This window comes from Primulina eburnea, chromosome 16, assembly GCF_022965805.1.
Source record: "Primulina eburnea isolate SZY01 chromosome 16, ASM2296580v1, whole genome shotgun sequence".
Taxonomy (NCBI): Eukaryota; Viridiplantae; Streptophyta; class Magnoliopsida; order Lamiales; family Gesneriaceae; genus Primulina; species Primulina eburnea.
Window position 1 is genome coordinate 28,881,305 of NC_133116.1, and position 72,089 is coordinate 28,953,393.

General features: G+C 34.8%; 4 protein-coding genes and 2 long non-coding RNA genes across 9 annotated transcripts; 4 read left to right on the top strand and 2 right to left on the bottom strand.

Annotated features, from left to right (window-relative positions):
- Positions 1-16,537: 16,537 nt before the first annotated feature.
- LOC140815912 (single-strand DNA endonuclease 1) lies at positions 16,538-20,620 on the top strand. Its single transcript, XM_073174944.1, has 14 exons — positions 16,538-16,831; positions 16,946-17,103; positions 17,427-17,491; positions 17,575-17,702; positions 17,859-17,910; positions 18,060-18,132; positions 18,205-18,278; positions 18,358-18,417; positions 18,511-18,679; positions 18,870-18,969; positions 19,111-19,193; positions 19,473-19,573; positions 19,835-19,965; positions 20,095-20,620. The coding sequence occupies exons 1-14, from the start codon at positions 16,764-16,766 to the stop codon at positions 20,618-20,620; spliced, it is 1,788 nt and encodes a 595-aa protein (XP_073031045.1). The 5' UTR covers positions 16,538-16,763.
- Positions 20,621-20,966: 346 nt separating this feature from the next.
- LOC140815913 (uncharacterized) lies at positions 20,967-24,196 on the bottom strand. The gene is made up of 3 exons (XM_073174945.1): positions 23,980-24,196; positions 22,313-23,494; positions 20,967-22,235 (listed from the first exon to the last, which is right to left on the bottom strand). Exons 2-3 carry the CDS (start codon positions 23,487-23,489, stop codon positions 20,968-20,970), a joined length of 2,445 nt encoding a protein of 814 aa, XP_073031046.1. The 5' UTR covers positions 23,490-23,494; positions 23,980-24,196; the 3' UTR covers position 20,967.
- A 9,177-nt stretch (positions 24,197-33,373) lies between these two features.
- On the top strand, positions 33,374-43,458 carry LOC140816931 (uncharacterized). Its single transcript, XR_012114689.1, has 2 exons — positions 33,374-33,921; positions 43,227-43,458. It is a non-coding gene; the product is annotated as an uncharacterized lncRNA (long non-coding RNA).
- On the top strand, positions 40,743-42,533 carry LOC140816932 (uncharacterized). Its single transcript, XR_012114690.1, has 3 exons — positions 40,743-40,860; positions 40,942-41,011; positions 42,436-42,533. It is a non-coding gene; the product is annotated as an uncharacterized lncRNA (long non-coding RNA).
- Positions 43,459-58,770: 15,312 nt separating the features above from the next.
- LOC140816151 (succinate--CoA ligase [ADP-forming] subunit alpha-2, mitochondrial-like) lies at positions 58,771-69,709 on the top strand. Its single transcript, XM_073175228.1, has 8 exons — positions 58,771-58,830; positions 59,252-59,449; positions 61,188-61,397; positions 63,171-63,341; positions 63,492-63,615; positions 65,993-66,054; positions 68,530-68,611; positions 69,458-69,709. Exons 1-8 carry the CDS (start codon positions 58,771-58,773, stop codon positions 69,592-69,594), a joined length of 1,044 nt encoding a protein of 347 aa, XP_073031329.1. The 3' UTR covers positions 69,595-69,709.
- A 399-nt stretch (positions 69,710-70,108) lies between these two features.
- Positions 70,109-72,007, bottom strand: LOC140817025 (uncharacterized). 4 transcript variants are annotated; one of them, XM_073176582.1, is made up of 5 exons: positions 71,890-72,007; positions 71,334-71,403; positions 71,149-71,256; positions 70,956-71,029; positions 70,109-70,319 (listed from the first exon to the last, which is right to left on the bottom strand). In XM_073176582.1, exons 1-5 carry the CDS (start codon positions 71,955-71,957, stop codon positions 70,301-70,303), a joined length of 339 nt encoding a protein of 112 aa, XP_073032683.1. In that variant the 5' UTR covers positions 71,958-72,007; the 3' UTR covers positions 70,109-70,300. The 4 variants fall into 4 exon arrangements, with proteins under 4 accessions (XP_073032683.1, XP_073032681.1, XP_073032682.1 ...); XM_073176580.1 differs by having other exon boundaries at positions 70,109-70,351; XM_073176583.1 differs by lacking the exon at positions 70,109-70,319 and adding an exon at positions 70,363-70,874.
- Positions 72,008-72,089: the final 82 nt, after the last annotated feature.

Here is a 72,089-nt window from a genome sequence, read left to right on the forward strand (position 1 = left end):
TTTCATTAGTTTAAAACCCTATTTTGACACCTAAACGTCGACCCCGAGCCAACTTTTGATTTTCATGAGTTACTCCCGAACCATGTCGATACAAAACTTGACCAACATCCTATAGTACCCTACTGGACCCTAATTTCACCAAGAAACCCTTCCTAAAGTCAAAAACGTGAACCCCTTCTCTGCCCCTAATTCTGGCCGAGAGTTGCACTTGTGGTGGACTCTATTTTTGTGCACTTAGGAACCTAGCTAACCCCAGCAGCCCTGAACCAGCCTGTCATGCACCCTTTTAGGACCCTACTGAGACACCCTAGCCCAGCCCGCGACCCCCTGCTGAACCACAGGGTCCCTGCGTGCTGCTGCACCAAGGCGTGCAACAGCAACCCTTCTCGGGTGGGTGTCCTAGCAAACTAGGACTCCTTCTCAAGCCCTGTACCTGAGTCCTATAATGGCTAGGACTTCACTCACGACTCAAGCACCCCCTTATCCAGGCCATGGTCCCAACCGAACCCTAACCCAGCAACCCAACCCAAAAGCCGAACCCTTCAAACCCTTGACAGCAAAGTGTTGCAGCTTTGCGTTTCTGTTTGTGCCGTGTGTTTTGTTGCTTTCGTGTGTGTTTCTAGACATTTAAACTTGAGAAAATACTTGCCTATTCATACCCTAATTCATGGCAGCCCCTTAAACACAATATAACATGAATTTGGAATTGAAAACCATGCTTTAAACAACACATATGCATGAAAAACGAAATATAATCAAGTGCTTTTTATTTATTCATGCAAAACGATTTAAAATATCTACTATGGTGTGAAAGATGAGAAAAGAAAGATTTATGACGTGCCTTTGCGTTATATACGCTCGAATATACGTTGACGACGAAGACTACCTTATAAAACCCTTCCCAAAATCCTTCAAAGTGGTGTGTATGAGTGCTGCCGTGTGTGGTGGGGGTTGGGGAGAGTTTTTCAGATTTAAAAGAGTAGTGGCCGATTATTTTGTTGCTAGAATAGGGTTAATATATTATATACTACATAATTCAACTAATTAAGGCTTAGGCCTATTAAGCCTTCTAATTAAGCCCATTAGTTTAATTAGGATTTAAATAAAATATAACAAAGTTTTGTTTAATTAAACATGTGAATTTATTAGCCGGGTTGCCCAAAAACTCGCATTTTAGTTGAAAAACCAACACCGATAAAGTTTACGCCCCGACGTATAAAATCACCTCAAAACCCTTAAATTTCAAAAATACTTGAAGCGACTACCATATTTTAAATAATTAAAAATAATTATTTAATAAAAACATTTTACATTCTTCAGCCCTCGGTCCCCGTTCTTCGATCGTCGCTTGAATATTCCTTAAAAATACCATTTTATGTATGATGACAATAAAAATCTCATTTATCATATAAACAAGTATGTCACATAATTAATTAGCAATTAAAATCAATTAATTACTCATTTTTCATATTTCCTAGATTTGCATGTAGTTGGATTACGTCTTCTTAATTTTGTACCTTACACCACAGTTCGATCGCTCTACCAAGTAGGGACAATTATTGCACCCAACAATAACTGAAATGACTACTTCTAAAATAATACTAGAAATTTTTACTTTTTTTTTTGCAAGCTAATTTCGAAAATGCTCATACACATGCATGCAATTGAAAACAAACCACCATGCGTGTTAAAAGTTACTCTATCACTGAATAAAAATACTGCAGTTAAATAAAAATCTAAATATCATCAAAATCCCTAGACTATTGATTTAAAAGAACTTCAATGCAATAAACGGAATCATGTCAAAACCTCAACATGTAAAAAGATGTGAAACGAAAAAACATAATGTATCATCCTTGACTTATAAAAATAAAGTGCACAAAAATGCAAGGTTCTCGGGTGAACATGCACACACCCAGCTCCGCCTATTCAGTCTTCAGCGCCTTCAGTCTCCACATCATCATTCTCACCTGCATCGTTCACAATTAGTGAGTCTAAAGACTCAACACACCTGAATCATTGTAACAAGTACATATACATAACATGCAACAGTGAAAAGTACTGAATTAACATACAATTCATGATCTTAAAAGCATGAACTTAAAACTAGCATGTCAAAGCATAACGTGTCCATAACCTATCTCATCATATCACTATATACATGTTCATTTTCTTTATTTGAATTCAGATCATTACTTGTGACTTTCGTATCAGCCCTAATTGATAGATCCATCTATGTATAACCGGTACCCGATGGCGGAGACATCGACAATAGTATTACCCAACCACTGAGCATTGGCCTTACATGTTTGTGTTCGTATTAGTCACAACCAACTCCCCTCATTCAAAATATATCATCATATTCATCGCATATAAAAATCATGCATATACGTAAATTTTCTTCAAACTAAGTATGCAACGTATAGTCGTATTCTCATAAAAATTCATGTTCATAATATCATATACATTTTAAGCATGCAATTTTAGTGCTCAAGGTGCTGCTAGGACCGCTAACTCGACCCGCGTGCAAAATGATCATTTTGCCCCTGAAAATCCTAATTGACCATTTTACCTCTGGACCTCAAAATTTCAACCCGAAGCCAAAAAAATTTATTAAAACACCTAAAACAATATTATAATCGTTTTCTAGATGTAACCTCGAGCCTGTTCCGTAAATCTTACGATTTATTTTAAAACTTGGATCGAGGTTCCTGATTTTAACCCGAATCAACCCGAAACTTAACCAAACTTTCCCAAATTTTAACCACCACTTATTCACACCCTACCAGCCCCTAAAAAACCTAAATCGGACCAATAAGACCCTCGTATTCCGCTGAAACCTTGCTGGAATTTTCTGTACATGTGCAGCAATAACCCTAATTGCACCTAACCCTCAAGAACTCGATGCTAGCCCAAAATAGACCGGACTAGCCTCAAACCAACCACTCCTAGCCCACCTATGGACCATCATGGACCGACCTAAGTGTTGTCCTTAGCCCCATGTACGTAACAAACAAGATCCACACAACGCAAGCCCGAAACCCGATTGTGCAAACCCAACTCATGGCTAGCCCTTACGATCTTCCTTCCACCCGAGACCAGCCATGCATGGACCTCCCTAAACCATGGCTTGGACCCACCAAGGTCCACACCACGGCCTGGTTCAGCCCTCCATGGTCGTGCTCTTTAAGCCCTAGATCCGATCGGCCCTCACCAAAGCTTGACCAAATCTCGACTCAACACTACAAGAAAAAACCAAAACAACAGCGCACATAATACAACGGTTTTTACTAAAATCGTTTTCGTATGCTTTTTAACAACGGTTTTAGTGAAAATCGTTGTCGTATGTGCGTTTTTTAAGTCAATGACTGTGGGGACCCGGACGCTAATCATCTTCTTAATCGTCATTGGGACTAATTCAATCAATTAAAATAAACAGGATCTAATTTTTTTTTTAAATGCGGAAGGTAATGGAAACATTCTATTATACAAACCAGTATAATAATACAAATCATGTACAACATGCATCTAGTTCAAACTAAGGTTCAACTACTACAATCAAGTAATGAAACCTATCTATATCCAAGTCCGGAATCACCACTCTAATCTCGATCTCTCGTCATCTTCTTGACCCTGATCATGTCCCACCTGTTGTCATGCACACATACAAACAAGACAACAACCGGATAACTCCGGTGAGATATAAATATTCCAGTATAAACAATGTAAGCATGCAATCATATAAAACATATATAAGAGCATAAACAAACAGTGAAACATGTATCCAATCTGACTACATGAATTAATACAAATATGTACTTAAAACAAGGACTAATTTCTAATCTAGGGATCCCGGTCTAATTTAGACTTTGGCATGCTGTATCGAATGTCTACAATAGAAGTCGATCTACATCTAAGCTCATCGATACACCGTAAGTCTAGGGTCTTAGCAGTTCTGACGAAGACCTGGCGGTTCTGCCCTAGCTAGGCTGATCTGCCCTAGACTCAAACTCTAGCTCTGCTATAATTCAATAGACTAAACATATCATCCTGATAATCTGCAAATATCAATGAAATAAAATAAAGTATGTGATTTTGGGAAACTCAAGTCAAACCTAACTCGAGTTGTGCAATCCCGAATCACCATTTATTTATACCTTTATCTTCTCGATCTGACGAAGATGAAGTCCCGAATTCAACTCTGTCCATTCCCAATCTGATAATAACAATATCAAATATGCACAATATCAATGTACAACTCAATTTAAGATCTGTTCTGATCAATACTCAAATCCAGACATACTCTGATCAATGTCAACAAAGTACGATACAATCTTAATGGATATGGAATCTGATCAATATCAATCTACTGATGTTTCGACGGTATAACAATACAATCTTGATAACCCCGTCAATCTCAACATCCCTGATATAATATCATAATTCATACTCGGTCTCAATACAGATCATAATCTTTAATAATCACAGGGCATAAATTCAAATCTGCGCAATCTCCATCATATCATTTCTGAAAATCATAACAATTACATATACAGTCTGTTCTTCCGTCTGACTTCAAATCTACGATGTCTACTATATCAGAAACACCATATATGATTCCTATTCCATTCTGACAATATCATAATTTCAAATCATGTTTAAACGTAACAAAACTTACGTCCAGTTGAAGCCTGTGTTTATAGGAACACAGTACCGAAGTCGGATTCACAATCAGACAGACGGATCGAAAAACAAAGGCGTAAGAATTTTCGAAGGAACTCTCGAGCTTCTTTCTTCGTTTTTAAGCAATTCTGAAGGATTTGTATATATATATGTCCATTGCATGCTGAAGAAACGTGTCATTTTTTCATGAATTTCGGTCGGCGCTCGGGCGGTGCTAAACTACCGCTCGGGCGCGGCATTTTCTGTTGAGATACTCGGCCGAACATCTCCTGGCGCTCGGGCGGTAATATTCTACCGCTCGGGCGCCAAACATTTTGTCCAAGAAGTAAAATTGGCGCTCGGGCGGTTTTTTTGTACCGTTCGGGCGCGAGATGTTCGGTCCAACATCTTGAGATGTTCGGTCTAACATCTTGGCTAATAATATAACGATGCCCTGCTTCTTCATTTGAGTTCCTATAACCTCAATTCTGACAATAATCAACGTCTGATTACATCAATTAAATCTCGGGCATTACATTTCTCCCCTCCTTAGATATGATTTCGTCCCCGAAATCACAGACAATCAAATCAGATATTTAAAGAAATGCATAATAGAATCAATCAGAAAACTTACAACCATGAAACAATTTTGGAAATCTTTGTTTCATATCAGAATCTGTCTCCCAGATAATTTCTTTGATGCTCTGACGACTTTACTGTACTTTCAATAGTAGAATAGTCTTCGTTCTGAATTATCTGTCTTTCACGGATCCTTATACATCTTCGTACTCCTTGAGTGAATGGAGTACGGGTTGTTGTGGGCCTCCTTCATGATATCTGCTCTCAAGGAATCACTGCTAGGAACCCACAGTCAGTCATGATATCTGACTATGTCATCCTCAATAATATACAACCTCAGACTCTTAGAATCATCCCACTGCCTCCACTTCTGTAACTGCTCGTCAGAAGCCTGCCCTGCTCGAATCATGTCCCTCAGTGTCGACTGTACTGTCATAGTAGAAAGATTTGGAGCATCGCCCCTGGCATAAACTGCAAGCTCAAACCTCTGAATCTCTGCCTGCAATGGTCTCTGTACCAACAACTGAGCGATCACTGCTTTCTTTCTACTCAGGGCATTCACAACCACATTAGTCTTACGCGGGTGGTAGCTAATGTCGCAATCATAGTTCTTCACTAGCTATAACCATCTCCGCTATCTCATATTCAGTTCTTTATGCATTAAAAAGTATTTTAAATTCTTGTTTGAAATACTTATTCACACAAAAAGAGCTGAATATGAGGCAATGAAGATGGCTAGAGTTGGTAAAAGACTACGACTGTGACATTAGCTACCATCCAGGAATATATATTTTGGTAACAGACACATTGAGTAGGAATATAACACTTATTACTCAATTATCATTTCAAAGACCTCTGCAGTCCGAGATATAACGGTTTGAGTAGGCAGTATACGCTAGGGACGAGGCCCCTAATCTTGCCACCATGATGACACAGTCGAATTTGAGGGATAGAATCTGTGAGGGACAGTTTAATGATGAGCAATTGCAAAATTGGAGGTCGAGAGACGAAGCTAAGGGCCGGAAGTTGTATTCTTAGGTGGCCGTATAGTACGATATCGAGATCGACTTCGGGTTCCTAGTGGTGATTCTTTGAGGGAAGTCATTATGAAATAAGCTCATGATACTTCGATTCCATTCATCGTGGAAGCACAGAAATGTACATGGATCTTCAATTATTGTATTGGTAGTCGGGCATGAAGCGAGATATCCTGCGATTTGTATCCGAATGTTTGAAATGTCAACAAGTAAAAGCAGAGCATCAGATGCCAACATGGAAACTTAAAGCCACTTCCTATTCCCGAGTAGAAATTGTAAAATATTGCCATGGATTTTGTTGTGGGATTACCGACGACTATCAAGGGGTTTAATGCTATATGGGTGATAGTGGATCGTCTTACGAAATCAGCGCATTTTATACCAATCAAGACGACATTCACCATGACACAGTATGCCGAGTTGTATATTCGAGAGATAGTTCGTCTGCATGAGATTCTCGTATCTATTGTTTCTGGCAGAGATCCGAGATTTACGTCATCTTTCTGGAAGAGCCTCCATGCAGCGATGTGGACTAAATTATTATTCAGTACATCATTCCATCTTCAAACCGATGGTCAATCCGAAAGAGTGATTCAAATATTCGAGGATCTACTTCGAGCTTGTATCATTGATTTTCAAGAAAGTTGGGAACCGAAATTGCCACTAGTGGAGTTTACCTATAATAATAGCTATCAATCATCAATAGGGATGGCTCCGTATGAGGCATTTTATGGGAGGAAGTGTAAATCACTCATACATTGGGACGAGGTTGGTGAAAAAGGAGAATTTGGTACGGACTTGATCAAGCAAACAGTGGATCTAGTAGTCAAAATTCGAGATAGAATAAAGACTGCACAAAGTCGACAGAAAAGCTATGCCGACAAGCGACGATGAGAGCTAGAGTTTGCATTAAGCGACTACGTTCTTGTGAAAATAGCACCTATGAAGGGTGTTATGAGATTTGGCAAGAAAGAAAAAATTAGTCCAAGATTCATAGGGCCATTTGAGATTTTGGAGATGATTGAAACACTAGCCTATAGAGTGGCATTGCCACCGATGTTATCCGAAGTACACAACGTGTTCCGCATCTCGATGCTGCGAAAATACATGTCAAACCCTTCACATGTACTAAATCATAAACCTCTGCAATTGACTCCAAACATGACCTAAGAGGAAAGACCCATACAGATCTTGGCTAGACAAGAAAGAAGACTCTGAAACAAAGTTATACCAATGATCAAGGTCAATTGGCTAAATCACTCGGAGGAAAAAGCTACTTGGGAAACCGAGAGTGACATGAGGAGTCGCTAGCCGGAGTTATTCGGTAAGTTCTAATTTTGAGGACAAAATTTTATTTAAGGAAGGAAGGAATTGTAAGGTCTAAATTTTAAAATGACGTAATCCAACTGCATGCAAATTTAAGGAAATGAAAAATAGCTAATTAATTAGTTTTAATTGCATAAATTGAATATAATATGCATGGTTGTACGTATAAAATGTACTTTCCACACGTATGCGTGTAAACTGTATTTTTAAAAGGTTATTCGAGATGCGATCGAGGAACAGACACCGAGGGCTGAAAAAAAGAAAATATTTTATAAATAAATTTTTTTAATTATTTAAAATAAGGTTGATGCTTTATGATATTTTTAAGAATAAGGAGTTTTGAGGTGATTTTATATGCCGAGTCGTAATTTTCAATGGTATTCGATTTTCAACGAAAATATGAACTTTTTTAGAACTCGGCTAATATTTTCACGAACTTTTCTAAAAAAAAAAATTTAAATATGCACTAATGAGCCTATTGGGCCTAAAATACCATGTTAATGGGCCCAAGCTCCCATCACTTAGTTTTATTATTATTTAAAACACAAAACCCCACCTCTAAACCCTCATATGCACGACACCTCTCCCGTCACACACACACAAGGACTCCTAGCAGCCACCACACACACATCACATGAAATTTGGTAGAAATTCACCTGAAGTTGAGGAAAATTCAGCCTAAGGTTTCCACATTGCCGTTCTTCGAATCGTCACAACTTTTTTGTGTGTAATATACGCAAACGCACGTAATAAACCTTCTTTCCCTCATCTGTCACACCCTATTACGTGTTTGAATTACGTTCTCATGAAAAACATGTTTACCTTATGATTATTTTCGTTTTTATGCCTTGAAATTTATGATTTCATGATCCAAAACTTAAAGTATTATTGCATGAAGAGTCTGCCATCATAGGGACACCAAAATGGAGGAGTTTTAAGGGTGATTAAGCGTCCTTTGATCAAGGTTTAAAGGCCTCACACGCACGAACTAAAGCTGAACAAAAATTATTGCTTGTTGGTTCAAGGGTTCGGTTAAGGGGTTACACCCGAGGGCTAGGCTGGGGCTCGGTGAGGGTCATGGTTAAGGGAAGAGCCCATTATCGCATGGACTCTTCCCATGCGATTTAGGAACAGCCGTGAGGGGCGGCTACATGGAGGGTTTAGGCATTGGCAGGGTGGTCTAGACTAGGTTGCAGAGTGGTCCATGGTTAGGCAAGAGGGTTCGGGCTTGGGAGTCGGTCAGGGCGAGGAGTCCTAGTAATGGGAAAAGAGTCCTATACTTGTACGGAACTCTCGCGGCTCGTGTGCATCGTGCAGGGGGCTGCAGCGGGTTAGGTTGAGTCCATAGGGTCCATCGATGGTCTGGGCAGAGTTTGGCTAGGGGTTGTTTGGGCTTGGCTCGATGGAAACCGCGAATGGCTCGAGGGCCTTGTAAGGGTTCGAATTCTTGGTCTAAAAGCTTAAGGGGTTGAACCGTGGGTTTCCGGGGGTGGCTCATGGCTCACAAGGGTAAATTAGACAATAAAAAGTCTATATTTAAAATTTGGGAATTTAATAATAAAGTTTGGATTAATTAGGGATTAAAACGCTCTACGAATTAATAATTATGAAATTAAATCGAAAGCCATGAATCTAAGTTAAATAAAAAATATAAGGAATTTATTTAAGCTTAAATAATTATTTGGGATGGTCTAGAGGCAACTAAAGTAAGAAAAAAGTCAAAATCGATAATTTTTACGTCTAGGGATAAAACGGTCATTTCACACATGAAAAATAGTAAACATGTTGGTTGTGCCGTGAATGCTGTAAAATATATTAATGTGTTTATTTTAAAATATTTGTGATGAAACTTTAATGCTAAAAGATATGTTGCATGCTTGGTTTAAAAGAAAAATGATTATCATATGCTTAAATTTTTATAAGTGATGAAAATATGAAAGTTGAAGGAAGAGAAGTAATTGTGACTAATATGATGATACGATGAATATGATGATATGTGAGGTCAAGTCTCAGTTGACGGGTGAGAATGTCGAATGTCGAATATTCATGAAATGTTATTTTAAGTAAAAGTATTTTCACTGTTGTATGTGACTGCATGTGTATTACTTGTTACCAAGATTATGGTTTGCAGAATCATTAAACTCACTAGGTGTGATCGATGCAGGTGAACATGATAGTGATGTGGTTGAGAGACTTGATGGTTGATCTTGCTGGACTGAAAGTGTACATAACCCGAGTATCATCGCTAGTTCTTCCGCATTTACGTTTAAGTTTATGATAAAGATTTTTACGACTTTATGATGCATTGTTAGTGGTTTTTGAGAGGATGCTAGAGTTAGTTTTATTATGAAATATTGCTAAGTAGGTTTAGTAAACGATAGACGATTTTATGTTTTGAATTATTTCCTTTGAATTTTCAAATATAGTTGGTTGTTTTATTTTTTTTAAAATGGTGCAAAGTTATCTTAAAAGTACATATATATGTACAGATATTTTCGGCCGATTATTTAGAGCGCAAAAAAAAATTTCTAGTATTTATAAGAAAAACAAATAGTTGACGTTTCAACTATACTGGACATCCCAGGAGAGAATCTACGATAATGAGCTCTAAATCATAAAACCGTTACTACAAAGCATTAATAACCGAAATTGTACTAGGAATACAACGAAAGCTAACATTTTTAATATTCTTGAATATGACTTCCACCACCAGCTTTTCACTCTCGAACATAGCACGGTTCCTTGCATTCCAAACACTGTAAACCATTTGGTTATGTTCTGGTGATATTTTGGATGATATGTATGTCGTCATGTGAGCCACCTCTTGGTTCCTGCGGGTCAAAGTGCTGCATGTGGGATAGATCTGAGCCACCTCTTGTTTCCCTATGGTCAAAGTGTTGCATGATGGGGTCCATTGTGGATGTTGTTCTGTTCTGTCTGTCATGTGAGCCACCTCTTGGTTCCTGCGGGTCAAAGTGATGCATGTGAGGAAGCATGTGAGCCACCTCTTGTTTCTTTATGGTAAAGTGTTGCATGATAGAAATTCTTATATGTGTTCTGTCATTCTATTATTATCTCATTCTGCCATCCTATTTACATGTGTATTTATTATTTATTTTTGCGAAAGCTTTTGTCGTTATCCTTGAGATCGAATTAGTGGCTAGATATAGGAGTGTACTAAATAATTTTGTTTTCAGGTAACAATCTGAATAAGGAAGACGAATACGTAGAATATATAGAAGAGATCATTGAGGATGATGATGACATAGATGATGTTCCGTAGAGTTTGGAGACTTGAATTATTTCATTTGAGTCTTTTAGGATTCTTGGATTATTTCCTTTTAAATATTTTGGCTAGTCCTTTGAAAGACTGATTTATTTTTCATAGATATGATTGAGAGATTGACTAATTATTTCATTTTAATAAATAAGTTATGGTTATTTATAAATTTTAGGTCTTGTGTTGATTATATCGGTACTTTAAACAAGACTGAACCTCTACAAATATTGCGTGTGTTTGGGTGTGCAAAATCCGGGCTTTACACTTCCTCGTTCCTAGCCGCTCCCTAACGACATCCCGAATTCTTATTGAGACAGTTCACCTGAAATATAAATGATCAAAAGACTCCAACTCCATGTTACAAAGTGCACATGATTTATCAGTAACATGTGGAAGCCGATCCTTTGTCAGAAACTTATTATGAGCAAATAACCAAAGGACAAATCGGTGCTTTGGTAGAATGAACAATTTCCCCAATAGAGGTTTCCAAGTCATCTTCCCATTGTTTTGTTAAAAAAATGATACACATGATGGAGCCCTGCACTTCCACTAACCCTTTCTCTTTGCTTTTACTTGTTGACGGTTCAATCGAACAACCTTGGCTTGAAAAGCATGTTCCTTGTTTTATTTTACGGATCAGATTTAAGCAGAACCAGGTGAACTTATTGTTGATCACCTTTTAGAAAAATGTTGCTAATTTTTTTAGAGACAAACTTTAAGTCAGTATAATATAAAAATATAAGTTTTTTCTCTCTTTTTCTAATGAGGGATATGACATTTAACTTGATTGTTCCACCAAAACAGGAAATGTAAATCTTGCACAGCTAACAATGAAAGTAAACTCATTCCAACAGTTTTCTCAAGTCTCAGGTAAGGTCGCTTTAATTTTATTGGGGACAAGATTCAAGAAATTCATCCGGCCTGTCGTAATAAAATTACCATGGGATGAGTGAGAAAATGGCCATTTATACTTGACACAAGATTCATGACATTTGTGTTATCATTACAGAAATAATTGAGTGACAGAACTGAAGCTGCATTATATATTGATTGAGATGGAATATGAAATCAAATTTATGCCAACAATATACAAAAGCAGCATCAGCATCTCCTACTTGTGCACACGAGATTTTAAGCAGGAGAATTCCAACATTGAAAGAAACTGGTTGATTTCACTATTGAAACCTTGATTTGCAAAGAAAATTGGGAGAAAATAAACAAAAAGCCAAGTGAGCAATCACATTTCTTTTAATGCATGGATCGCCTATTAAAAGTTTTAAAAATCAAAACTTGAAGTTAAAATTAGAACAAGAATTTATTGGAAATTAAAAGTTCTAACCTAGTGGGCTGGCTATGACTATAACGATCATAGCCCAAAAACTTCTAAAAAAAGGCAAGAAAAAAAAGGTAATTTTTGGCCGCCTAGCCAACGCCTAGGTTGGCCAACTAGCACTTTTTCAGTGTGGTCGGCCAGCGCCTAGGCGGCACCTAGGTCGATTTTAGAACACTGGATAATCTATAAAAATAGTTGTTTTACATGAGGCTTAAATAACAAATGATAATCAATAATTTCAACAAGTTATTACATATGTATGATATTACATGCACCGGTGGCACTTGATTCTGAAAAAATGTGTAAAATATACGTCACAATATAGAAAAAGAAGACCTTAAGTGCTGATGATACTGATTTAGGAGACCTGTGAACAGAAGAATAACCACGTGAATGGGCGCCAGAGGGGTGTCCGGCGTGGCCACTCCGATGCTTAAGTCAGTAGGGTACTTAAGCAATAAAACCAATGTAGTCAAGTGATGACTGTGTGATTGGTGAGTAGTAAATGAGAGTATTAAATGTGTGAATTAATATCTGAAGAGATAGTAAATGCAAATAAAGAACCTGGTATTTATAGTAGAGGATGCAATGATGACATCGTTTCTCGTGTTTGAACATTAATTATAATAGGGTGGCTGATTATACCCCCTTGTTCTGACATGTCAAATCGCGTACTTGTCATATCCAGGATACTGGATCCATTGCCCACTTGCATTAGTGTCAGAGATAGGTCGGCTATTTACTCTGTCTATCGGCGGCATTAAATACTTCATCCATATCGAGGTGACTGAGTAGAATGCCTCTCAGGTTAATTATAGAAGAACTCGGATGCTTCATATCTCAGGGAAATTGTGTCCCGGATGGCACAATGGTTCGAGTCATTAATCCATTCTGCCATGCTATTGCCCTGAGGGCATCCCATCCTGGCTCGGGCACTAACCATGGATATACCCCATGGCCCGGGAAGTTCCAGGGACCATCCTTTACCCGGGACGTTCCGGGGCATCAAGATGAATTCCAACTCTAAGTATTTCAGATTCATAAAGCCAGTAGCATTTTTCAGTATTCAAGAGAATTGAAACTATTCAACATCATATGCAAGAAACCAATAATGGTGATAACAAGTTTAGTAAATAGCATAATTTCCATTCCTCTTGTTTCAAGTGTTTCAGGTTTTTTCAATTTTCTTTCCTTTGCCTTTTCACTTTTCTTTCCCTAGTTTATAAAGTTCTCGAAAATAAAACTTTCATGAGGCTTCAAAAAATCTTTGCTAAAAAGATTTGAATAAAGATATATACCCTCCAAAATTGAAGTGCTCAGCCATTGAACAGAACAGAGAAAATACCAAGGAGCTCGAACAGTAAATTTTTATATGGACTATGAGTATTTGTAATCTAGTAAATTTTTACCTCTTCCTCTAATTGTTCAGCCACGCTCTTTGTGCAACTCGAAGAACCTTTACCCTTATCCTCATCAAACTAATAAAAATACAAGCAAAAGTTAGGCAAGCATCCGTGTAGAAATATATCATAAATTTCTCCCCGTGAACCACTGTAGATTGTTTTGTAAGACAAGCAAGTTTAAGAACCTGAACAGGTGGGACGTCGATATATGATATTTGATATGATACAGGTCAGGGTTCTTTTCTGGATTTTTCTCATTGCTATTTGCCCCAAGAGAAACCTTTCCATATGAAATTGCGCCAACAAGTACGGAGCCAGTTGAAACAGCCTGCAAGTACACAACAAATAATTGCATTCACGTCCCACTTTGCTGGAAAGGATAAACAAACAGACGCACTGACAACAGAAAGATTTCATGCACTGAAAAACCTTGGGGAGCTTGTCCTTTGCAGGAGGGCCAAGATAGAAAGCTTCCTTAATTTGTTCTATCACCATTATAAGATAATTAATAAAATCCACGAGGAACCTGCATGTACAAAATGAAGGCTAATGGCAGAATAGAGAGTGACATACCCAGGAATCAAAACCGAAGAACTAAATCTGCCGTTGCCAATCACTGGGCCATCAGGTTGTGCATAAAAGCTCAATCGAATGGCTTCCTACATTAGGAAATCTTACAAAATTCAATTTTCCAAAACAAAGAATAAGCCTTGAATAGTATCAATCCAATTAAGTATGCCTTAACGCCTAGAAAATAGAATCCATACGTCGTCATAACTCCATATTTCATTTATTCAATATAGTTCAAGGTAATTTACCTTCTCCTCTAAATTTCTCTGGATGAATCCTATTAGGATTCAATAACTCAAGCTTTTGTACTTCATCAAGATATACTTATCTCCTACATTTCTGATGACAGATTATATCATCAGAAGAAAACAATTGTTCGCCCAAGAAGGAAACAAATAAATCATGGGAAACATACAGGAAGCTGTAAATCGGGCAAAACGAGAACCTTTCACGTGTAAAAAGATGAGTAATAAGCACAATGAAAATTATCTAGGAAAATCATGCCACTCACCTTGTTTGAATCTGATACACACATAGTGATGATTTCGATTAGACAAGGACGATCTGGAACTCTTACCTGCAATATGCACCAAGCAAATGAAAGAACAATATGGAGAAGACAAATTATGTCAATAATAATGGAGTCACCATAACATATTAACATGATATGAACAAGGGCACAGGGCATTGAACAACTCTCATCACCTTATTCAGCACAGCTGCCGGGACAAGATTCTCCAGGGACACAAGAGCCTCGGCATCAATTCTTACAGGAGCTTCACTCCCATCAAGTACAATGTCCACTTTGTTAATGTTGATTCCATGAAAGGTAATCTGATAATAAACAATATTAATTACCAAGAAAAAGATATCCATTTCAGATATTGAACTTGATAATAGCAGGAAACAGTTTGCCCTTGCTGACATAACTGTTCCCTCACGAAAAGTTCATACAAGGGGAGAGAGCAGAAAAATCCATATAAACCGGAACAAACTTGAAAATACATTCTGATAGGCAGAGAAACGTTACATATGATAATATGCAGAAAGAAGTCGTTAAACGATAAACATAAAAAAAAATTATTTGTTAAATGTTTTCTAAAATATTTTATAGTTTAAATTGTATTAAATATCTCTATTTTATAAGTTTCATAATAATTTGTATTTAAATATATATGTTGTATAATATTAATATTTTTGTTATTTTTACAGGTTCGATAAACAAAAATAACTTTTGATTGAAAAATGAGAAGGAGATGTTTTCTTGAACTTGTAGAAAGTTGATTTTAATGTCTACAATATTGATGACAACCATGAGCTAAACTTCTTCACAAAATTGAGAATTAATGGAACAAAAAGTAAAAGAGACATCAATAAAATTACTATTTTATCATTTTTGAGTGTATTCACCGTAACTCTCAAACTACCTGATAATCAGTCAACATATCTACAACTTTTGTATTATGTAAAAGACTCAAATCAGTCGACAAGATTATTAAAGAGTGTGTGTAAGATGCAATCAATACTTGTGTCATTCATGAATTATCTCCCATAAATTGTTATGGAATTAATAATTACCTTTTGCAATTACATTACTCAAACATTAAGAGGTTGAAAGGAATCGTGTTTATCCTAGGCCTTAATTGGCTAAAAAATTATTAAAAACGTATAAATTTAAAATAAATCACGTTTTTTTGGAGGCGAAATAAATCACATGTTTTAGTTGTATGAAGGAAAAAAGTTTATTTATTAATAACATAATAACATTTAATAATTTTCTGTTAAAAATGGAAAATTTTAGCTATTTGTTCTTTATTTAACTAACATTATGATATATGAAATTCCCGATAATGTGATTATATGTCATACTTGGTATTTACGAATTGTCTTAGTATAGTTTGTGTAATAACGTCATGTGTAAAAAAGTTAAAAGAAATTATAAATCAAAAAGGTTTTTTTTTTTTTGTTAGAATTAATGTCTAATTAACCGGCCCCAACACATTTAGGAAAAAGTAATTGAATTTTGTTAAGATAAAAAATATGTGAAAATGGTTTCTTATATTATACATTTAGATTAAAGGTAAAAACTTGTGTGAGACAGTTTTACGAATCGTATTTGTGAGACGGATATCTTATTTGAGTCATCCATGAAAAAATATTACTTTTTATTCTAAGAGTATTATATTTTATTGTGAATATCGGTAGAGTTGACCCGTCTCATGGATAAAGATCGGTTAGACCGTCTCACAAGATACCTACTCTAGATTAAATATTTTGTTTGAATTGATTTTCATGGGAGTTCAAGGACCGTAAAGTAATTAATTCGCATTTAGCACCTCCTTTTTAAAAAATTACATTTTACCCCGAGGTTTGAACTTTGAACACGGGGGACTATCGAAAATTTACAGCGAAGATTCGATATTTTTTTTTCCTTTATTCAAAAAATCAAATCGACTCCAATCAACGGCTACTCCATCCGTGGAGAATTTCACAGAATTTTGGAAAAACTTCACTCACATTGAATATACGACAACTATGTTTGTGTAATCCTTCTATAAGAAGGTGCTAGAATCATGGGAGTGAAGAATCTCTGGGACATATTGGAATCTTGCAAGAAAACCCTTCCTCTTCACCATCTCCAGTAAGTTAATCATCAATTTCCCTTTGCAAGAACCGAGGGATGGATGGTTTATGTGTAAATCTGTGTAAAAGATTTGAACTCTCTTGCTGTTTTCGTTGGATACTTGTCAATTAGGAGCAAGAGGGTATGCGTGGATTTGTCTTGTTGGATGGTTCAACTTCAAAGTGTGAATAGATCTCACTGTGCGACGAAAGAGAAGGTTTATTTGAGGGGTTTGTTCCACCGCCTAAGAGCTCTCATTGCCTTGAATTGTAGTCTTATCTTTGTTACAGGTACTATGTGGTGCCCCGCCCTTGTGCTCGTTTTCTTGAATCTTTGTTTAAGACTTCTTCGAGGTGTATTCGAGGCCACCTTTCTTGCTTTTCACGCGAGCCTGTCAGGGAACCACTGTCTAAGATTAATATAAATCACTGATTATAAGGCTCTCTGTTAGTTCATGCTTGTAATGAATACGAATTAAAAAATTTGGAGACAAAGCCTGAAGAAACCTGGAAACTTAAATTTTCATGCTATTACAAACTGTCATGATGGAATATATCTTAATCATGATAGCTAAAAACAATTGTGACTCATGCCTGAATTTGCATTTATCTAGATGGAGCAATTCCTGCTGTCAAATTATCTACATACAGGCGTCGCTTAAATAATGCAGAGAACGAAGTAATATTACCATGTGCCTTTTCTCAAGACTTCTTTTTTATATCAGCAACATCCATACTAAATTGCTGTCATAAGTTATGCAGGCCATTGTTGATGCTGCAAATCATTGTAAAGCATCGTCTATTAAAAGAAACATGGGATCTGAGTTTTCACGAATGATAAAGGAAGCTGAAGTTCTAGCTTTGGCGCTTGGTATTCCATGCCTGAATGGGTAAGTTATTAGGGTATGTGGTGAAACTATTTATACTGGTTACATGATGAGGGCAAGAAGATTTGATTTTCACAAGAGATTTTATTACTCATCTTTCCATTTTGAATGTTCTCGATGCGCACTTATAGCAATCTGTTTCTCCCAAAACATATGCAGACTTGAGGAGGCTGAAGCTCAATGTGCATTGCTAAACTCTGAATCGTTATGCGTTAGTTTCTCAAAAATCTGTTCATTCGACACTTTAAATTTAAGATTTTTTCAAATGTGGCCATTGGTGACTCTCTAACGGTGTTTCAATCATGTACCAAATTGTTATGATTATACAATTTTTATTTCTTCAATTATATGGTTCATCAGGATGGATGTTTCACGACAGATTCTGATGCTTTTTTGTTTGGGGCGAGAACGGTCTACAGAGATATTTGTCTTGGTGAGTGACAAGTTCCCTTTGTTTCAGTACATCTGCTATGATATACTTTCGCTAATTCCTTTCTTCATTCAGGTGAAGGTGGTTATGTTGTTTGCTATGAAATGGATGATATTGAGAGATGCCTCGGATTTGGAAGGAATTCCTTGGTAATTTCACTTCTCTTGTGATGTAATTAAAGACATGGAATTTTTAACTAAATCTTTTTTAAAATGTTGTGACCTTCAGATTTCTCTAGCTGTTCTTCTTGGCAGTGATTATACACAAGGAGTTCGTGGTTTTGGACCGGTTAGGTTAAGATAATTCTGTTCACCACATTTTACTACCAAAATCTGCCATTAGACTCCTTTACATGATATTCCTTTTTTTTTTTTGATGTAGGAGTCAGCTTGTCAGTTTGTCAAATCTATCGGCGACTCCACTGTTCTTCGACGTCTTGCATTAGAGGGATTGTCAATTGTAAAGAAACAAAAGAACTCCAAAAGAAAAGAACAAACTTTAACAAGCAAACATGAAGAGCACTTTGCCATTCTCAATACTAATTTTGTTGGTTAGTTTATCATCTCTTGGGCCTCTATAGTTGTACGAACTTGACATTTTGTGGGATTTACGAAGACCCTGAGGCCTGAGCCACACTAAAAATTCTCAACGTTCAACTGCAAAAATCTCCTCTCATGCATTTTATAGTTCCAATACGTAGCTACTACTATTCCTCCCATTAATATCACTACATGATTTAGGGAATGGGTGTAATTTGCCTATCGACAACCAGTTTTTGAAAGTGATTGATGCATACTTGAAGCCAAAATGCCATTCTGCGGAATCAGTTGCCGTGCACAGGTTAGTTCAAATCATCTCTGACGTTGTGAGTATGAGGCGTGGGGATCTGATCATTGAAGAAGCATGTTTGCAGGTGTAATGCTTTTCATTCAGTGACAATGAATAAAATGAAAAAAGAAATCCATTATTTCATCTTTGCAGGGCTCTTTCTCTGTATACCTTTCGTCGTAGCCAGTTGCATCAGATATGTGCTCAGTTTTTTGACTGGCCTCCAGAGAAAACAGGTTCTAACTTAGCCAACTACCACCGCATGGTGAATGTATGTATTTATAAGTGCATGCATGTGGTCTTTGAAACCGTCACATATACCAGTTTTGAACATGTAGGTAAATGTTGTAACACAGACTGAAATCGAATGGAGATAAAAAAATTCGCTTTATGAAATCTGTAAAATGGCAAGAATAAGTGAGAGAACAATTTTTTTTATTAATGAAATTTGTAAAATGGTAAAATGGTGCTCTACCACATTTGATTTCTGAAAGAGTGTGTATTTGTCGGCTCAGACGAATACATTCTTCCGAAGATCGCTGAAAGAGACTTGAGGCGATTCTCTAACCTTTGCTCCACCTCATCACAACTTGGAGTCCATCTGCATATAGACGAGGTAACAATCTTTTTGCTGCTTCTGAGCAACCTGGAGGTTTATAAATTTTTTGTTTCCAACCATACGTAAGTCCTGTTTTGGAGACCTCAAATTTATGTTCAGTATCACCTTTTCATTGTTTTAATGAAGAGACCTACGTATGTGTCACTTGACTTTTGAAATTATATTTGTATTTGTTCTAAACCTTGGAATCTTCATTTGAACTTGTATTGTCTTCAAGAAATAAAAGAAGAATGGAATGATTTTTGCTCGTGATTGCAGATGCCAGTCAAGTGTCCTGTATCTAGCATTGTTAAGAAGAGAATAACTCGAGGAAGAGACTACTTTGAGGTTACTTGGGCAGACATGCATGGGCTCAAAGCATCTGTGGTACCTGCCGATCTTGTGGAGAGGTGAGACGGGCAATAGCATGTACAAGTTTACGCATAGTAGTGGATCAATACCTTAGTTTAGGGAACGAGTGCTCTTACTTGCCATTTTTAACTACCGTGGGGTCTTATTCATTTCTCCTTTCGTGTTAGTGCTTGTCCCGAAAAGATTCTGGAATTTCATGAAAGGAAAGCTCAAGAGAAGAAACCGAAGCATAAGTCGAGGCCAAAGAAAGTAGGGAAGACAGTTCTGAAGGAAATTAATGATAAACTACGGGAACTGCTGCTTGATAGTGAGCGACACACGAACAATACTGATATTTTAGGAGGATTGGTACCAGAGGAGATCAGTACCTCCACCCGTGTTGATATGCTCGACCCAAGGACATGCCATGGTTCCAAGTTGAAGGTTAACAGTCGAGGAGGCGAAGAAGGGAAGAATGGGGTTAGCTCCAGTTCAGATTGCTATGCCACTGGTTTGAGTTTCCCTGAAACAGAAATAATTGATTTGATGAGCCCTTCACCATCAGTACGTGCTCGTGGCATTTCTGAATGCCAAGATGTGAAGTGCATTGATGTTGAGTTGATTGAGTCAGATAATGATGTTTCACCTGAACACGCAAGAAAAGCCAGGGAGCTCAGATTGTTCATAGCCAGAATAGGAAATCGAAACTCTTGATTGACAAATGTGGACAATTCGGGCTTCATCAAGATGGATTCTGATCGAGAAGGATGTCTATGCCAATTCAATTCTTGTTTTTATTTCCATGTATGCCATTTATTGATTTCAGTCCTGGAAATCACAAAAATGGATTTTATATATTCTGTAATTATTCATGTCTCGAATAGAGTAAAAGGGGGAACAACATAAACAAATTCTAACCATGGGAAGTGAAACAAAACCAGTCATATGAAAATGAAAATGATTTTTGTAATCTTCTCATCAACTGGTTTTTTTAATCAATTGAACATCTCCGGATAACTCCAGGTAGTACCGGGCATACATTTTGTACAGTGTCACTCACATCATGAAAGTCGATAACCTTGCCCATAATTGGGTTTATCTTTAGTCTCTGTAATCTGACTGAATGTTCGAAATTCATCCATGGCTGGATTAGTGATGTAGGGATTGAACTGGGAACTGGTGATGTATGACTTGAATTGGGAACCGGTATCTGGATTACCATGGAAATGGGATATTGCTGAATTGGAAAATGAACTGGGGATCTGGCAAGAAAATTCACGACTAAAGACATCGTTGTTATTCATCCTTGGGTAAATGATGCTAGTCGCGGCATATGGAGGGATGGTTGAACCCACAGTTCTAGCAACAGTACCAGAAGAATAAGGAAAATATGAACTTTCGCTGGTTGAGAAGGAGACTTGAGCCCCAGGAAACATTGATGGTTCACGGCCGTAGATGCCACCAGTCTGACCATAAATAACAGATGGAACAGGCGTAGGTGGGGGAGCTGCAACAGGTTTCTGCCCAGCTATTCTAACTGCCAAAACTTTACCTGCCATTTTGTACCCATTCATGTATGTGACAGCTGCAGATGCATCAGTGGACTTGTCGAATTCAACAAATCCGTAACCTTTACTGAGACCTGTCATTGGATCCTTGATTACTGCAGCCTTGATGATTTTACCAAACGGCAAGAATAGCTCTTTTAACCTTTTTTCATCAGTTACCTGGGATAGATAGCCCACATAAAGAGTTGAATTGTCCACCTCTTTGTTTGATTTTTCATTTGATTTACATTTTGATGTGGGATGGTCAAAACCTCCGCATGTGTCGCAACAAGCAGCATTAAAACTGGAATCTTTCAGAGGGCAGGCATATTGTATGTGGCCTTGCTCCTTGCACAACTGGCATGTGTTTTGATCTTTATATGTTCCCCTCATTTTTGCAAGCTCTGTTAACTGAGCTTTTTTGTGTTCATTATTTTCATCGGCCACCGGAATAAGCAGCTTCTCAACCATAGCCTTGGCAGCATTCAATGCCCTTTGGTTGTCAGCTTCCACGAGGACATGTAATTCTTCAGCCTCAGAATGGTCCCCAAAACCTTTTCCTCTTAGACGAATCTTTGCTCCAGTTTCCTTCTCCATTCTTTTTTGGGTATTTCCCTTAGGTCCAAGAATAAGACCTATGAATTTATAGGTTGGATACTCCCCCACAGGAACAAAAATTTTCTCTGTAAAAGGGTAAGGACTTTGACAGGATAATCGTGTAGCTAACTGAGATAAAATTTTCGTTGACTTTTCTTGAGTTTCCTCCGTGCACGTGCATTTATCTTCATGCCATGGCTAATGTTATCTGGTTTCTGAGGGGATATTTCTTCTGCAGTTTCCTTACCATTAATCTCCGAACATTGCAGCATTTTGTTTATTTCCATTAAACTCTCCTTCAACCTCAAGACCTCTTGGTTCGTTGAAAGCTCCAAGGAGCTTGATACCTGAAACAAGAAATTTCGAGAATCATCATTATCCCACCTGGTTTTCCTTCTTTTACCAGTCCCAGCTAGTAAAGGAGTTTCCTCTTCAGCTCTGAGATCCCACCGACTCTGCCTGTGTTTTCTAGAACTTGTACCAGGCTCCTGCTGTCTAGAAGCACAATCATCATTGACAGTGACACTAAGAAGTCCTATTTTACCATCAAACTCGCTTGTAGCAAATGTACCATTTGATTCGGACTTCAAGTTTTCTTCATTCTGAATCATCTTCTGTGATTTACAGCCTTCTAGTGTCATTTTTCCCAATCTTGAGGAATGCTGAACATGTTTGGTTACATTGTTACTCTGGTGTAACTCTGATGGAGTGACAGTACTTAAAATGGGTCCACTCGTCTTAATAGCAACCATTTTATTTCTGCTTTCTCCATCAGCACTGTCATTGAGTTTATGCCCCAAACCCTTAACATCTGCACTACCACCCCTTAAAAGAGAGAGATTAGAATTTTCCACCGCTTGCTCTTCATCAGATTCCTTGTCTATTTCCTCTTCTGGATCATCTTCTTGATCCTCAACAATTTCCTCTTCTGATTCTTCTTCAGGTTCTTCATCCATTTCTTCTTCTGGACCATATCCAAGATCCTCAACTATTTCTTCTTCCGATTCTTCTTCGGGTTCTTCATATATTTCTTCCTCTAGATTTTCACCAGGCTCCTCGTGTACTTCGTCCTCTAGATCACAATCATTTTCCTCATTTATTTCCTCTTCTGGATCATCTTCAGGTTCACCATCAGCTTCGTCCTCTAGATCACAATCATTTTCCTCATTTATTTCCTCTTCTGGATCATCTTCAGACACCTCAACCATGGTATTTCCAGGATATTCATCAGATTCCTCATATATTTCTACCTCCGAAGCCGCTTCTTCAGGTTCCTCGTTCATTACATTTTCAGGATCTTCAGAAATTTCCTCACACAACCCGTTTTCTTTATCTTCTTCAGGGTCTTCCTCACTGTCACTTTCACCACACTGCTGTCTCAACTCCTTGGTTTGTAGCTCAGTCATAACATTCTCAGGTTCAGCATCAGCTTCTCCCATTCTTACTACATTTGGTTGAAATCCAGATACATGCAAAGAGGAAAATGGTTCAATAAGACACAAAAAATTTGATGAAATAGAGGAGCTTCTCAGATTTCAAATCCAAAACTTCCTCAACTACTTTTCCTACTAACCCCAAAACAGCTCTACAATATACCAGTCCAACTCAAGGATGTTTCCACACTGTATGATCGTGCTATAAGCCTATACCAATGAAAAATACAGTCCTATAATCTAAATCATCTTCCATTTCACATCACAAGAAACAGATAGACAACTAGAATAACAAACCAAATGGGATTTGTATCATAACACACTCTTTCGGAAGCATATATCCATTATTTATAAAACAAAATCCCTAATTTATATGTTTTTCTCACATAAAAACAAAATTTGGAACACCCTGAATCATAAACGGAAAAAGCATAAAGAAATGGCGAAAATAGCCACCCAGAGTGAGTGAAGAAGAAGACTGAATTATGAGACCAACCTTCTCGACGAAAAACCTAACCAGAAATCTGGAGCCCCGATTCTGCGACAATGGCGAAGCGTAGATGAACATGCGTGATCTGGGCAATTTGCACTTCTCCACCTCACCTAATGGGAAAATGAAATTCAACTCGTTGCAATTTGCGGAATCATTGTTGGGGGAAAAAGAATTGTTCTCCCGACCAAGGCAATCTTGGGGAAACGACGGAATAAGGAGTTCCTTTCGTCCAAAAAAGGGTGTCATTATATTTTGGGCATTTTGTAGAAAAATACCTATTTCTATTATTTAATTTATTTAAGATTCAGTACTCATAAATTTATTTTTGTAATTTAGTACCTGATAAAAAACCAGCTTAGGTATAGTTTGGTACATGAGATAAGAGAGTGATTGATAAATAATCATCTCTTATCCCATGTTTGGTACATTTTTAAAAAGTTCATGATATTGTCATGAGCCCGTGATAAATAATTTTATATAACGATAAAATATCCCTTTTATGAGATGTGATTAGGGGTGATCACGGTGCGGTTTTGCGGTTTTTTTTAAAAAAATTCAAACCGAATTGCCATATGCAGTCGGTTAGTATTTTGAAAAATTAATCGCGGTTTTACGTAAAAAATCAGTCTTACGGTTTTGAGCGGTTTCAAGCGGTTGCAGTCGGTTTTGCGGTTTTTTTAATGAAAAATATTAGAACATATATTCTAATTTATTTGAAACAACAACAATATATTGTTTTCAAATATAAAATATAGTTCAAAGCATATAAATATCAAAATAGATTAAACAATAATCAAGATTCAAAACTAAGTTAATAATTTAACAACACAACACATTAACAACAAAAATGACATTTACACTATTTTATTATTTTTTTACTTTCAAACTACAAACAAAATATTGTAGCAAAAAAAATAAATACTTTAATAAAAGACTAATATGAAGAATAATTAAGAAAAAGATAAGTTTTATTTGTAAGAATAATAATTTTAAAGAGAGCTAGGATATAATGAATGATGACTTCTTTATTTGAATATGTTGTTTACAAATTATTATAATATAAGCCAAATATTATGGCAAGCGGTTTAGGCGGTGCGGTTTGGTGCGGTTCTTGGCAAAAAAAATAACCGAACCGCGTATGCGGTACGGTTTATGATTAATATTTTTAATCGCGGTTTTTATAAAATATTATGAAAAACGGTGCGGTGCAATTCGGTTCGGGCGGTTAATAAAAAATTTTGATCACCCCTAGATGTGATAATTTTAATCTAATGATAAAAACACCATAAATAACTTAATTGCCCTCAATATATAAAAATCATAAACCTTATTGTTCTCTCATTTTACTTGTAGGTAGATTAAAATTAAATAAATACTTTTATTTATTTTTATATATTATATAATATGATAAATATATAAATGAACTCGAGATAATTATATAAATGATTTGTATGAATCTCAAATAAATCATGCAAACACTGTCGACGCATGAACAAATAAGAAATATGTACGCAAGCAACACATTTGAAATTATAAAATTTATTATGATAAGGTTAATTTTGTTATTACAATCTAATATATAAATTTATCACTCTTCTTAAAATCATACCAAACATTAAATATAATATCATACATCTTATTTATCCTTAACTTATCACTATATTATATATCACATGTTTATCCTATCATGTGTACCAAACTATGCCTTATTGTTTACTACATGTTTCATGCATATTTACCTTTTTACCCTTTTAATTAATAAAAAAATTATATAAATACCTATTTTGTTGGTCATCTTCTCTTTCCACTCATCATTCCCAATGCATTTGAATGACATATAAATTAAGTTTAAATATTTTTTATTTAAAAAAAACAAATTCTCAACTAATTGAACTTTTTGAAATGCTTAGTTTTACTTGCGAAACACTTAATTTTAGTTTTAAAATACTCGATTTAGTAAATGAAATACTCAGAATGTGTATTAAAATACTGAATATTCGAGTTAACCAAATGCTCGTATTTCCATCCAATATCCATTTGGATGACATGTTCATTTCATTTAATTATTTTTTATTGTTAAAAAAACAAATTCGCAACTAAACATTGAAATTTTTCAAATACTTAGTTTTATTTTTGAAATACCTAATTTCAATTTTAAAATACTTGATTTGGTAAATGAGATACTCAGAATGTGTATTAAAATACTGGATATTCGAATATAAAACGTAAGTTTACCAAATGCTCGCATTCCATCCAAGATACATTTAGATGACATATTCATTTCATTTAATTATTTTTTTATAAAAAAATTTGCAGTCGAGCATTGAACATTTTGAAGTACTTACTTTTATTTGCGAAATACCTAATTTCAATTTTAAATGTTTGATTTGATAATTGAGATACTCATAAAAATTAATAAAATACTGGATATTCTAGTAGGCAATGTAAGTTCACCAAGTGCTCGTATTTCTATCCAAGATGCATTTAGATGACATGTACATTTAATTTAAATATTTTTTTATTTTTTAAAAGAAAAACAAATTCGCAACTAAGCCTTGAACTTTTTAAAGTACTTAGTTTTACTTGCGAAACACCTAATTTAAATTTTAAAATACTTGATTTGGTAAATGAATACTCAGAATGAGTATAAAAATACTGGATATTAGAATATGTAACGTAAGTTCACCAAATGCTCACATTTCCATCCGAGATGCATTTGGATGACATGTTCTTTCATTTATTATTTTTTAATTGTTAAAAAATAAACAGATTCGTAACTAATCATTAAACTTTTTCAAATACTTAGTTTTACTTGCGAAATACCTAATTTCAATTTTAAAATACTTTATTTGGTAAAATGAGATACTCAGAATGGGTATTAACATACTGGATATTTGAATATGCAATGTAAGTTACCAAGTGCTCGCATTTTCATCCAAGATGCATTTGGATGACATATTTATTTCATTTAATTATTTTTTTATTGTTAAAAAAACAAATTCGTAACTAAGCATTGAATTTTTTTAAATACTTAATTTTATTTGCGAAATACTTAATTTCAATTTTAAAATTCTTGATTTGGTAAATGAAATACTCAGAATGAGTATTAAAATACTAGATATTCGAATATGCAACGCACATTCACCAAGTGCTCGCATTTCCATCCAAGATACATTTGGATGACATGTTCATTTTATTTAAATTATTTTTAATTTAAAAAAAAAACAAATTCGCAACTAAGTATTGAACTTTTTCAAGTACTTAGTTTTATTTGCGAAATACCTAATTTCAATTTTAAAATATTTGATTTGGTAAATGAGATACTTAGAATGAGTATTAAAATACTGTATATTCGAATATCAACGTAAGTTCACCAAGTGCTCGCATTTCCATCCAAGATACATTTGGATGACATGTTCATTTCATATAATAGTTTTTTTAATTGTTAAAAAAACAAATTCGCAACCAAATATTGAACTTTTTCAAGTACTTAATTTTACTTTGCAAAATTCCTAATTTCAGTTTTAAAATACTTGATTTAGTAACTGAGATACTTATAATGAGTATTAAAATACTGGATATTCTAATATGTAACGTAAGTTCACAAAGTGCTCACGTTTTCATCCAAGATGTAATTAGATGACATGTTCAAAAACTTTTCAGCAGCTACAAAGCTTTGAAAGAGGAAAATAGCTTAGAGAGAAGATTTGAAGATTTCCGGACAATGTTCTTCAAGATAATAGCCCGTGATAGGAACGAATATCATAATCCGTGGATTTACAATTTACAGATAAATATGAAGTCGGATACACATCGATAGTCATAGTCCAGTAGGTCAAAAGCTATGGGATTTAATAAAACGACATGCAATTCACCATTGATAAATAATTAAAGATATTTAATTACTCCACTGAGTTGAATTATTTTGGCATAGCTTGAGAGAGCGTGTTCAATTGGATACGAAATCTCGTCGAAAGCATAGATAATTGTCTAACGAATTAAGTAGATTAGCGAGGGGTAGGTGAACCGAGATTCCCAACAAATTCATTTCTCATTGAACTTTAATCAATCATTCTAACTTATTTATTTCATCATTAATCTTTGAACCATTTCATTGAGTTTTTATTTAATAATCGTAGTAGTAAACAATCATCTGAAGTATCGCTGCTAAAAATTGAATAATTGAGAATAATAATTGAGAAATACAGTCCTTAGACAATGAAAGTTTTGCTCAATCACTAAGCATGGAATATTTTGACATCGTGCACTTGCGATTATTGCAAGTCCATGACTATATTATTACTTGACATCGTGCACTTGCGATTATTTCGAGCTTGAATATTATTAATTTTTACTAATAATTTTACAATGAAAGTTTTGCTCGATCACTAAGCATGGATTGCATATTCATCTTATTTAATATATTTTTTGCTAAAAAAATTCTTTAATAAGCATGAAAATTTTAAAGTACTTAATTTTACTTGAGAAGTACCTAATTTGAGTTTGCAAATACTTGATTTCGTAAACAAGATACTCACAATATGCATTAAAATACTGGATATTCGAATATACAATATTTCCATGGAAAATTCAGTATGATACTTATTCATATCATTTAAATAAATAAACATAGTTCATTATTCATCATGGACTAATTAAGAGATGCATTATAAACATAGTTCGTAAATGAGCTTGAAGTTTGCACTTTAAGCATATCTATCGATTCTTGGATCAATGATTTATAAAATACTCATAAATATTAATTGACAATACTTTTTGATATTCATTGAATGACTTATTTGACAATTATACTTATTTGACATAATACTTATTGGTAATTATTCATTATAATTATTAGTATTTTTCTGTATACTTATGAGTATTAATTTATAATATCATTAATATTCATTAATAATACTTGTTGATATTCATTAAATGACAATGCAATACTTCATTTGATATTATCCTCATTAGTATTCTTTCATAATATTTATTGGTAATCATTCATTATATACATCAACATTTGGTGAACTTACGTTGCTTACTCGAATATCCAGTATTTTAATATATATTGTGAGTATCTCATTTACGAAATCAAGTATTTGCAAACTCAAATTAAAATACTTCTCATTTAGGGAGTAAAATAAAGTATTTGTAGACTCGAATTAGATATTTTTTGCACTAATTAAGGTATCACATTTTAACTTCACAAATGACACATCAAAAGTCACTCAATATTAATTGAAACTATATTTTTTTATATCCCAAAATAATCGAAATTGAGTCTTAAAAGGGTAAATCAAGTATATGTGAAATCAAATTAGGTACTAATTGTACCAATTTAGGTAGCACGTTTTTTATTCATAAATCTCATCATCAAAAAATATTCAATATTATCTTCAAATTATATATTTGGACATACTCAATCGAATTTGAGTATTTAAAGGTAAAATCAAGTGTTTATGAACTCGAATTATGTATTATTTGTATTAATTTAGGTATCACATTTTTGCTTCACGAATATCATCATTGGTGTCACTTAATATTAACTTCAAATTATATTTTGGCATCCTCAAATAATTGGATATGAGTATTTACGGGTTAAAATCGCGTATTTATATACTATAATTAGATACTATGTGTACCAATTTAAATATCACACTTTAACTTCACAAATGACACAATCAAAATTCACGTAATATTACTTGAAACTTAAGTACTTTCTTACAAATTTGAAGTATTCAAGTAGCCAAATCAAATATTTGGAACACGAAAATAAGTATTTTATCGATCAAAATAAGTAATTTTTCTAATTCAACAATGAGTGAGAAACCGTGTTTTTTCAAAAATAAGATGACATGAATAAGTCATCTTAATGTAATTTCAATGAAAATACCAACAATGATTGAATTTATTGTGATAGCTTGAAGATCCAGTATTTTCTTACACATTTGGAGTATTCAAAGAGTAAAATCAAGCATTTGGAACTCCAAAATAGGTATTTTGTTGGTCAAAATAAATACTTAATCTTATTTCATGAAAAATGATGACCTATGGTTTTTAAAAAAATAAAAATAAAATGACATGAATAAATCATCCTAATGCATTTTCATGAAAAGACCAACAATGACTGAATTTATGGTGAATGCTCGAAAATATAGTATTTTCTTATATATTTGGAGTATTCAAAGAGCGAAATCAAGTATCTGAAACCCCATAATAGGTACTTTGTATGTCAAAATAAGTATTTATATTTATTTCATGATAACTGAGAAACAATATTTTGTTAAAATTCTATTTTAAATGGAGAAAAATGATATAATTTTTGTGGATAAAATAATATATTTATTTAAATAATAAAGGGTAAAAATATAAAGTTTGCTTTATGGGTAGTTAAAACTAAATGTATAGATGTGTCAGGTACTGATTTTTTAAAAAAATTAGCTAGGTACTGAATTCTAATTGAAATATTGGCAGATGCATTTTTTTGAAATTTACCGTTATATTTTTTTATTTTGTTTATAAATATAAAAATTTAAATTAATAAAAATAAAAATTTCACCCCAAAGTCAACTAATATATAAAACTCTATCCAAAACTCAAACCAAAAAACTCGACTCAAAAAACTCCACCTTGAAACTCTTTCCAATTATGAAAACGCAACCCAAATATGAATTTTTTTTATCTAAATATAAAAAAAAAAAAATCGACTCAAATTATAAAATTCGACCCAAATGTAAAAACTCAACCAAAATATAAAAAATTCAATTCAAATTCGACCTAAATTTAAAAAAATCGACTAAGACTCAAACTTAAATTTAAAAAACTCGACACAAATATAAAAAACTCGACCCTTATATTTTGAAATACATTCTAATTTTTTAAATATACCATATGTTAATAAAAAAAATATAAATAATACCATTTTTAAGCTAAAACTATGTTTCTAAATTTTACGTCACGCTGAACATAAACTTACATACTTTATTTATGTTATATGGAATAGCATGTCTAGATTGTGCGTAAAACTCCTTTAAACATCTCCTGGCTACAGTTTTCTTTTTATTATTTAGTTATATTTTCTTTGCATTCATGAAAAAAATTCAAAAAGAAAACTAATACCCTCGGCGAAGCCCGTGTCGTGGGTACTAGATGATTTCGGGTTGTGAGTTAGATCCTGACAAGCTTTGGGCAGGTTCAATAATAGCTGGGCAAATGACTGCCCGAGACATCATCTTCCTGGGCTTCCAGACGAGTTCCAGAGTGATGGTTCTCTACTTGGGTTATCTCGATAATAATACCTTACTCGAGTGCACAGGTATGAGATACCTTATCTTGATAAACATTATTATTAGAATCACAATGATTTGACAAGGCGAAAGGAAAAGTTTGGCATGTAAGAAAAGCAATGTATGAGCAACCATTTTGCCATAATTAGTAAGTAGGCATTGAAAACAAGGTCATCATTAAATTTTTTTATATAAATACCAGGTTTGTTTAAACATTAAGGGATTCAGTCACATATATCTTGCCCACATAATTTATTCTCTGGGATATACACCATTTATACAACATTTCTCTTTGCTACATGGTTTTTTCCTCATTCACCTGCTGACTAGAGCATCGGAGTAGCTACCGCCAGACATCCCTCCGGCGCCCATTCACGTGATTATCTTCGTATTTGCAGGACAACACATTACAACAAATTTGTTATTCAACAACTGTCAAACAACAACGGTTTTATTAGAAAACCGTTGAAATTTATATTTTGACAACGATTTTAACAACGGCTTTCCAAAAATCGTTGTGTATTAGCGGTTTTTTCGAAGCTACAACAACGGTATATGAGAAACTGTTGTAGTTTTGCGTGTTTTTTCCTATTTGCAACAACGGGTTTTCAGAAAACGTTGTCTTATTGTTTAAAAAACAACGATTTTATAAACCGTTGTCTGTTAGCGTGTTTTTTTTGGACAAACGACAACAGTTTGACAAACAACAATAGTTTTAGCTAACCGTTGTTGATTAGCGTGTTTTTTTTTTGGAAACTACGGTGTTAGCAAACCATTGTTGATTAGTGGAAACAACAACGGTTTTAGCTAACCGTTGTTGATTAATGTTTTTTTTTTTGGAGAAACGATAACGTTTTTAGCGAACCGTTGTTCATTAACATGTTTTTTTGGAAAAAGACAACGGTGTTATATAACCGTTGTTGATTTGCGATTTAAAATTTTGTCAAAATATATATTATTAAATACATATTTAGTTAGAACCGTCAATTTAGATTGTGCTCTTAGAGTCAACCCACTCCGCCGCCACATAATTTAAGTGAATTGGGTTAAAAAAATTTCAACTCAAAAAAAGGCGGGCCTAGGCTGGTCAACCGTGCGGGACTAGGTGGGCCAACCCAAACGGTCTGTGGACCTGGTAAAAATTATTTTTTTTAAAATTTTTTATATATGATAATATAAGTATTTTTAATGAAATTTTTGAATTTTTTTGTATTAATTACTTTGTATAAAATATACAAGTATGAAATAATAATTAAAAATTTATTGATAATTTTTTCCATAAATGTTTATTTATGAAATGAAAATTTAGATATACTATAATGGTTTATTATTTTATTTTTTTGTTTTATTTTTTTTGTTCTGGTCTGCGGGTTGTCTCGTTTGACCCATAATTCACCTTGGATTAGGTTGGGTTGAAGATTTTCATTCGGTCGAGATTGTGGGCCAGCCCACCCTACCCCACCAAATGACTGGTTTTTGCGAGCTGACCCCCCTCGTCTTCGATTGGCCCTTCTGATAGCTCTATATATAATTGTAATTAATTATCTGTTAATTTTGTGATTTTAAACTTGTTTTTGATATATTAGATTAAAATAATTATTTATATCTAAAAATTTTAAAAATATTTAAGTGTTTATTTTATAATATCAAATATAAAATGGTATCAAATACATTTGAAATTTAAATAGTACTATGTTTTTAAATTATCAAGATCAGATTAAAAGAGAGACTTAATTAAAATCAACTATTGGTGTGAATACAAACCTACAGCTGATGTGTTCAAACGAAGAAAAAAAAATTAATTGCTTCATGCCCTCGTAGTTCATCTCCCTCGCAATCTCGTCGTCGCGCCTTCTGTAATCGTAGCTCCGACCACCGCCTCAACTAGACGAAGATGTCACCAACCCGAAGCAACTTTAAGAGAAGGAAAACAAGCCCGGATCTAGCAAACAGGAACCCTCTTCGCTCGGTTGTTCCAGTGCACATGATTCCAACGTATTTTAGGTGAGTTTTTTGCTTCGATTTCATGGGTGTTTTGTATTTAGTTGAGGTTGTGCTTCGATTTTTTGATTTTTTCATTGTATTAAACCTATGTATATTTCACGAGATCGCGACTAACTATATTACAGAAGTGCATATCCTTTTCCCGTGTCTCCGAACCTTCACTGTTAGGCACATATATCATTACTGTGTTGGTTCAGATTGTGAAGAAATAGAGACCAAAATTCCAGAAATCGGGGGCTGGCTCTGTGAAGGGTTCGTATGGTTCCAAAAGAGGAAGAACTGTTGGAAGACTAAGCAATTGGAGAAGGACTATGATGTCTTGAAGAGCCAGTTCGAAGCACTGAAATCAGATAACAATGTCTTCTAGTTTCAAAACAAGAAACTTCAAACACAGGCCAATTCATTTAATCATTTACTTTTCACTTCTTCTTTAAATGTTATTTAGCTTGTCATGTTGAATTTGGTAAATTAACCCCATAATGTAATCAGCCATAGGATCTTTAATTGTTGAGCAAGTTGATTAAACCAAGTTGGTAAGTTGACTAGTTTTTACTGTTTGATTTCAGGTATTTTGAGTAGTATTTACTGCGACAGACCAATTTCAAAGGTGGCAAGCTATCAGGAGCAAGCTTCTTTGATGCAGATTTGAGTGGTAATTCCTTTGTTATGGTTGTTTTTCAAGTGTAGTTGTATCATGTGATGAGCCTGATATGAAATTTTCATGCTTTATGTGCAAAAAACTGAAAGTGACAGTGGGTTGGGAAATTTGCTTACTTTCAAATTTGCAGTCGGTAAAAAATCTATAGCGGCGGTTTCTTGTAGGTATGTTTCTGCATATTTACGAATTAAATTCATGCCATTGTTGATAAAGCCATCGCCACAAAAATACAGCAAATGAAGCTATGTAACACAACCATTGTTGATAGATTCATCACAACATTGATGTATAATTTTGTTGTTTACAACTATTTTGAACACCAACCTAACAGTAATTTTACAACTGTCTTGAAGGATTTGACTTATTGTTGGTTGGTTAGTGGTACGTACAATAGACAAAGATTGGATGTCAAAGAATACGTTGTCACATGAATATGAAGTTGGGGTGGAGTATTTCTTGCGGTTTGCATCGCGAAACACTAACAATCCAAATGAAATGCCTAGCCCATGTGCAAAATGTGGTAATCTAAAGATGAAAGATATTGACACTATAAGGGCTCGTTTGTGTTGTAATGGTATATATTTAACATATCATACATGGATTTTGCATGGCGAAAAATATAAGTTCGGAAACTTAATGAATGATAGTGATCGAGTAGGGAAAGATGAACACAAATATTTTACTGAGGAACCTATAAGTATGGTACATGGTGCATATGATAGTTATGCTAAGAATCCAAACCAATTCCATAAGTTACTTGAAGATGTCGAGAAACCTTTATATCCTGGATGTGTTAAATTTACAAAGTTATCTGCACTTGTGAAACTATATAACTTGAAGGCAAAATATAGTTGGAGTGATAAAAGTTTCACTGATTTACTTAGTTTGTTTGGGCAAATGCTTCTAGATGACAATGAATTTCCTTTACCTTTGTATGATGCAAAGAAAAGCTTATGTGCTTTAGGGATAGATTATTAGAAAATTCATGCTTGTCCTAATGATTGTATCTTATACCGGAAGGAGTATGAGGATTTACCAGTTGCCCTATTTGCGGGATGTCAATGTGGAAGTTGGGTAAAAATTCTACGATAAATGGAGGAGTTCCTGCAAAGGTCCTTTGGTACTTCCCACCTATTCCCAGATTTCAAAGATGGTTTCAGAAGAAGGTGATATCTAAAGAATTAACTTGGCATACTGATAAAAAATTTCGTGATGGATACTTGCATCATCCGGCTGATGCACCCTCTTGGAAAGTAGTGCATCACAACTGGCCAAATTTTGCTTCCGAGCCAAGAAATCTAAGATTGGCCATATCAACCGACGACATCAATCCACATAGTTTGATGAGTTCTGCATATAGTTGTTGGCCAATTGTGATGATTACTCACAACCTCCTCCAAGTTTGTGTATGAAGAGAAAATGTATGATGCTCACTTTGTTTATTTCTGGTCCCAAACAACCAGAAATGATATTGATGCCTACTTAGCACCTCTAATTGATGGCTTAAAATTTTTATGGGATATATGTGTTGATACATATGATGCATATCGAAAAGAAATTTTCTCGCTTAGAGCTGTGTTACTATGGACAATCAATTATTTTCCTGCATATGAGAACATGTCAGGTTGTATTGTGAAAGGATATCATGCATGTCCAATATGTGGTGAAGAAACATATTCGACGAGGTTGAAGCATAGTAGAAAAATTGCGTATACAGGCCATAGAAGATTTCTTCCTACAAGTCATCCTTATCGAATGCAAAAGAAAGCATTTAATGGGAACCAAGAGTTTAAACACACACCAAAACCATTAACTGGGCATGAAGTTTTAGAAAGAGTTGAAATAATTAATTATTGTCTAGGAAAAATGAGTGGGAAGCTTCAGTTGAAGTTAGGTGATGAAAAATCATGTTGGAAAAAGAAATCTATATTCTTTGAACTTGAGGATTGGAAACATCTACATGTTCTACATGTTCTTGATGTGATGAATATTGAAAAAAAACATTTGTAAAAGTCTCATCGGTACGTTACTTGACATTCCAGGAAAAACAAAGGATTGAGTTGCAGCAAGACTAGACCTCTTGAAGATGAATTTGAGCATTGATTTGATACCAAAGATGAGGGAGAAAAGAACGTATTTGCCAGCAGCATGTTATACACTAAGCAAGTCTGAGAAAAGAAAATTTGCAATTCTTTGTTTGGAATAAAGGTTCCTACGGGTTACTCATCTAATATTAAAAACCTCGTGTCGATGAAGGACTTGAAACTTGTTGGCCTTAAGTCACATGACTATCACACTTTGGTGCAAAAATTGCTTCCAGATGGCCATACGTGGTGTCCTGCCTAAACATGTTAGAGATACTATCACTTGGTTGTGTGAGTTCTTCGATATGTTATATAAAAAAGTGATAGATGTCTCAATGTTAGATGAGATGCAAAGAGAGATTGTGATGATATTGTGTTTACTAGAGAAATATTTCCCCCCATATTTTTTTGATATAATGATTTATTTGACTGTTCATCTTGTGCGTGATATAAAATTGTGTGGACCGGTTTGGTTTAGGCATATGTATCCATTTGAAAGATTCATGAAGATATTGAAAGGCTATGTGCGAAATCGCAATCGGACTGAAAGATGTACAACCGAACGTTATATTGCTGAAGAGGCTGTGGAATTTTGCTCGGAATACATGTCTAATGTAGATACAATTGGTATCCCATCAATGCATCGTAGAGTACAACTCACTAAGCCTCTGTCTGGTTCAGTAATGCACTACACTATTGGTGATGAGTTGAATCAAGCACATCGTCATCTATTGGAAAATGATGTTGACGTATAGCCTTATATCGAGTAATTTCTTTGACGTAGTAATACTTTCTTGCTATTTTTTTTACATTCAATTGGTTAACTTTTCGTTAATCATTTCATCAGGGAACACATGACATTTTTGGATGTAAAATCTCATCATAAGGCTAAGTCCAAAAGGTGGTTACAAGATGAGCATAACCGAACCTTTATTAACTTGTTACGTGATAGTGTAAGCTGTCTAAATATCATTATTATGGGGTTTTTTTAAAAACTTGAGGATAAATTTTAGCACTTTGTGAAATGTATGTTGCAAGTGCAGTTGGCGATTTCACTCCTGAAAGTTCGAAAGATTGAAGGGGGGGAACGCACGGACCTAGAAAACAAGTGTTAAAGTACTCTAGTTATTTATTGATGGGGTCATTTATCATACAAAAGAGCGAGATGATATACGAGTTGTGCAAAATTCTGGAGTAAGCTTAGTCGCAACGACAATGCAAGTTATTAGTGCAAATGATAAAAACCCAGTTGTGTCAGACATGATTTTTTATGGAGTTATTCAAGAAATATGGGAACTTGATTACCAAATGTTTCAAATTTCAATGTTTAAATGTAATTGGGTTGAGAATATTGACGGTACTAAATTTGATGATCTTGTTTCACGTTGGTAAACCTGAAGAGAATTAGATTCAAGTCTGACTCTTTTATCTTGGGCAGTCAAGCAAAGCAGGTGTTTTATATTGAAGATCCTCAAGATCCTGCGTGACATGTTGTACTTGCAAGTCCCACCAGAGAGTACATTGAATACACGAATGTTAATGAATGGGAAAATGTTGTAACCCACTATCAATGTTTTACACGAGGGTTATATCAATGGATGTTGATGGAATACATGAAAATGAACCGCCATGCATTCGTGAAGATTGTGATGGGTATTGGGTTGACAATAATTAAAATCCTAACTGACTTGAACCAGCATAATAAGTTACATTCCATTACTGTCCTGCATATTACAGTTTCATGTAGAAAGAAAAATAAAGAAGTGAATGCTAATTTTTTTATGACATGCATTGCATAGTGCATTTTTGTTTCATGTAGAAAGAAAAATAAAGAAGTGAATGCTAATTTTTTTATGACATGCATTGCATAGTGCATTTTTGTGACTGCCTAACAAATTGTAAATGTTTGTAGGATGTCAAAGAATGAGAAGCCTAAACAGAATACTGCATATTCTTCCACTAACAATAGTTGTGGGGGCAAAACAGTTTGGAATCTACAGAGACCAAAACAACAAGATCATCTAGAGATCATACATGTTTGGATAGACTTGTTAGGCAAAGGGTTCATGGAATTAAAAATGATCTAAGGTTTATAAATTGGGACAGCCAGTAGGAGAATTTGCAAGTGAGATGCAAACTTATATTGGAATCTTGTTCGAGAAAAAGTAAAGATAAGTTATCAGACTTGGAAGAAGGTTCCAATGATGTCAAAGAATTAATATGGGAATCGATTAATGTAAGTTATAATGTTTTGACTATTTTAATTAGTTTTCATATGGTTACGATATGTTTAATATTTTGGGTTAATATGACTTCTACAGCTGACGTACAATATTGATCAAAGCTGGAATAAGGGATGTCTAAACTCTGCAAATAACAAGTGGCGACAGTTTAAATCTTTTCTCACTCAAAATTTCATTCTTAGAAAGCAAGATAAAACTGAGGATTTGAAAGAACCACCTACTGTGTTTGGTATTACGCGAGATGATTGGAGTTCATTTGTAATCACTCGCTTGTCTGATGACTTCATAGTCTTAATTTGTTATTTTCAAATAAGTAGACCATAACAAATTATTTCTATTGAAATCTTATATATGTGGGCAATGTTCAATTAACTAGAAAGTAAGTGATGAACAAAAGAAGAAAAGAAAGCAAAACATATACCCCCATCGTATGTCTCGCAAAGGATATGGAAATTTTGCCGACGAATTAGTAAGTATGATTTTAATAAATCTGCCTAATATAAATATCATACATATTGTTTGAAGGCATATTAGTAGTGACGTGTATGCGAAAATTGATGCAATGAAAAAAGCTATAATGTTGTTACTTAACGGTGAATCCCTACCTCAGCTGTTTATCACTATTGCTCGATATGTTCTACCTTTTGATGACCACACTGTTCAAAAACTCTTACTTTTTTACTTGGAAATTATTGAGAAAATTTGTATAAAAAATAAGGCAGAGAAATGGAGTTAATTCGGAAATTTTACTAAATCCATGCTCTGTGATTTATAAATTTGTTGATATCATACATATTGTTTGTAGGCAAATGAGTTATGTGAAGATGATGAGATAAATCGAGCAATTATGTGGAAGAAAGGACGAGTTGATAAGGAGGGTAAGTATGAAGGCGATGAGTTGAAATCGGCAATGGAAAAGATTGTAAGCAAACAATACATGAAAATGAATAATTTTTATTCTTTATAATTGTTTCTAGTAATTATCTTGTTCTTTTGTGCATGACAGGATGATTATGTGCAACGAAAACTCGAGTGTACGTTGCAATTTGAAGAGGGAAAAATGATATCCTTACGAAAGCACTGGATTCACATGAATATGTTGGTCATGTGAGAGGTGTTGGAGGTCATATCACTCCAAGCATCTACTTTAATATTGGTAGAATATGGAAGAGTCCTCTTGTTGATGACCATGTAATCCTTAATCAAAAAATGGACTTGATGGAGGCGGAGATATTAATCTTAGAACAAGATGCACGCATCGCAGAACAAAATGCACGCATATCAGATCAAGATGCACGCATACAGAGACTTGAAGAAATGTTCAAAAATGATGCAAACAACTTTGAGATTGAAGAAAAAGGTAGTTGCTCAGTGAAGTTGCATCTCACGAGTGACGATAAAATCAAAAAGAATGTCTCGAACTATGAAACTTCGAATGATGATGATGTGAAAGCTTTGAGCAATGCTGATTTTTTGCATGTAAATATTTAATTGTGGTTATATTACTTTTCATTATTTTATTTGGATTGAATCTGGCTAAATTCTGGTAGTATTAGCTTTGAGCAATGAAAAAGGTAGGTGATTATTGCAATTGTCCATGACTATGATTTGTATCTATAACATGAATATTTGTCTTCTAGGGTGAGCCAGTTGAATTGGCATTGGAATCTAGGACCAATATTGTTGCCTACGGTACAATTGTTCATGTCAATGAGGTTGATAAATTACTTCATGGTGTTCTATTACCCATGAGTTGCATGCACGTATCCATTGATAATGCTGTGGACAAATTATCATATTTGCCATTTCCAATTTCAAATGAACGTGATACTGTTGGTGATACTATAGGAACACATGTAGCCTGGCCAACACACTTGGTAGTAATGTAAGATGAGATAAATTTCATAAGAAACAAACTTGGTTTGTCTTCAAGTGTGCCAAGATATTTAAATCTATTGTATTGTTATTGTAAATGTGCTCTAGACGATGAACATAATCTATCACTGCTTTTTGATCATGATTTTTTTGACGAGGATTACGAACTACTTGTGCACCTTGAAGACATCATTCCTTTCTATAATTTGGATCCAATATCTGCCAATTGTATAGTTGTGTACATGTGGTAAGTCTTCTTCTTTTGTTTTTTTTCCACTTAAGCTGTATAAACTTAATTAATTTAGCATATTCACATTATTTTGCTTGAAATTTTAGGCATCTTTATAAAAAGATGAAAAAAGATAACAAGACCGACAAGTTTAGATTTGTGAATCCACACACAATCCATACATGCCATATGTGACAAAACTTGACAAAAACGGTAAAATCGAACACTTGAATGAAGAGCAAGTGTTTTAGCCGAAAGACTGAGTGGTGCATCAATAAATCAACTATTTTTGGTGCCATATAATGTTGGGTGAGTAAAATTACAATATAAAATTCAATTTATTTTCTCGACAATTTATTGAATTGTATGCACTAATTATGTGTTCTGTGCGTAGTTACCATTGGATTCTCACTGTCATCGATCCTTACAATGAGATTGTTTATTTGTTGGATTCACTTAGTCATCGAAACCGTTACGATGACTGGAAATATCTGGTGAATATGTAAGTTAATATTTTGTTTTTATGTCAATTTTAATTTAATGAATAAAACACTCATATGTTGACTGTTACTGATGTATGAAGGAGTGCAAGAATGTTTAATTCAAACAAGGAAAGGAAAAGGAAAAAACAAACTATATGGGAAGTAGTAAAGGTATGCATGTGTACTTGTCATTAATTAACGTTTATTTCAATTTGTGTATCAATCAAAACAATTTTTTTAACATAGGGTCCTCGACAACCAGATGCGAAACAATGTGGTTTTTATGTTATGAGATTTATGAGAGAAATAAATGAAAAAAATGCTAGCAGTGAGAAGGACTCATTATCTTCAATTGTAATATTCGACATATTCTCAATATTCACAAATAATTGTGTATTTATCATTTTTCAATGTATTTATTAATTTTTTTAACTAATATTATCACTGTGTTTGTTCACAGTTCATGAAAACTGTTAGGATCGATTGGAAGTGAAGAAGTGTTTTGAAAGGGGTTACTTAACAGTTTTCACAACTTCTTCGAATAATGAATCAGTTTAGTGATAAACTGAATTTAGGAATCTTGTTTGTCAATACAATCAGTTAACTAATGAAAGTGCGGAAACTGAAGGACAGATATAATAAAAACTGAAATTAGGGGACACAAGATTTGTGGATGTTCGGAGATTTCAAACACTCCTACGTCACCCTTTCTATCTCAAAGATAGGATATTCACTAAAAAACTTTGATCTATACACCGATTTGTACAAACACACTTCAGTTTTGTCTTAACGATGCCAAACTGAAACTCTTAGTTTCAATGCAGTTTATCAGTACTCAACTGATAAATAACTATATAGCACAACTGATCTCTACAAGATCGAATAATAGACTATAGAATATTTGTGCTTTTAAGCTCGAAGTATAACCTTGAATGCTATGTGTGTGTGTGTGTGTGTGTCTATATATATATATATATATATATATATATATATATATATATATATATATTAAGCGTGAGCTTTTGAGAGATTTAGAACTGAAAGAGTATGCACAGAGTTTTTCATTGAAAATTGATTGCTCGATTTCTGGATTCTGGATTACAGATTATTTTGCTCAGTTGATCTTCTCCGCTATTTATAGGCTTTGCTTCCAACGGTAACAATAAATCCATTTGAATCTTTTTATCCGTTGTATAGCCACGTCAACATTCTTCTGGCCATCGTACACTGTAGCTTTCTGATAAGTGAAGTTCCCACTATACATTGCAGTCTGCTCTTGTACAATTGTCGGTTGATAGCTACGTTCCTTAACTGATGGCGTGTCAAACTGATTTATCAGTTGACAAAGCCGATAATATTAACAGATTTCTCTCAACTGATTGTAGTTTAACTGATCGGTTCCAACTGATCATCCAGTTGACTACGTAGTTCAGTTAGCTCAGTTTAGTTACCTCAAATACGCACTAATCTTCAGTTTGGGCAACTGTCAGTTTACGATTTGTTTAGTTCAGTTATTCTAAGTTTTCTTAATCAGTTGTTCATCCTTTTCACGATCAATTTTTCAAACTTAGAAATTAAGTTTCCAACAAAAACAGAGTACTCTAAGGAAGAAATTGATCAAGTGCGATCCGAGTGGGCATAATACATACAAGATTATATTTACGAATAGTTATGCAAAGTATTGATGAAATGCTTTGTGTTACAATGACCCAAATCAATCATTTTTCTATTTTATTCAGTAAATTATGCCTCTGAGCACATATTCTGATCATGATAGTAAATATTCTAAATCATATGAACATTCTGCTCATGATCTTGAACTGTGTATTTGGTAAAAAAATCCAGATAGGTTGATGAAACAGAGCTTGTGAATATTAGTTTCACATTAGTTCTAGCTTCCAAGAACATAAATGTTATTGTACATCAGAAACATTAGTTTTATACAACTATTTTGTTTCTTCATACAGTCTGTATATCAGAAAAATGAGAATATATTTTTTTGAACAACCATTCAAAAAGCAACGACATCATCACAAAGTAAGTGTACTCTTAATCATGTCAATATTCTTTGTCTTTGTATGTAGTCTAGTGTTGCAATTGTCTTCGTTGATTATTTGAGCAGAGAAATTGGATACTGTCAAAGCTATGCTGCAAAATCTGGGTTCAGTTTGATACCATTAACTAATTTTATATGTTGTGTACAATGTCAAAATTCACTTAGCTTTCAAATTCCGATGTGTGGGATATATTTTATTATGGGAAAACAATGTATTATCGTCTCTATGCACCATTTATGTTAGCTGCGTTTCCAATGCATGTCTTTGCTTGCAATCTCATCTCTTACATGGGGTTTTAATGGGATTTCTATGTGTGTATTATATTCCAGGGATGAAATGGCATGGGAAGGTTTTGATGCAGAAATTTTGATGTGGTTTGAGGAGATCGAGGCCGATGATGACAAAAGATTGCAGTATATCCGTATTTTCTGTTTGGAAAATTTTGATATTGTGGGACTCTACTGCCACATTGCCACTTTGATGACGAACATGTATCAAGGCCAATTGCAGTACTAAATTCAAATTTGTAAATTTTGTGTTAATCGTTGGCATATTTTGGATTATAGATTTTGAACATAATATAGCCACGGATTGAACGTGGTAAATATTTTATTTTCAATTGTTATATTTGGTTTAATTATTATTATATTATTGCAAATAAAAAAACATTTTAATACAATAATTTTTAACTAAAGAAAAAAAATTATTAAAGACAACAATTTTGAATTCTAGTGAAAAAAATTTAAAGACAACAGTTTTAAATTGTTGTAGATTCAACAAAACACTACGGTTTTTAGGCATTGCAAAACTTTTGTCGATTGTGTTAAAAAAAAACGGTCCCAAACGTGGCGAAACTGTTTTCGTTGATAAATAATGACAACGGGTTAAAACCATTGCAAAACTGTTGTCAATCGTGCTAAAATACAACGATCTTTAAACGTTGTGAAACTGTTGTCGTCGGTAGTAAATGATAATGGTTTAAAACCATAGCGTTTTGTTGAATCTACATATCATCGTATCAATCACAATCAATTCACCTTCTTCAACTTTTCATATTTCTATTACTTATAAAAATTCATGCATATATAAATCAATTTTGTAACGTACTGTATTTTGAACATGCTTAAAATTTGCGGAAAAATAAAAATTTTCTTAAATAATAATAAGCTTTCAAATTGCGATAAATATAATCTACTCGTCTAAAATATTCGAAATAAAACAATCATAAACAAAGTTTGCAAAAAGTATTCGTTTAAACATCGTAAACATTATCATAAAAATCAGAGTATTTGAAACATGCATAAAGTCTTAAAAACGTAGGCGGTCCTCAGGTTTAACCTCCACGCAGTCCGAGCCGGCTCATTAGTCCCACCCCTCGTCTCATCAAACTCCACCTCACCTGCATCGATCAAGTCTAGTGAGTCTAAAGACCCAACAAGTATAAACTGAGAATAACAAGTAATACATAATAAAACCACATGCATTTTAAAATAGGACATACATACTTAAACTTGAACGTACTAGTATAAACATAGACGTGCCATTATATCGTAAATCTTTTCATAAACATACTTGCATCATACATACTTGGACATACATAAACATCATCATTTTGCGTAGAGATATGTTTCAAAGCAAGTAACACATACATAATTGCGCCTGATCATACTAAACCACAATATTGGGTTGGCCGGGATGTCCACTACCACATACATGAGATCCCCGGTAATTTTTTACCGGGTGGATTGGTCCCTGGTCATTCTTTAATAATTTCCAATCCTGATCTAAACCCGGTCATGCTTTACCGGAGGTGGAGAGGTCACCGGCCACGTTCACCGGCTTCCAAACCCGTTCATATTTGGTCACAAGACATTTGGCATACCTCAAAAACATAAAATATTTTCTTTTGTACGTTGAACATACTTACATAGCATTGAGAGATTCGTTGGATCTCGCTTGGGGCTCCCGTTGCACATACATTCTAGTACATTATCCCAACAACTTTAAAACTCATAACTTAACCACACAACAAACTCGCCACCAAAGTAATTAAATAACTTATGAATTTCTAGACCCCTAGGGACTTGACCACGTTTAATCAATATACTAACCCATGACTCGAACCCCGAAACAATCTTGGAATGGAGTAAGAAATTTCCCAAGCAATGGAAGACACGAACCTTGCTTAAACCATAGATTCAACGTTCCCCAATCAAACTTCGTAACATCTAAACTAACTTTCACTATGCTTGGACATAACGACATAATAGTACCGAAAGGAAGCAATATCACCTAAATTCGAAGCCCGAAAAACACCAGAACCAGCACCTAAGCACTGAAGTTGTTGGAACATTTCATGCTCGAAATCTTGATTTTGATGTTAACACAAATTTTTATTGTGTTTCTAACATATTTACTCAAGTGTGAAGTTGCAAACACAAGAAGCAAGCTGGAACTGAATTCTGCACAAACTGAATTTCTGGAAAGCTTTGGTTTTTTGATGATATCTCTCAACTGGAGGATCCAAATGATAATCCGCCATCCTTACTGATCAGAAAAATTAATTTTCAACAAGTCGTATTTCTCATCAGTTGGGAAAATTCGGATGTTATCATGGTCTAACTGATCGCTGAAATACCAAACTGATTGCACGAAAACAACAATCAGTTTGGTATAACAGTTGCGGTATTTTGGTCATATCTCTCAGCTCGGTTATCGACATGAAGCGATTCAGTATGCGTTGGAAAGATAAGACGATGATCTAAAAATCATCTTCAAAGGTCAAAGTCTGAATCGAAGCTTAAGATGCTGATAAATGACGATGGAGATACTGGTTCTGCACAAACTGAAATCAGCTAGGATGATTTCAGCACACCAGCTGAAACTGAACTGAACCAGTTGAATTGAACCAGACCAGCTGAAGATCAGTTGAACCAGATCAGTTGAACTGAAAACTGAATTGAACCAGACAAGCTGAAGACCAGTTGAACTGAACCGAACCAGTTGAACTGAACCGAACCAGCAACTCACCAACTGAACTGAACTGAACCAGCTGCTGACCAGTTGAACTAAAGGACCAGTTGAGTTGACCAAAGTTGACCAGTCGGAAAAATGCCCAACAAGAGGAATTTTATCGTTGTAATTTCAGAAACAGTACAGAAACTTTCCAAACGGTCATATTCTTGTGTCTAACGTATATATCATTGTTGGGGCTTATAAATACAACATTATGAAGATCAAACAAGAGCTTTTGAAGAGGATTCAAAGCATGAGCGGTTAACGTGAATATATCAGCTAGTTAAGAGCACAAGCCCTTGTGTGATAATACATTTGAGATGTACACTGTAAAGGATAAATTTCTCACACACAATCACGCACACATATACAAGAGAGTTGAACTTCAAAGTTTAGTTTAGTGAGTCTTGCACAAAGACAATAAACTTGTGTATGTAGTCTTTGCATATGAGACATTAAACAATATACTGATTGTTAGGTGCTGCCTACAATCTTGAGTGCTAGGAGTTCAGTTTGGGTAGTGGGTAAGTCCTAGCTGAGTGGGTTTGTACAAAGAGTCGTATAAATCAAAGTCTTCTAGTGAATATCCTTCCCAAGGGGAAGAAGGGGTGATGTAGGAGCATTTGAAGTCTCCGAACATCCATAAACAAATTCGGGTCTATTTGTTTATTGCATTTACTTATAATTTTCATAATTTTAAAGAAGCATTGTTGAAGCATTTTGTGTTCTTCAAATACCAAAATATTGCATACCAAGTGTTTGATAAAATACTTCAACTGAAATATTTTTTCTCATTTAACTTGCATATATTTTAAATGGTTTACAAAATATTTAATATATTTCTACGAATGATGATTTCGAGTATTTTCCGCTCGGTTTGAACATCAAACTCAATTTAATTCATCGGTGTTCAATATTTCAAAAACCGAGCTATTGTAGTTCAACGGTGATCCCCTAACAGATCCCAACAATTGGTATCAGAGGAGGTTGTTCTTGAAAGAACATTGAAACTGATTTTGATGTTTAAAATTCAAAAATTTCAGATTTTTTAAACATATATATGCAAAACTGAATTTTCGCGCAGCTTGCAGCGACCGTGGGAAAAATGACATATCTCCTTGCTCGAGTGTCCAAATGACAAACCGCTTTTTGCGTTGCAAACTAGACTCGTAGTGGTTTACAGCGGTATAAAATTTGCAGCCTAATTATGCACGAGAAAAAAACAATTTATTTATTGAATATAGAGCATATGTGCTGCAACAAAAAATGAGTCATGGAGAAAATTGGTTAGTTATCCCTCTTCTTTTATAATTTTCAAAAATATAGGGGAAGAACTCATTATAATTTTAATGAGTAGATTATTTTTAAATATTGAGGGGGAGAAAATTTTGTTTTAAATGTTTTGAAAATATGACTTTTTGATTCACACAAAAAGGGGGAGAAATATGTTATTTGAGTTGATTGTTTATCCAAGTTTTTTGATCATCAAAAAGGGGGATATTGTTGGAACATTTCATGTTCGCAATATTGATTTTGATGTTAACAAAACTTGTTATTGTGTTTCTAACATATTTACTTAAGTGTGATGTTGCAAACACAAGAAGCAAGCTGAAACTGAATTCTGCACAAACTGAATTTCTGGAAAGATTCGGTGTTTTGATGATATCTCTCAACTGAAGGATCCAAATGATAATATGCCAACTGGACTGATCAGAAAACTCAATGTGGAACAAGTCGTATTTCACGTTAGTTGGGAAAATTCGGATGTTATCATGGTCTAACTGATCGCTGAAGTACCGAATTGATTGCACGAAAACAACAATCAGTTGGGTATAAGTAGTTGCGGTATTTTTGTCATATCTCTCAGCTCGGTTATCGAAATGAAGTGATTTAGTATGCGTTGGAAAGATAAGACGATGATCTACAAATCATATTCAGAAGTAAAAGTCCGAATCGAAGCTTAAGATGCTGATAAATGACGATGAAACTACTAGTTCTGCATAAGGCTGATTTCAGCACACCAGCTGAAACTGAACTGAACCAGACCAGCTGAAGACCAGTTGAACAAGATCAGTTGAACTGAACCAACTGAACTGAACCAGACCAGCTGAAGACCGGCTGAACCAGACCAGCTGAACTGAACCGAACCAGCTGAACTGAACCGAACCAGCTGAACTGAACTGAACCAGCTGCTGACCAGTTGAACTAAACGACCATTAGAGTTGACCAGTCGGGAAAATCCCCAGCAAGACGAATTTGACCGTTGTAATTTCAGAAACAGTACAGAAACTTTACAAACGGTCATATTCTTGTGTCTAACGTATATATCATAAATACAATATCTTGAAAATCAAACAAGATCTTTTGAAGAGTATTCAAAGCATGAGCGGTTAGCGTGAATATATCAGCTAGTTGAGAGCACAAGCCCTTGTGTGGGAATACATTTCAGATGTACACTGTAAAGGATAAATTTCTCACACACAATCACTCACACATATACAAGAGAGTTGAACTTCAAAGTTTAGTTGAGTGAGTCTTGCACAAAGACAATAAAATTGTGTATGCAGTCTTTGCATATGAGATATTAAACAATATGCTGATTGTGAGGTGCTGCCTACAATCTTTGAGTGCTAGGAGTTCAGTTTAGACATTGGGTAAGTCCTAGCTGAGTGGGTTTGTACAAAGAGTCGTATAAATCAAAGTTTTCTATAATATCCTTCCCAAGGGGAAGAAGTGGTGATGTAGGAGCATTTGAAATCTCCGAACATTCATAAACAAATTCGTGTCTATTTGTTTATTGCATTTACTTATCATTTTCATAATTTTAAAGAAACATTGTTGAAGCATTTTATGTGTTCTTCAAATACCAAAATATTACATACCAAGTGTTTGATAAAATGCTTCAACTCAAAAAATTTTACTCATTCAACTTGCATATATTTTAAATGATTTACAAAATATTTAATCGGTTTCTACGAAGGATTATTTCGAGTATTTCCCGCTTGTTTTGAACACCAAACTCGATTTAATTCATCGGTGTTCAATATTTCAAGAACCGAACTATTGTAGTTCAACGGTGATTCCCTTAACCGATCCCAACAGAAGTGCAGCGCTGCAGCGCCAGATTGTCACCTAGGCGCTACACTGCAGTGCTGCGGCACTGCCTGGTGCAAAATTGCAGCGCTGCAGCTCTAGTACTGTGCGAATTCAACCCCCAAAAAGCCATCTTCTACCCCTCCCCTTCCATTCATGCTAATGCCACCAAACCCATACCGACTCGAAATGAAACACTGAAAGACGACTGATCACATCACATGACACCACCTACGCAGCAAGGAACAATCGGCGATTCCCAATGAAGCCTGCAACAATCAATTCTCAAGAACACACTCAAGAACATGTTTTCATAAAATCGCAGTTTGAGCAGTCCCACAAAAATGATCATAACTCACTCGTTTCCGATCCAAAAATTACGAATTTACTGTCAAATCAAAGATATCAAAGAGTACTAAGTTTTATATGTTGAAAGTTTTCCAGAAAGTCGACAAAAAATTCACTGTACACGAAATGACAACATATTCGGTTTTTAGATCTAAAATTTTGATCCAAAAATCGTTTCAAATCATTTTGCTCAAAATTTTGCACAACATACATGGATTTTGTACACAATAAACATCACACATATAATATGACGAGATCGATGCAAAAATGAAAGAATATACATGACTTTTATGAATATACTCACGAAACGGCGATACCGAAGCGGAGAGATGAGAGAGTTGATCCAGGACGAATTGTGGCACGATTTTTCTACTAAAAACAACGTGTGATTGCTGAAATTTTTTTGAAGGTGAGGGTGGCTGCTGGAGAGAGTAACAAGAACCCTAGCTACTCTCAAAAATAAAACAAATACAATGAAATATGTGTGTGTGAATCGTGTATGTGTGTGTGTAGAGAACGTGTGTGTGTGTTTAATAGGGGTAATTATTTGCTTAATTATTATTTGAAAATGTTAATTAAAATTTTAATTCACTAACTTTACAAAAATCTCCTAATTACAATAAAATACACAATTGATAAACTTTAAAAGTTTAAAATCTTAAAAATCACCTAATAATTAAATTAAGCTTTAAAATGCTTAAAACTTCGTAAAATCATTTAAAATATCACATTCTTGACTTGCAATAAAATACCACATTTTGCAAATTGCCCAAATCGTCGCCATCTCCTTTCCCCGATCCCGCATCGAATATTTGTCTGAAACGTGAAACTCAAGAAAACATTTTAACATGTATCAACTAAACATAAATTAAATTTAAAATAATGCAAGTCATAAATTATGCATCACTAATAATCAATTAAATAAATAATTTAACAATTTAAATAGATGCATGAGTTTTACATGTACTGATTTTTAGGCTCTACATATTTTCTTTTAAACCAAGCATGCAACATGTCTTTTAGCATTAATGTTTCATCTTAAAATTCCATAACATTTGAAATAAACATTTTAACATCGATTATAACATTCAGGGCACTGTCAGAATGTCTAACATTTTCATGTGTAAATTGACTGTTGTGCCCCTGAAACCCTAACTTTCCCATTTTATCATCAGACCTTAAAATGACGACCCAAAACCATCCAAACTTAACATGACACCTTAAAATACATAAATATTTCTTAGACGTAAACTTAAACTTCTTGATTAATTTCCCATATTCGTATTTAAAACTTAGAGACTTACATCCCGATTTTAACCCGAATGGACTCGAAAATTAATCAAACTTTACCAAACTTGAACCATGTCTTATTAACACTTAAACATACCATATACAGCCCAAATCAAGCAACCTATAACCATTAAACAAGCCTAGAACCTTGTAGGAATTTTCTGCACAAGAACCCTAACAGTAGTTTGTTCGACCCCTAGCTTGCCTCGACTCCAGACCTTAACCACCATGTCCATACCTTAGTTGACCCTCCTAGGACATGACCGAACCTAGAAAAGCTACTGGAACATCATCTACTGTTGGGAAAAACCCATAAACCGCATAATCCATCATGCTAAATCATTAAGAATTTGACTGAAAAACTTAAGCGGAAGCGTACCTGAAGCCATAATCATGAATTCTTTAGAACGTGTCATGATCTTCCAGATCTACGCGCTCTTTCCTTGAGAGATCCTTTAGTTTCTCTTCAGAGCTATTTTCTTAATGGGGGAGAGAATAGTGAAAGTGATAACGCGAGATCTGGGGACCATGACTCATATTTATAGATAATGTTTATCAATATCTTCTAATATTTCTGTTTTAGCCCATCATAAAAACAGAAATTTACACTTATGTAAATTTAAAGGCCCACAGCCCATTAGATAAATTAAAGCCCAATAACCCGAAACATTAATTGATCACTTTATTTTGGGCTTAACTTAATAGACAACCCACAATACATAATTATTTACATATAAACCCATATAAATAAATTGATCCAACAATCTCCCACTTGGGCTATATGTGCAACTTTATAATTATGTTTGTGAAAATAACCTTATGAGCTCAAAATTGTTCTCATTCCGAAATGTATCTATACCCAATCCGGTCCATCAATCACATCAACATAGTATCAAAACAGTCTTCGCTACACTCAAGGTAACTAGACCCATCAATGGTCACATATGCCAACACAACTGAATGACATGGATCATGAAGTGGATGTGTAGAATGGAAATTTCATGCAATGACCATAACATGCCTATTTCCAACTGGTCCGCTTTAACCTTATTGAGATCAAACTTTAAATCATAATCAGAGTGTGACTTAACTTGAAATTTATTTCTGCAGAAAATAAATTTACATAACTTTAACTGAAAATGTCTACAACTGAAAATCATTTAAAATTACAAACTCCCACTAAAACTGAATTTCCTCAATTGACATAACACTCATACTAGCAGTCTGCTCATGAAACTGTTTGGGTGGTAGTCCCCTAGTAAGCGGATCCGCAACCATGGAGTTTGTACCGATATGCTCAATAGACAACTTTCCACTCTGAATTCTTTCTTTAACAACCAGAAACTTGATGTCAATATGTTTTGACTTCGTCGAGCTCCTGTTGTTATTGGAATACATAACTGCTGATTTATTGTCACAATGTAATCTTAGTAGCTTTTCAATGCCATCAACAGTGCGCAGTCCCGTGACAAAATTTTGCAGTCATATTATGTGATTGGATGCCTCATAACACGCTACAAACTCAGCTGCCATGGTGGAAGAAGCTATAAGTGACTGTTTAACACTCTTCCAAGAAATGTCGCCTCCGGCAAGGAGATAGATGTAGCCCGACGTAGATTTTATACTATCTTGGCATCCAGCAAAATCGGAGTCAGTATACCCAATGATCTCAAGCTGATCCAACCTCCAATATATGAGCATGTAATCTTTTGTTCTCTGTAGGTACCGTAAAACCCTTTTGACTGTTTTCCAATGTTCCACTCCTAGATTACTTAAATATCGTCCCAACATTATTGTCACGTACGCAATATCTAGACGTGTACAAACTTGAGCATACATCAGACTCCCACTGCAGATGCATAGGGAACCTTCTGCATTTCTTTTTCCTAAAAATCATTCTTTGGGCATTGTTTGAGACTAAATTTGTCTCCCTTAGCCACAGGGGTATCTGTTGGTTTACAATCTTGCATCCCGTATCGCTTAAGAACTTTCTCGATATAGCCTTTCTGAGATAATCCAAGAATACCCCGAGAACGATCCCGATGTATCCGAATACCCAGTACAAAAGATGCATCACCAAGATCTTTCATCTCAAAATTCTTAAATATAAATCTCTTGGTTTCATGCAACAACTCTATATCGTTGCTAGCGAGCAGAATGTCATCAACATATAAAACCAGAAAAATATGCTTACTCCCACTGAACTTATGGTATACACAATCATCGACCAAATTCATCTCAAAACCAAACGAGATGATCACTTGATGAAATTTGAAATACCATTGTCGAGATGCTTGCTTGAGCCCATATATGGATTTCTTTAATTTGCAAACCATATTATTTGTGTCTTTGGACACAAAATTTTCTGGCTGCACCATATAAATCGTTTCATCAATGTCACCATTTAGAAATGCAGTCTTTACATCCATCTGATTAAGCTCAAGATCGAAATGCGCCACCAAAGCCATGATAATCCTTAAAGAGTCTTTCGAAGAAACCGGAGAGAAAGTCTCTTTATAATCAATGCCTTCTTTCTGTGTAAAGCCTTTAGCGACAAGACGAGCCTTATATCTTTCTACATTGCCTTTCTAATCCCTCTTGGTTTTAAATATCCATTTGAAACCAATGGGCTTCGTACCTTTATGCAATGGGACAAGATCCCATACATCATTGTCCTTCATGAACTTTATCTCCTCATTCATGGCATCATTCCACTTTTGAGAGTTATAACTTTCCATTGCTTGATGGAAGTTAATAGGATCATCCTCCATCAATCCAATGTCTGCCTCATGTTCTTGAAGAAATACAATGTAATCATCTGGCACTGCATTTCTCCCCTCTCTAGTGGATATCCTTAATGGCATAGCATCTAGAGGTGCTTGAGTTTGTTAATCTGGAATGAGAGGATCTCTAATATTGTCTTCCTGTATTGTGTCTTGGTCAAAGCGAGGAATATGATCCTGATCAAAGTCCAAGACACCTGTGGGAATATTTACATATTCATCTTTAAAGCAATATCCCTTACTTTATCTCCCCCTGCAAACTCAACATCCTCGAAGAACCGAGCATTTCCTGACTCAAAAATTGACTTACTTGTGGGATCATAAAACTTGTACCCCTGGATCTTTCAGAGTATCCAATAAAATAACAACTAACCGTCCTTGAGTCCAGTTTCTTTTCATTAGGCTTTTAAGGCCTTGCCTTAGCTGGACATCCCCAAACGTGCAGATGCTTAAGATTGGGCTTTTTACCCATCCAAAGTTCATAAGGGGTTTTGGTCACTGCCTTATTTGGAACCCTGTTAAGGATATATGTTGCGATCTTTAGTGCTTATCCCCAGAGTGATTCTGGTAAGGTAAAATGACTGATCATACTCCTCCCCATATCCTTAAGCGTTCTGTTTCGTCTTTCAGCAACACCATTCATAGTGGGCGAACCCGGCATAGTGTACTGTGGGACGATACCGCATTCCTCTAGGAATCTAGCAAAAGGTCGTGGACGTTGTTCACATGAACCGTCATATCTATCATAGTATTCACTACCACGGTCAGATCTAAAGCTTTTAATCTTTAAGCCAAGTTGATTTTCAACTTCAGCTTTATAGTTTTTGAACACATCCAATGACTGTGCCTTTTCACGAATGAGATAAATGAAGCCATATCTTGAAAAATCGTCTGTGAACGTAATAAAATATTGTTGATCATTCCAAGAAGTCGAAGGGAATGGTCCAGAAATATCAGTATGTATAAGTTCTAAGACGCCTGAACACCTATTGGCTTCAAATCTCCTTTTATTGGTTTGTTTTCCCTTTATACAATTAACACAATTATTAAAATATGTGTAATCTAAAGGTTCGAGAATTTTGTCTGACACGAGTTTCATTATTCTCTTTTCAGATATATGACCCAATCTTTTGTGACATAACGCAGCTGAATTCTCACATTAATATTAAATGAAGCAATAACATCCAAAGAATAAAGATTATCATATCCTGATAAAGAACCAGAACCAACCAATTTTGAATCGAGAAACAAACTGAATATTCCATTTCCAAAAGAACAAGAATAACCAAATTTGTCCAATGCAGAAATAGAAATCAAATTTCGTCTAAAAGACGGCACAACAAATGTTTCATAAAGATCCAAATATATTCCAGTCTTTAACAATAATCTAAATTTTCCTATTGCTTCAACTTCAACTTTGTTGTTGTCACCAACATAGATGAATCTTTCAGCATCACTTGGTTTTCGGCAATCCAGGCAACCCTGCATAGACACACTAATGTGAGTTGTTGCACCAGAATCTATCCATCACGTGTGTCTAGGCACTGAAGTTAAATTAACCTCAAAACAAATCATATTCAGAAGCATACATTTATTAGCACGCCAAGCGTGATAATTACTGCAGTGTTTTTTTTCATATGCCCATCACTGCCACAGAAAAAACAACCAGAACTTTGAGAATCACTAGGATTCTTCTGTTGTTTCTTCGGAGGCTGTGTATCCGCAGCTTCCTTATCCTTTCTTTTCTTTCCTTTAACCTTCGAGGTAAAGGCATAATGAGCACTTTCTGTCTTGTCTTGCTTCAACCTTTCCTCTTCCTGGACACAGTGCAAGATGAGCTCATTCAGAGACCCAATCTCTTTCTGACAGTTATAGCTCACCTTAAACTGGTTAAAATGAGGAAGAGATATCAAAACCAGATGCACTAGCAAGTCCTCAGAGAGGTCAAGCTTCAGTGCTTTTAACCTTGAAGCAAGATGAGACATTTCCATAATGTACTCCCTGATGTTGTCCTTACCTCTGTACCTCATTGAAACGAGACCTCTTTTCGAGGTCTTGAAGGAAAGCCTTAACAGTAGCAATGTCGCTAGACATTGTGCCCCTGAATGTTTTTGGAATGGCCTTCTTCATGATCATCATACACATGCGATTCGATCTCTCCCACCTTTCAACTCCCTTTTTCATCAGAGGTACTCTTATCCATAATAACGGGAGGAGAGTCAACCCTTATCGCAAGGTCTAAATCCATGACTCTGAGAACTATCAATAAATTCTCTTGCCACGATTTAAAATTCGAGCCATTTAACATAGGAATATAATTTATGTTGGAATGAATATTTGCAGGAGTCAAATCTGAACAGAGAACAAAAACAAAACATACATGCTCAACCAAATATCCAAATAAAATAATCAATAAATTCAAATAATGTAAACCCTCATAAACAGAATATTGAGCACTTCATTAATGTTTCATCTTTGGACAAAAGATTAACTTGTAAGCTGATATCCTAGCGCAACAGTCAAATACTGATAGTAACTATCATGTCAAATAACAACTATTCTTTGGGCCGATTTATTGTTCACATGAAAAACCGAACAACTATCACATGCTTACCATCACAAGTGCATATGTAATTATATTAAATATTAACCTTCCTTTGAGCTGATCAATAATCATATAAATCACATTTACCTAAAATCCTTTTGTATTTCAAAATAAAATTAATTTTCATAAAAGATGTCACTTTGACGACATTTTATTTCAATTAATCAATTTTAAAAATACATATAACCTTATCATTATTTGAATTAATGAATATTTACCTTAACCGAATAAACCTGAACCCAAAAAAAAAAACATTAAATTTTTTTCGGAAATTCCGTACGGGTCGGTTCGACCCGGCCCGAATCTGTACGGGCGAGTCGACCTAGGTCCACCCGAATCCGTACGAGCCGACCCGAAACCGTACCAATATTTTTTTTAATTTTTAAATCCAAATTTTCGATTTTCCTCTAAAATATTTTGGTGCACAAAAAACGGAAGGAAAATCGAAATCTTATACCAAATCTTTTTTACCAAAACTGAAACTTTAAAAGATTTGTTTTTCAACCAAAATATTTTCCAGATCTGAAACCATATCAAAAATATCTTCAGATCTGAAAACGTATCAATATATTTTCCAGATCTGAAGCCATATCAAATAAAATTTTAAACAAAATTTTATTTTCAGATCTGGATCCAAAGAGTATCCAAAACTTTACACAAATATCAATGATTCAAACATGAATGGCTCTGATACCACTTGTTGGGAAAAACCCATAAACCGCAGAATCTATCACGCTAAATCATTAAGAATTTGACTGAAAAACTTAAGCGGAAGCGTACCTGAAGCCATAATCCTGAATTCTTTAGAACGTGTCTTGATCTTCCAGATCTACGCGCTCTTTCCTTGAGAGATCCTTTAGTTTCTTTTCAGAACTGTTTTCTTAATGGGGAGAGAAAAGTGAAAGTGATAACGCGAGATCTGGGGACCATGACCCATATTTATAGATAATGTTTATCAATATTTTCTGATATTTTTGTTTTAGCCCATCATAAAAACAGAAATTACACTTATGTCTCTATACATTAAAGGACCACAACCCATTAGATACATTAAAGCCCTAATAACCCGAAACATTAATTGATCACTTTATTTTGGGTTTAACTTAATAGAAAACCCACAACACATAATTATTTACATATAAGCCCATATAAATAAATTGATCCAACATCTACAACCCATGCATGAGGACAGACCCTATGAACCCTTCCTAAGCCATGCGCGTGTCTAGCTTACCTACAGCCCTAGGCCTTGCACCAGCCTTCCTCCAAGCCATCTAGGACCCAAACCCAGACCCCTTAGAACCCTTGGACGCCGCCCTTAACCATGCCCGAGCCGCCCCCTTCAAGGAACCTCAAGCCAAAAACCTTAAGACTCTAGAATCCCATATTTTCGTTCATCCTCTTGCCCTAACTTTTCCAGCCCTTAAACATGCATCTCATGACTCTTAAACACGTGAAAAAACGTCCCATCTAGTAACCCTACCATGACAGTCCCTTTGTGCAACATAAGCAAGATTTTTAAAAGATGAAAAATCCAGTATTATCATGTTTATGCCATAAAACGAAAATAAAATAAGTGTATAATGTTTTTCATGCAATCATGTATCAAAAAATAAATTATGGTGTGAAAGATGAGTGCAGAAAGATTAAGGCGCGCTTTTACGTATATTACGCTCGAAAATCAACTTACGATGCGAAAACATTGACGAGGGGGAGACCTTGCTGAAAGTTTCAAGTTTTTACGTGATTTCTTCTTCAAAACTTTCGTGTGTGCGTGTGTCTAGGCTGATGAGGAGTCTTTGTGTGTGTTTGTGTGATGTGTGCGTGAGTTATGAGGGTTTGTTGGCTTTATATTTTAATTAAAACACATGATGGAAGCTTAGACCCATTAACCTAATATATTAGGCCCATTAAAACCAATAGATAATATTTAAAATATTTTGTTTAGGAAAGTTTGTGAAAATATAGCCGAATTCTCAGAAAGTCTCTATTTTTTTAAATCAAAAATCGATTACCGGTTTAAACTACAACTCGGCGTATAAAAACACCTTAAAACAACTTATTTTCGAAAATTCTATTTAAAATACACCACACATTAAATATTTAAAAATAATTATTTAATAAAATATTTTCTCTCATATGGACCCCGGTCTCGAATAACTTTTAAAACACAGTATTTTAATCAATTAAAATACATAAAAAATTTGATAACTTGCATATACGTAGTTCACGTTGAGCTTCAAATTTTTGGGACGTTACAGAGGACTATGGGCAGCCACTTGATCATGAGGAATAGAAGGACACTGAAAACAAGGTCATCAGTACATTTTTCTTATAAATATCCAAGTTTACTTGATCGTAAAAAAGTGAATTCACTTAACATTTTCTACAAATACTCAATATATACTCTCTATTGCACTTTCCTTTACGTAAATATTTGTCTTATTTGAGCGTCGAAATAGTCCAAACAGAAAAAACTTTCGTCATCTCACTAACGTTTACTTTATTCTTAAAGTGCACAGATCTTTCATCCCGGGTACCATCTGCTCGGTCTCCAACATTCCAAAGGAGGAATACCTGCTCGGCCAAAGTAAATCGTCCATCTAGCTCGCCTGATTTACTCGACCATCATGAATACTTGTAGTCAAAAACATTTTATTAAAAAGTGAAATCTTGCACTTGCGAACGATTTAATCCCGACAATTGATATGTTGAAAATCAGAAAAAAAAATATTCAACATGAAAGTTGTAGTAAATGAAAAAACAAATCTTCTAGAAAAGAAACTACCTCACATTGAGGTCAAAGCCCAAACAAACCGAAACGTTGTTATATCACTTTTAAAGAACTAAGGTGTGCAACATATAATTTTCCAAAACGTTAGATTTATGATCCAATAATGACTCCATTGAAAATTTATGATTTGTATTACACTTACACCCAAATATAACAAATAATCAGCTATGTATATATTTTGCATGTCACACTAAAAGTATTTCTCATATTTTCATTAAAAATGTCCTTTTTTTTTTTTTAAATATCATGGATTATTTAAATATATTTGAACTATTATTTCGATTAATTTTCGTTCTTATATAATGGGTCAATTTTTTTGTGATCCTGTTGCTATTGCCATTGCCCAAAAGCATCCAAATTTGAAGTCACCAACAAGAATTTCAACAGATCAACAACAGAAGGCAGCTGCCACCATGTCCCGCCTAGGCCGCTAAGAGACTGATCGGCAATTTTTCGTCGCGGGCGCTTTGCCCTAAGCAGCAGCAGCAGCACCGCAGTTTTGGATCGCCTCCGCCTCCGCCCGGCGTCTTCGTGGATAAGAACACCCGCGTAATTTGCCAAGGGATCACCGGAAAGAATGGTACCTTCCACACCGAGCAGGCGATCGAATACGGCACCAAGATGGTATTTATGCTCTCGACTCCAGTAGCTTTGATTCGCTTTGATTTTGATGCATTTTCTTTTATTTATTATTTTTTTTTTACCTTTCCTCTGCAGAATGAATTGGCATATGTGGATCCTTCTAGAAATGTGAAATGCTACGGGTTTAGATGCTGAGAATCGGATGTATGTAAATTTTTGGTGCCTTGGTCACCAGGGACTGGTGAACTTTACTTCCACCTGGATCAAGCATGATAAACTTGGCATAGAAAAACAAAGTGTCATAAATATGAAAATATAATCTGTACTTTTGATGGAAAGATGCTGTACGAATAAAACATATAAGCACTAGAAGGTGTAATAGGACAAACCTTTGTATTTTGAGTATATTTATGATCTGAACCAACGGTAAGTGGTTTGGTGGAGCTTGAATTACATTCATATGCATATAATGAACATATATAAAAAACCACACTATTATCGTTTGTCTTAACATATTTGCACAAATTAAACTTGTGCAATGGTTTTTAACATTTATATAACTCATACCTAACTTACTTTTCCTGTTTTATATGCCACGTGGAATTAATTGGATTGGGGAGTTCAACTGAGAATTTTAATTGATACTTTGAATGTGACTCTTGCCATGATGAAGTGTAGTAAAGTGAAAATTCAACTATTAAACTAAATTTGCTTGGATAATCATTTATCTTTTTCAGACACTCTAGTTGCACCAATGGTGTTTCACTTATATGCTCGTATGTATTTGTTCATAATATAATTTATTTAAGTCCATGCATTGTTATTAAAAACGTGCGCCTGGCTGCGCCTAGGCGACATGCCCAACAAGGCGCACAGCGCTTATAGCACGCACCTCTGCCCAGGCGCGAGGCATCTGAGAGGCGCAAAAGCGTACACTTTAAAGAAGTGAGTTGATATTTTGTAAATAAACAATAATTAACTCGAACTCAACCAATTTTGAAGCCAATTAGCAACGCTCATGGCTATCTAATGACAAAAAAAAACCCTATTGTTACTTATTTATGTAAGACTTTTTTATTAGACAGTTCAGAAGTCTTCTCAGCAAACCTTTACTATCATCTTCCACCTGTGATGATAATGATATAGTAGAGGAAGACAAATAAGAATTTGATGATTTAGATCTAATTTATTTTACACTCATGCCTCACAATGGTTTTGGAAGATGACGACGAAGATGATGATGATGATGATGATGATGATGATGATGATGATGAATTTGATTATTTAAATTAATATTTGAAGTTTTTTTTTAATATACTTTGAATTGATGACTTCTTAATGAATTTTAGATAATGAAAGTTTTTTTTTTCTGATTATCATTTACGGTACATTATCTATCAATGAAATTTTATTTATAATGTTTGCTATCTTTGTGAAAAATATTTAATTTATGTAATATTTTAGATTTATAGTATAAATCAATTTATATATATCAAATTTTAAAATTTATGCCAAATACGCTTTACTTCGATGAACGTGTGTTTCACCTTGTGTCTTGCGCCTTAGGCTCCAGGGTACTCTAGCGTTTTAGTGCGCTCCAGGGTACCCTAGCGCTTTAGTGCGCCTTGCATCCAAAATAACTATGAGTCCATAATGAATACTCTTGACATTCCCCACAAATAATTAATTATTGGTTTGTCTGTTGACATGGGACGAGAACTACGCATACAGAAACTAGTATTGCTTCATATTCTCATAGATTGATTCTGTTTGCACATAGGTTGGAGGTGTTACTCCTAAAAAGGGTGGAACGGAGCACTTAGGGATTCCTGTTTTCAACTCTGTAGCAGAAGCAAAAGCTGAAACTAAGGCTAATGCATCGGTTATTTACGTCCCTCCACCTTTTGCTGCTAAAGCTATTATGGAGGCTATGGATGCTGAACTAGATTTGGTTGTTTGCATAACAGAGGGAATACCCCAACATGACATGGTAATGGCGTTTTTTTTCTGCACTTCTATTTTTCATTGTCAATAAATATATAAAAATGTACAATTTTTGAACCATTTCCAATAAATACATAAAAGGTGTTCGATTCTCTAACCATTTCCAGTATTGAGGTTTACCTGTTGTAGACTTTTATGCATTTTAAGAATAATTAATGTCGTGATAGCGATTTACAGGCTATTGATCTTTTTGTTATTTGTTGGAGTTTGTTTGAATTGAGTTCCTCTTACCATATATAATTCCGGAAAATAGTTTGTGTTGTAATGTAAGTATTTCATGCGACTATTAGTTGTTTCAAATTTGTTGGAATAAACTATTCTTTATAATGATAATATGAGTGCACTTGAAATGAGATAGCAATTTTTTTTTAAAAAAAACAAGAGATATTGACATGTGTCGATTTCACATTTTTTCTGTCGAGAAACACATGGCTCTCAAAACTACCATGAAGAAAACTTGTTTGACTTGGAAATATTGGGCACAAGTATTGGCTTGCATAATGTATCTGGCCTACTCAGTTCTGATTGGTGATGTGGTTTGATGTGGAAAAAGGAGAGGGTTTGATAATTGTTTTGGTGAAGTGAAACCTTAACATGGTTCAAAGTTGGTGTTCTAAGAACTTAATAGCCTGACTATTTAAATTTTTGTTTTTCATTGTTCTATGTCATCGATCAAGTCTAGTGTGTGCGACTCGTGGATGATGTATCTACCTAATTTTCTTAGCTGATATAATTGTTATTTGAAGGCATAGTTGTCAATCGCGCGTAGCGCCCAGTAGCGCAAAGGTTGCCCGTTATAGCGCATAGCTTAGCGAGGGCTATTTGAAAGTAAAGTGTCACAAATATATAAATATATAACATATAGTATATAGTAGCATCAATTCAACAATTCATGCTTAGGTAATAAATATATAAGTTTAAAACATATAAAACCTCAATTCTAAAACTAGAAAAAACTTAATCTAAAGTTCATCTTCATCTTCTTCATCAAGATCGGGTCATTTTCTTCATTTGAAATTTTATAACGCTCGGCATCATTCTCTTCTAACTTTCTTCATTAAAGTCGAATTCATCCTCTTCATCTACAAGATTAAGTATAGTAGATGTTCCTATTGGCCTTTTCCCTCTAAACTTAGATGTGGCCGCTTTCGAGCTTCCGTTGGTGTGGATGTGGTCGGCTTTGAAGCCCGCATAGATGTAGGGGTCGCCTTCGAGGCCCTTTTGGATTTCCTCAATGTATGAGGAGTTCATCTACTCCAACAACATCTGCAACATCTTGCCGAGTCAAATTATATCCATCATGAACAAAATTAGGCTCTTCATCCTCCAGTCTCCTTACCAACCATTCATTGACATCATTTACTTCACTCAATATGATGGATCGATGGTATCACGACTATTGTATTTACGCCTCTGAGCTCTGTTATACTTAACGAACACCAAATCTATTCCTTTTCTTGGAATGGAGTTGCATTTTTTTTATATAAATCCGGTGACCGACAGCCCGAAGTTCAGCGAGCCACGAGCAACAGAAGAGGAGAGCATTGTAGGGTTTATGTTAGGGTTGATTGGGAGAAGCACAAAAGATTGAAACATAATAGAAGCATTGTTTAATTGAAATAGAATTGGGCCTAAAAATTGTGCAAAATGGATTGCGTTACTTTTAAAAAAATGTTTTGTAGCTTTGCTTTACTCTATCGCTGCTATCACGCTAGCTATTGACAACTATGTTTGAAGGTTTTGTTTTTCACCATTACAGGTTCGTTTGAAGGCTGCTTTTAATAAGCAAACAAAAACTCGGCTAATTAATCCAAATTGTCCTGGCATTATCAAGCCCGGGGAGTGCAAAATCGGAATTATGCCTGGTTACATTCACAAACCAGGACGAATTGGAATTGTTTCACGTTCTGGTACATTGACTTATGAAGCGGTAAGATTCATTTTTCTGGGTACTGTTATCTTATTCTTATTCATTTTTCTGGCCTACCCCTATTCTTTTGTTCGTGTTTACAGTATATTTTATTTTTTTAAATACTGCTTAAAACAATGTGAATTACTTTCTTAAATGCATATTTTCTAGGTTTTCCAAACAACTGCTGTTGGGCTAGGGCAGTCAACATGCGTGGGAATTGGTGGGGATCCTTTCAATGGAACAAATTTTGTTGATTGTTTAGAGAAATTTCTTGTGGATCCACAGACAGAAGGTAATTTAAAACCAGGTTTCCTTATTTTTTGCAACTTCCTCCCATTTTAGACGGCTGTTTGATTATGTGATGCTATCTTTATGGTTTTTCTAGGACAAGTGTAAGTATCTTGACATTAGAGTTTGGTTGTGATTCTTAATCTGTAATAAGTATTTAATGCTATCTTTATGGTTTTTCTAGGACAAGTGTAAGTATCTTGACATTAGAGTTTGGTTGTGATTCTTAATCTGTAATAAGTATTTAATCACGGTTAAACATCTAAGATCCCTCCATGTCTCTGGGTCTTGTCGTGATGAACTTGTGTAGAAGGTTCTTAGTTAAGGGTTATTTGGTGAGAATAGGAATCAAGGAAGGACAAGTAACTTGTTCACTTTGTATCTTCTTTATTAATTTCCTTGACCATTTCCTACTATTTGACGAGGAATAGCTTTTTCTCATTGTGAACAATTAGGTAAGATTTTCTAGTGAGGGGCTTTGGGTATTTTTAATATTTATTCGAGGAACAAGGCTTTATTTGGGAAATGATGGTGGAGAGTTTCTAGTGAGGGAGAGTTGTTATGGAAAAGGATTGTTGATAACAAATATGGGACGCAAAATAACTGCTGGGACGCGGATATTGCATGAAGTGTTACCTTCATATGCCCATGGAAATTTATACAGTGAGAACGGTGGCCAAGGGGTGATAAGATTAGGTTTTGAGAAGATAGATTGTATGTGAATTCTTCTTTTCAGGAACTCTATCCGTCTTTATTCCAGATTTCACGGTCCATAATCATCATATTTCTTACTTTGCACAATTCAATTTTTCATTCAACTCTTCTGCTATTTCTTAGAATTTTTATTTTCGACGGGGTCTCAAGGATGATGAGGCAATTGAGTTAATTTCTTTGATCGAGTCTTTAGAGATTGTCAGATTGATTGAGGGTGCAGAAGGAAAATATCAGTGAAACCTTTCTTTTGAGTCTTTCTTTTTAGATTCTAGTTTTCCTTCTTTTCCTATTCATAAAACAATTTGGAAAGCGCCTATTCCATCCAAGATGCAAGTATTCTCGTGGATTGCAGTGCTAGGAAATTACCGTTGTTTGATATGTTGCAAAAAGGTTCCCTTCTTGTTCTCTTTGTCCAAATTGGTGTTTTTTATTTCGGATAGAGGCTGTCTACTTAAGACCATTTGATCATCCATTGTCCTTTCTCACATTGTCTTTGGTTTAAAAATTTGGCGGAGTTTGACTTGATTTGGGTATCTCCTAGATCAACTTAGGATTTATTCGAGGTCGATCTCGGACGAGATTTGGGGAAGAGGGGCATAATTTTTTGGAATTTGGTGGTTCATTGTTTGAGCTGGTCTGTGTGGACGGAGACGAATTAGAGGATCTTTGAAGATCAAGAAGACTCGACTTAGGAGTGCTGAGACAAGATTAAATTCAGGGTTTTATGCTGGAGTCAAAGATTGTAGAGTTTAAATCGTTCTCGGTTTCACATTTGTATAGGAAATGGAGTCTAGTATTATGTTAATATATTTTGAATCTGGATCTCAATTCACATGATGTGGACCTCTGGTTAATTTTTTTAACTAATTTTATTAATAAATAAAATATCGTTTCTTATCCAAAAAAAATAGGTACGTCTCCTTTGTGCAAGGGAGAAAACAAACAGTCCTATTGAAAAAATTCATTCCCTTCACAAGTCATCCTTGTGTGGTTGTAAAAGGTATCAAGACATTCGACTTGACATGTCATCCCTCGTTTTCAGGGCCTGTAAACTGTTGAATTAGACCTATTGTAGGTACCACAAATAACATCTCCAAATACAAAAATTGCCAATTTTGTGATCCATGCATTTGAGATGTTTTTCTTTCACCATTATGGATTGATGATGCATTTCTTGCCTTTATGTTGAACTGAAGATTTTAGGTGCTTGACTTTAGTCATCTTAGAAAACATAAAACTCATAAAAAAGGCTTCATGTTATGGGGACAGCTAACACTCTATAGCTATGGCATAACCATTACTTATTATATGCTGCTCGTTAAACATGTTCCCTTTTAAGTTAGAATATAGTGATTAGAAATTAAGAAATTTTTCAAGAAGGCGGTAATATTTTTTTTTAAAAATCACAGTTCAATACTTAACTTGTTTAACTACTATATATGTTGTGGTAATAACTTCTGCCAGGTCAGTTAGTTCTGCAAAAGAAATAGAAGTCAATCTGATATTATGTCTCGGAATAGCACTGTAGTTGGAAATAAGAAATTGATGGTTTGGGTTCTTATTCTTATCTTTCACATCTCTTTTCTTTATACAAGTGTCTTTATGCAGGTCCACTTTTCGTTAGCTTTCTTGTTACTGTTGCTTCATTTACATTTCTTCACTTTCAGGAATTGTTCTTATTGGTGAGATTGGTGGCACAGCAGAGGAGGATGCTGCGGCGCTTATAAAGGTTAGGACCAAGCCTTACAACTAAATGATCACATGAAAAGAACATCCTGTGATATATCCCAATTGGAGGTGTGTTCTGGTCACAGTCCCTAGTTTGCCAATTTAAACAATTTTTTGCGTTTTTCAGAAAAGTTTATGTTGACACTTGACACCTTTTAAGCCAGCAGGATTCTATTATACCCATGGTGCTGAACCATTGATTGTCTCCACTATACGTGGATTTTTTGGTCTCTTGCATCTTTTTAAGGTTCTAAAATTCGCTAGATACTTAATCAGGCACCAGACTAGTGCCTAGGACTCCTAGGCAGGGATTAGGCGTCGCTAGACGGATTCCACGTTATCAACATAATAAATCACATAATATAACTCTGACAAAATAAATCAAATTTAAAATGCCTTAAAAATTATACAACTAATAGAATATCACATATTTACTCAATTTCTTCTCCATAATTTTCAACAACTTATTCATCATCGGACACAAACTCAAATTCCTCTTCTTCTTCGGATAGAAAATAATCCTCATGAAATTCTCTCACTTTGGTGTGTTAGGACAAGTCAACAAATCGCATTTCTTGTTGGAATTTGTTTTAGGGCTTATAAAAAAATGACCTTTCATTTTTAATTGGATTTTTAATTTAAATTAAAAGCTTAAAAAAGGTTTTTGAAATAAAAAAAGCCAAAAAACCAACCTAAAAGCCCTAATTGTCCGTCTAGCAGTCCTTGCCGCCAAGGCTGGCTGACTTGCACTGTTTCGGTGTGGTTGACCGGCGCCTAAGCCGAATTTTAGAACACTGCATTTGCAAATTGTAATTTCCTCTTTACATCATTTATTCTATTGCTGATTCTTGCATTTAAACTTGTAGACATCTGTCCTTTAACTATGTCCATAATCAACCTAAGTTAGTTGTGTTGAATTTTTATGCTGTGATATAAGAAATAAGCTACCTTTAGGTTGCATAGCTAGTAACTGTCATGAAATTAGCTTTCTTGAGTTAAACCTTCAAGTTCAAGAGTTTCTCAACATCGCAATCCTGCATATAAATAATACTGGATTAACAACAGGAAAAGTGGAGTGTTGAGGTGAAGTGTGTGCTTCTCCTTGTGGAATCATATGCCTTTTTTATTGTGAACCTTATTTGGACATGAAAAGGGACTGGGAAGAAGGAGAAAAAGCAATTGGAGACTGATTCAGACATCCCAGCCCATAATCGGGTTATATTTGTCATTTTATGTACAGCTATCCCACCTTATTGTCTAGAAGTTTCCTATTCTAGTTGCATTTACCTCTTATCCTTTCAGGCAAAAGAAAAGATTTGTTTGGTATTTGTAGTGCTTATATGTTTTTATCTGACGAATCTAGGAGATTGGAATGTGCTTTTCTCTCTTCTGATCAAGAAATTGCTAGTGGTTGTTCTTCAACAGTATTGATTACTGGAAAATTGACGTCCTTATACTATAGTATTTGGGAATTTATTAACATTTTTAAGATCGGGGAATTAGTGCATCATAGTTGGTTTTAAGTCAGAGCAGAAATGCTATTTTGTATGGTAACTAGTTGTGAGAGAAATCTAATTTTGAGTTAAATTGCAGAATACGATTTTATCAGAACATGGAAAGGATTTGATTAAGAAATGCTTAATGCTATGGGATTGGGTTAAATATTTTGGAAAATGATTGAGGTTGCGACAGTTGAGTTGAACAAGTTATGTGGTACAAAGTTGGACAGAAGGTAATTAGATTTGTGAGAGTGAAAGAAGTATTGAAAACTCTTTCTGTGGTTAATCCCTTTTCAGTCTTCTGCACAAGCAGTGGACTTCTGTCTAGCGAGCAAATGCTAATCATAGCTGCGGAGGACAACTTGATGGTTATTTCGATAATCACTTTTATCGCAAATTGGTCGTACAGACCACTTCATGTCTTAAGCTTGATATGCTTGAAGAGGTATTGGCTTGTTTGGTGTTTGGGTCATTCCATTGAAATACTTTAAGATCATGATTTTAGGGAAATAAATCTATGGTAAAATTAAATCTTATTTTAGATGTTAAATCATGTCACAAATTGTTTAGTAGTTGTTTAATAGTTGTCCCTCATGATGTAAAATCATTTTAAAATTTGGAAAAAATGTATTTTATTAGAATTTTATCTATATATATATAATAGAGTGATTTTGATAAAGATCGAATAAAAAATTAGCGATTTTGCTGGGAAATCCGAAAAGGGGGGAAATATATATTGGTAAAAGGGGATTGAAAATGAGATGGTAATATTTGATTTTGTATTGAGGGATGGAAAATTGAATTTGAACACAAAACCAAACAAGGGCATTATTTTGGCCTTTGGCTGATTATTCTTTTCAAGTGTACAATATCTTAATTTTGAAAAGTTTTGGACCATGATTACTTATGACGAGATATCGTGGTTACTATTAATTTTAACTTTGAAATAACCTGTTCCTATTTGTTGAATGATACAGGAAAGTGGGTCTGAAAAGCCCGTTGTTGCTTTTATTGCTGGACTTACTGCTCCACCCGGTAGAAGAATGGGTCATGCAGGGGGTAATGTATCTATAAGTTCCAATTGATTACATTCTCATGCCCATGATTCTTTGTTCATCTTAGCTTCTTGTTAATGGGATTTGACTTGTTTATTATTTTATTTACGCACGTATTGGGAAGTTCAATTGATTATGTTGTAGCTGAATATTATGATGAAAGGTTGTCATTTTTCATGGTTCACTATCTTGGTGACATTCTTTGGTTTTGCCTTCTAATCTGTTTCTCTAAATTGGCATTTCAATATAAGGATCAGGAAGAGTAAAATAATATTTTGGCATAACCATCTATTGTGCAGCTATGTAGAAGAAAATTTATTTCCATCTAGAGAACCCAAGAAGAGAAAGTGTTGCGATGATGCACAAATTCTATGGTCAAAGTAACTAACGATGCCCTTGGTTACTTCAGCGCCAAAATCAGGGTTCTGGGTGTAATTTCTAGATATGACCCTTCTAGCAATTGTAACTAGGATCAAGCTGGTAAAAACAAAATCTTATATTTAACCTGCTCGTAGTACGGAATTACGCACAACCCCTGCTTTCGCCTGTTGGTCAAATACTGTTCTGAAAACTCGGGAAGAGTAAAGTTTGAATTGGTCATCAATATCAGATAGCGAGAGATGGCTAGCATAATTGTCTCTGAAGCTATATATGTCAAAGACCTTCATATCTTCATGAGGCTCAAGATAGATAACCTGCAACCAATGGTTCGTGTCAATCAACTGTTTTTTAATGGTTTACTTGAGCGATGAATGAGAAATATTATTTGCATTCTATATTGTTTTTATGAACTCAATGGGAAGGAGCATAGTTGTTAAATTGACACTTGGTCCTCTTGTGGGATGTGCAGCCATCGTATCTGGAGGGAAGGGCACGGCTCAAGACAAAATCAAAACTCTAAGAGAAGCTGGAGTTACTGTGGTCGAATCACCTGCAAAGATCGGCACTGCAATGCTTGAAGTCTTCAAGCGAAGAGGTCTGGTTTGAGTCTAGCTTGTGAATTTTTTTGTTGTGTATCGAGTGCTGTTGCGGCACATAATAACAAGCACAAATTCTTTCATAATATATCAACGATAACAGTTTCGCAATAATTTTAAACCTTTGTTATTTAATAACGACGACAACAGTTTCGCGACGTTTATAGACCGTTGTATTTTAGCACGATTGACAATAGTTTTGCCACAGTTTTAACCCGTTGTCATATTATATCAACGACCACCATTTCGCCACTTTTGGGACCATTGTTTTTTATATCAACGACAATAGTTTTGCAACGCCTAAAAACCGTAGTATTTTGTTGAATCTACAACAATTTAAAACTGTTGTCTTTAAATTTTTTTCACTAGAATTAAAAACTGTTGTCTTTAATAATTTTTTTCATTAGGTAAAAATTATTATATTAATTTTTTTAATTTACAAAATATATAAAAATAATAATTAAACCAAAAATAACAATCGAAAATAAAATATTTACCATGTTAAATCCGTGGCTATGTTATGTTCAAAATCCATCATCTAAAATATGCTAACGATAAACAAAAAATTTACAAATTTGAATTTAGTACTGCAATTGACCTTGATAAATGTTCGTTATCAACGTGGCAATTGGCAGTAGAGTCCCACAATATCAAAATTTTCCAAACGGAAAATACGGATATACTGCAATCTTTTGTCATCATTGGCCTCGATCTCCTCAAACCTCATCAACATTTCTGCATCAAAACTTTCCCATGCCATTTCATCCCTGGCATATAATTCACACATCGAAAGCCCATTAAAACCCCATGTAAGAGATGAGATTGCAAGTAAAGACATGCACTGGAAACACAGCTAACACAAATGGTGCATAGAGATGATAATAAATTGTTTTCCCATAATAAATATATCCCACACAAAGGAATTTGAAAGCTAAGTGAATTTTGACATTGTATACAACATATCGAATTAGATAATGATATCAATTTTGCAGCCTAGTTTTGATAGTATCAAAACAATATTGACATTATTAAGAGTACACAAAAAACATTTATATACGCAAAATAAAGTCATAACTAGTATATACTGAAGAAATAGAAATTTCGGCATGACGTCCCCATAAATAGGACATTCCAAAAATTTTCAAACAACACCAACAACATTTATATACTCGAAACAAAGTCATAACATCAATTCACAAATCTATAACATTTATGTTTTAAAAAGCTAGAACTAATGTGAAACTAATATTGACAAGTACTATTTCGTCAAGCTCTGTTTCGTCAACCTACCTGGAATTGTTACCAAATATACAGTTCAAGACTTTGCATACCTATTCGTAACACAAAGCACTTCATCAATACTTTGCATACCTATTCGTAAATATAATCTTGTATGCATTCCGCCCACTCGGATCGCACTTCATCAATTTCTTCCTTAGAGTACTCTGTTTTCATGAATTGTGAACAAACACAATGATAATATTAGTAAAAACAATCAATAAAGACATTGAAAAATGAGAAATACACAATTATTTGTGAATATTGAGAATATTTCGAATATTACAATTGAAAATATTGAGTTCTTCTCATTGGTAGCATTTTTTTCAATCATTTCTCTCATAAATCTCATAACATAAAAACCACGTAGTTTCGAATCTGGTTGTCGTGGACCCTATGTTAAAAAAATTTGTTAGTGATTGATACACAAATTGAAATAAACGTTAATTAATGACAAGTACACATGCATACCTTTACTACTTCCCATATAGCTTGTTTTTTCCATTTTCTTTCCTTGTTTGAATTAAACAATCTTACACACCTGCATTGTGAGGCCCGGGGCCGAAGAGGGCGGGGGGTGATCGCCGGTGCCATCAGTTGCACGGACAATGAGCGGCTCCTGGCAGGCTTCTAGGTGGAGGGAACATGAATGAACCGACGACCTACACGGGAAGGAGAGGGATTCCGAGACTGTTCAATGTAATGGACTGTACAGTTGAAGAGGGCTTAAAAGATTTGATTGGTACTACTCATATCACGAAGGTGCATCTTCTTTTCGGTAGCTCATCACATAAGAACTCCAAAGTTAAGCGTGCTTGACTTGGGGAAATTTTGGGATGGGTGACCTCCTGGGAAGTTTCCTAGGGTGCGTGTGAGTCAGGACATAAGCACGCTGGAAAGACTCGTCTTGGTACAGTGAGGACAGTCGTCAAATCTGGGGCGTTACATGCATACATTAGTAACAGTCAATATATGAGTGTTTTATTCACTAAATTAATTTTGACATAAAAACAAAATATTAACTTACATATCCACAACATATTTCCAGTCATCATAACGGTTTCGATAACCAAGTGAATCCAACAAATAAACCATCTCATTGTAAGGATCGATGATAGTGAGAATCCAATGGTAACTACGCACAAAACACATAATTTGTGCATACAATTCAATAAAATGTCGAAAATAAATTAAATTTGATATTATAATTTTGACTCACCCAACATT

Bases quoted from the DNA above. Each gene is read 5' to 3' on its own strand.
- LOC140817025 (XM_073176580.1), bottom strand. From the start codon at position 71,957: ATGGTTTATTTGTTGGATTCACTTGGTTATCGAAACCGTTATGATGAC. The intron at 71,257-71,333 runs GTATGCATGTGT...TTTTTAACATAG, and splicing joins CTATATGGGAAGTAGTAAAG to GGTCCACGACAACCAGATTC. The intron at 71,030-71,148 runs GTAATATTCGAA...TCATGAAAACAG, and splicing joins AGAACTCAATATTTTCAATT to AGTACTCTAAGGAAGAAATT.
- LOC140815913 (XM_073174945.1), bottom strand. From the start codon at position 23,489: ATGGGAGAAGCTGATGCTGAACCTGAGAATGTTATGACTGAGCTACAA. The intron at 22,236-22,312 runs GTTCGGAGATTA...CATGGCATGAAG, and splicing joins AATAAACAAAATGCTGCAAT to ATAAATGCACGTGCACGGAG.
- LOC140815912 (XM_073174944.1), top strand. From the start codon at position 16,764: ATGGGAGTGAAGAATCTCTGGGACATATTGGAATCTTGCAAGAAAACC. The intron at 17,703-17,858 runs GTAAGTTATTAG...AAACATATGCAG, and splicing joins GGTATTCCATGCCTGAATGG to ACTTGAGGAGGCTGAAGCTC. The intron at 18,418-18,510 runs GTTAGGTTAAGA...TTTTTGATGTAG, and splicing joins GAGTTCGTGGTTTTGGACCG to GAGTCAGCTTGTCAGTTTGT.
- LOC140816151 (XM_073175228.1), top strand. From the start codon at position 58,771: ATGAAAGTTGTAGTAAATGAAAAAACAAATCTTCTAGAAAAGAAACTA. The intron at 59,450-61,187 runs GTATTTATGCTC...GTTTGCACATAG, and splicing joins TCGAATACGGCACCAAGATG to GTTGGAGGTGTTACTCCTAA. The intron at 68,612-69,457 runs GTAATGTATCTA...TGGGATGTGCAG, and splicing joins AAGAATGGGTCATGCAGGGG to CCATCGTATCTGGAGGGAAG.